The 72,089-nt window shown below is 43.6% G+C and overlaps 1 non-coding gene and 1 pseudogene across 1 annotated transcript; both read right to left on the bottom strand.

The window, feature by feature from the left end:
- Positions 1 to 55,136: 55,136 nt before the first annotated feature.
- LOC119944359 lies at positions 55,137 to 55,269 on the bottom strand. The gene has a single exon (XR_005455847.1). It is a non-coding gene; the product is annotated as a small nucleolar RNA SNORA7 (small nucleolar RNA).
- Positions 55,270 to 61,246: 5,977 nt separating this feature from the next.
- Positions 61,247 to 61,355, bottom strand: LOC119944415 (annotated as a pseudogene).
- Between the last annotated feature and the right edge of the window lie 10,734 nt (positions 61,356 to 72,089).

Below are 72,089 nucleotides of genomic sequence, written 5' to 3'. Positions count from 1 at the left end.
GGATTGAAAACAACAAACCTGATTTGAGGTAATTCCCAATTTGAGAGAAACTAGAAGCCATAAGAGTGAATTGTTTGCTTGCATTTTTTTTTGTAACAGCTTTTTCTTCCATAATAGTTTGTGGATCTGCCGCTCCCTCTCCTGTCCTATTGTCACAATTCTAGTGCAAACCTGTCCCACCTCACAACTAGGCTACTGAAGCAAGCTTCTACCTCCAGCCCCTTCACACGCACACAGTAATATAATTGAATTAAGTAATTAATAATAGTAACAATAATAATTGCGATATTTGTTAAGTGCTCACTCTGTGTGAGGCACTGTACTAAGCACTTGGGTGGATACAAGCAAATTGGGTTGGACACAGTCCCTGTCGCACGTGGGGCTCACAGTCTCAATCCCCATTTTATAGAGGAGGTAACTGAGGCCTGGAGAAGTGAAGTGACTGGCCCAAGGTCACAAAGCAGATAAGTGCCAGAACCAGGGTTAGAACCCATGACCTTCTGACTCCCAGGCCCATGCTCTACCCACTATGCCATGCTGCTTCTCGTGCTTACTATGTGCAAAGCACTGGGGTATATATATAAAATAATCAGATCAGACACAGCCCCTTCCACTTCATGAGTCTCCCAGTCTAAGGGGGAGAGACTCACACCACACACACCACAGCAGGGATCATTTTTCTCTAACATCAACCCTACAATGGTACTCTGATAAGACAAATTAAAATTCTTGAACATGGACATCTAGACTTTACCAGGTGACTTCTCCAAATGTAGACTTTCTCCTCTCCCATTCCACTCCACTGGTGTTCTTTTTCTTCTGTCTCTATTGTTCACTTCCAAGCACATAATACAGTGCTCTGCAAACAAACAGAACTCAATAAATACGTCTGATGGATTGGCTTGAATCAGGGAATTGAATCAAGGCTTGACTCACAGTCTCTTGCATGACTCTCTGATTTCCTCTGACCCATAGCACACACCATCACACGTCTCTAAGTAACATCCTGCATCATTCCAGAATTCTAATTAAAAGCACATTTCCAGACTAAAAACTTCCCTAACCTCTTCTCCAGTCCTCTCAATGCTAATTTATTCATCTTCCCCAGTACTTTGTAAGCTTCAGTTATTTAGCTGTATTTATCAAGTTTCTGCTGTATGCAGTGTAGTCAGCATCTAGGAGAGTACAAATTAAGAGGCAAAATGTATCGTCTCTGTCTTCAAGGAGTTTGCATTACAATCCAGTGTAATCTTATGTATAGCTTTCTGTTATTTATGAGTAGAACTGGTTCTTTGGGTTTGCCTGTCTTCTCCCCCTCCCTTCAACCCCTCTTCAGACTGACAGTTCCCTGAGGGCAGGGGCCATGACATTCTCTTCTTTCTTTCCAAATCTCCCTCACTGCCAACTGCACAAAGTAATAATAAGTATAATAATTATGGTATTTGTTAAGCACTTACTATGTGGCAAGCACTGTTCTAAGTGCTGGGATAGATTCAAGTTAATCAGGTTGGGCACAGTCCCTGTCCCACATGGGGCTCATACTCTTATCCCCATTTTACAGATGAGGTAGCTGAGGCATAGAGAAGCTAAGTGACTTGCCCCTGGTCACTCAGCAGACAAGTGGTGGAACTGGGATCAGAACTCAGGTCCTTCTGACAAGCAGGAACCTGCTCTATACCCTAAGCCATGCTGCTGTTCATTAAGTACCATTGATGATGATGTTAACAGTGTCTTCTAATGCACTCTCAGGATAGATGAGCCAGAGTCTTTTGTTGTAAAGGATCTGTTCTCCTCTTCCCTAGTAGTATGTAAGCATCATAGCATCATAGGTTAAATACTAGACAAACGTCAGTAAATTTGACTGTCAGAAAAATATAAACAGACAAATGGTCCCTCATTGACCATCCCCCTACCCTGCCAACTTCTGGAGCTAATCTAGTTCTCAAGTGATCTGGCCTCACCTTGGGAAAAAATGGAGAAGTTCTTGGACAAACACAGAGATTCCAGTTGTTTGTGGAACAAGGCCAGGACTGGTTCTAGGGGTCTTGCTCCCAACAAATGCTTTAAGCTCCTTCCAGAATGCCCAAAGGCTCTGAGACCCCTACAGAGCCCTTCCAGCCTCCAGGGTGGGGTGGTCTTCCAGCCTCTAAGGCAAAATGGTGTTCCTGTTTTCTTAGTGGGATGCTCTATCAACCTCCTAAGAGGGATGGTATTCCAAACCAGCAAAGGCCTTGAAGCCCAGCCAGAGTCCCAGTAGAAAATTGCAATTTCATGGCTGAGCCTGAAGCTGGTTAGCCTCTGGGGTGGCAACAATACATCGGGTGCCCGAGGAGTGGCCTCCATGGGTGTTCTACCCCTGGGCAAACTTCCCAGATGACTTGACACCTGTCTACATGTTTTGTTTTGTTGTCTGTCTCCCTCTTCTAGACTGTGAGCCCATTCTTGGGTAGCGACTGTCTCTATATGTTGCCAACTTGTACTTCCCAAGTGCTTAGTACAGTGCTCTGCACACAGTAAGTGCTCAATAAATACAATTGAATGAATGAATGAATTCAAGGAGAGTCCTTCAAGGGAACTCTCATTCAAAACCTAGCTGGAGAGGTCTAGACCTTCATCTTTTGTGATGTGGTTTTTTTTGTAAATTCCACCTCCAGTTGATTAAGCAACCTTTCCCTTCCACAACTAAATGGGGAAGAGGAGTGATGGGTAGGGAAGAGTCTAATGGCAGTTGATGGTGGAAAGTAGGATTTAGGTAGTGTGCGCATCACCTATATTTTACTCAAGTGGGATTTTAGGAGGGAGCTCCATGTGGGATAGGGACGTGTCCAACCCTATTTGCTTGTATCTACCCCAGTGCTTAGTACGGTGCTTGGCATGTAGTAAGTGCTTAACAAATACCACAATTATTATTATTGTAATGAGGGAAAACCTAGAAGATCCAGAGGGGAATAGGGGAGGAACAAATGAAGTCCTCAAGGAGGAGTTATACCAAAAGAAAAAAAAAACCTAGAAGCCAGGGGTTTAGATTCAGTCAGTTGGTCAATCATTCTATCATATTTATTGAGTGTTTACTGAGTAACTTCCTTGGGAATGTCACTGTTTCTGAGCCTCAGTTTGCCTAAATGGAAGCAATAACTTGGATCAGAAAAGGGCTTTTAGTGAAGACCCTCAAATTAAAAAACATTTTAAGAACTAATAGCTATATAAAATAGCAACTAGATCCTAGGTCCAGGGTTAAAGTAGGTTCAAAACGAAAGAAACCTCAGGAGTGGGGCCTGAAGGTTTTGCTGTTTCTGCTCTTATTTCTTCTCTTATTAGCTTTAAAGGGACAATAATCGGTGGAAATTAGTATGGGTGAGGCCATAATGAAAGAGCTGGCTTGGGCCAGGAGCCCCCTATAACTCCGGGTCACTTGTCTTGTACATCTTCACCAGTGTTCAGCGGTACCAGTTTTTTTGTTTTGTTTTTCTGTCCCACCATTGCAGGAGAGCATACCCTAAAAAGGCTTTAAGTTCCCTTCCCTTGCAGATGGGATTCATTTTTCAGATAGCTGAAAATAGAAAGGCGTGGTCTCGGAAAATGTGAGCTTCTTTGCTCAAAATCTGTCTAAGAATGCAGGCTCTGTACAACTCTTCAGCTGCCCAGGAGAATAATACAGAAAGAAAAGAAGAAAAACACCTCAGCCCCCCCCTCTATGCCACAGTGGTGCCAGATACTTTCCATAGAGATGGCCGGCTCTGAGGGCTGAAAGGCAGGATCAATGACATGTTTGGTGAAGGAGGCTGCCGGCAGGGCTTGCCAGATGCGAGTCAAAGACAGAAGGAACTACCTCATAGCAAGCCAAGCTGGGGGTGAAAGAACACAAGACTCTAGGCTCTGGATCACACTGCCACTTCTTGGCAAGTTGTCCTTGGGTCAAGAGAGGCTCCGTCCTGCCAACAAGTGTGAGAGGGTAAGGGAAGTAGAGGGAGACATCCTCCCTAAATGCCTCTGGGAATTATAGTCCCTTTGACTCCCAGCATCCTTTGCAAGAGTGTAAATATTCTGGGATTCATTCATCAGTCATATTTATTGAATGCTTACTGTGTGAAAAGCACTGTACTAAGCGCTTGAGAGAGTACTCACAACAATATTACGGACCCATTCCCTTCCTATAATGAGCTTACAGTATCCTCAGAAACACTCAATTGAGGCAAAAATCCAGGGTACTGGAAGGGGCTGGGCCCTGGGAAGACACAAGGCAAAATAATTTAACTTCTAAGACAGTGTTCATTTCTTGTTAGAGGAATCTTAGATTTACCCACTAATTGTCAGATATTAAGCCCTTGAGAGTCAGTGACACTGTAATTCCCACCTTTGAATTCTCTCCCAGAGCTTCATTCAATCATACTTATTGAGTGCTTACTGTGTGCAGAGCACTATACTAAGCACTGGAAAAGTACAATTCAGCAATAAAGAGGAACAATCCCTGTCCACATTAGACAGTGTAGTGCTCTGTACCCAGTGTTAGCCCATTGTTGGGTAGGGACTGTCTCTATCTGTTGCCGAATTGTACTTTCCAAGCACTTAGTACAGTGCTTTGCACACAGTAAGCACTCAAATTCGATTGAATGAATAAATACTTTTGCTATCAATTATATTTGTTATTGAGCACTTACTCTGTGCAGAGCACTGTACTATACACTTGGGAGAGTACAAAATAACAGCTTTGATAGACATGTTCCCTGCCTACAAGGAGTCTAGAGGGGTGGCCCCCAGGCCACGGTCCAGTAGGACTGGGGAGCAGGAGCTGGGGGGTTGGGAGTGAGGAAGGGGCCAGAGGCAGCACTGACAGCCTCAAATGAGGGGCAAGGCTCCCAGGTCTGACCCCTCTCTGTAATAGGAGTACTACTCTTACACTACTCTGACCCTGATGCCACAGTGACTGGCTCAGGCAGACTGATAACGAGAGGAGGAATAAAGTCTTGGGCTGTCAGCATCCCCAGGCAGCAGCTGACAAGAGGAGTACTCCAGCAGGAACATACCTCAGCTCACGGTCTCCTAGCAACAGTATACTGTCCCCAGAAATCCACCCTAACTTTTTCCAGACCTAGCACACTGCTTAAGTGAAATGTAAAAACACAAGGTCTTTGCAGCAAAATGAGCCTGCTAAAGTTTGCCCCGTTAACAAGTATGTAGAATCCATTAACTTGTCTTTTCTTTTTACTCCAAACTGCCCTTTGGTTCCCTCGTAGAGGTTCCTTCTGTGACTCAGTAGTGGACAGGGACTATATCTCAGCACTGCCAACTCTCAATCCAGAGCTCTTCTCACTGAAAACTACCAAGAACCTTTGCTGCCTTCCCATCATGACTGCCAGGACCTCGACTCACTACATGCTTTGCACATGCTATGCAGTGAGGAGCTGCCCCTCAGACTAACTGGCAAGATATAGTCAGGAGCAGCACACATTTTCTACAAATCTTAGGAAGCCCCTACCAGTCCCCTTTACCATTAGACTTGTTGGATTCTGTACTTTTATGTTGTTTTGGATTTATACGTTTTCATCTTTCCTACTGTGTCTTCTACCTTATTTTTAGACTGTGCGATTCTGTCTAATTTCCACTTGTGAATTTTCCCAACAGTACAGTGCTCTGAACACAGCACATGCTTAACAAATACCATTATGACTACAAATACTATCCCACCAGCACTCCAGGCAGCAGCAGGGCTATGGGGTCTATAATCTACCATGCATAAATCAATGGAATATATGGAGGTGACGAAGCTATTCCTTGCATTCCATGGTGATTTCACTTTCAGGAATCCTTCCAAGTCATGAGGTTTCCCACCCAGGCCAGCCCTTATTTCTCCACAGTAAAAATTCTGGCTCATAGGCCCTGTTGGAGGAGGCTGCAAGATCCAGCCCTAATCTCTTTCTTTGGGAGTTGTGAACATTACATTTCCATGGTGGTGGTGGGTGGGGGGGTGGGGAGGGAGGGTTAGGGTGAAGGGTGGCATTAAGTGCTTTATACTCTATTTGACTTGAATTCCAGTGTCTTCTAATGTCCTTAGGGCTCGCTTCCACTCAGCCCGCAGTATATCAAGATGACAAACATGAGTGCGGATTCCAGGATCACCACCCATTCAGCACTCTGTACTTACTGTCTCATTCACAGCTTCAGTTATTCTTGGAGATGAAACAGATAGTATCAATGGCTGAAGCATTCATGACTCTGCCTTTGATGCCAAGTGCAAATCTCTGGCAGTCTCTTATTCCGGTCCAAGAGACTGAATGGCAGGAAGCGCTCTTCCATAGTCATGTGATTGTAACAGGTCTGTTCATTCATCAAAATCTCACCATCACGTAGGCTTCAGCTATGACCCCCCCCCCCCCCAACTCAAAAGAAAGGAATCAGCTAGGTAATGGAGTGGATGCCAATTTTGGGTTCCTAACATTGAATCCCAAAATTCCTTAGGCAAGTCACTTCCCTCTCTCTGCTTTTTCATCATGCAGCCCCACCCTTCAGCGGTGTCAGGCAGTCTCTTGAGTGAAACTGTAATGCTATTTTTAGGGCAACTTCTTTAATTTACAGTTTCCCATTTTATGACTATTGGGTTATTTTGAATGATTAAATGGAAAATCTTATGTCATTCTGGGTGTTCATATTTGAAATGAATCCAGGTTTTTTTTTTTAAAAAAAAGTGGTTAACTCTCCACTGTGGATTAAATTGGTTCCAAATGATAACAGGATAGTGTTTTCAGGAAAATGCAATCCTGGGTTTCACAGAATGGGTATAATAATAATAACAATAACGCTTATGGTATTTTTAAGTGCTTACTATGTGCCAAGCATTTTTCTAAGCACTGGAGTAGATGCAAGGTAATCAGGTTGGACACAGTCCCTGTCCCACATGGGGCTCAGAGTCAATCCCCATTTAACAGATAAGGTAACTGAGGCCCAGAGAAGTTAAGTGATTTGCCCCAGGTCACACAGAAGACAAGTGGTGGAGCCAGGATTAACATCCACATCCTCTGATTCCCAAGCCTGTGCTCTTGCTACTAGGTCATGCTGCTTCTTGTGGATTAATTATCTGCAGTACACTCACCATGTGATTTCCATGAAATTTCTTGACTTTTCACTTATTCACCTAGAGGAACCAAGAGACCTCGGCTCCACCAATTTACCATCAAGAAATCACCATTATTAGCTTCATCCCCACAACTGAACCAAACTGGTCTGCTCAACCCAGTGGAGCCGGAGAGGGGCCAGAGGTGTAGCCAAGATGGCAGCTCTACTCCTTGACCTCTTTTGGTACGACACCTCCCCAAGATCTGACACTTGTGGCTGCCACTTGCCCCCACAAACCCCGGCTGCCAGTAACAACAGCACCGAAAGCAGGCCGGTTAAGCTGGAGCTCCCAAGAACGAGTGACACACCAGGAAAAGGAAATGGACAAGAAGAGCATCTGCCTGGCCTGGCCCAGTGGATGAGATAAGCAGGGGAGGAAGAAGAGGAGGAGGATGCTACTGCTGCTTTTCTGGATCTTGTTGGACTCTGGCCCAGGCAGTTTCCCATTCCCGAACCCCATTCCACAAAACAGGACCACCTATTTGCTGCATCTCCTATCTGGAAGGCTTGGGAGCCAGCATTATGGATCCAACATGCTGTGGGCATCCAGTGGCTAAAAAGAAACTTTTTTCCCTCTCCTGCTTCATGTTCCCATGGAAAGGGGCAGCTACCTGGCCGGGAACCCACCGTGTGCATACCCCATTGAGTATGAAGACTGGGCGGGCTTTGGGCCATGGGACCATTGTTTTCACAGCACTGCAGAACCCAGGTGACTCAAAGGTCCAACCATCCAGGTTGCCTCCCATAACCTTGGTACTGAGCCTCTTCCGCAGGGCCAGATCAACCCTTCCTGGGGTCTGGGGCTGGATGACTTACAGAGATGGCCCTCACTCCCCTTCTCTGGACTCCTAAACCTCTGAACCACAGTACTCATCCCAGAGCCAATATTTCAATAGGGAAAAGCGATGAATGCGGTTGCACACTAACAAGCATTGATATTTTACTGTGAAGTTCATGGGTGGGCTAACCCAAGATGGGAAGGAGGGGGGTGTCACTCATCCCTAATGATTCTATATTAGCACTGATTGATAGCTCATTGTCATTCCTTAGGGTGGACTAACCACTAACTTGGGTGGGGAAAGAAAAGGAGGCGAGATTTTAAGTCAGCAACCCAGGACTCCGTTGCCCAGGGATTCTGGCACCCACGACCCCAGGCCTGGCCAAATGGTTCAGTGGTGAGTCAAGCATATTGACACTTGGGGTGAGTGACCAGGAAGCACTGCCCGGAGATAGAGTACTTGGCAGCTCCTACTCTGACTCACCACCCAGTGCTCCTGGCCCCAGTCTCATAGCTGTTCAGCTCCTGCAGCAGCAACAAAATCATGAAATGTTGGAGAAGCAGGCAGGGTGGGTGGAGGTGGCTGGTCAGACCTCAGCCCCATTGCTGCCATGGTGCCTGCCTCATTTCCAAACCCATGCAGGGATTTTACCAGCACTTGCATAGAGGGTGTAGCAAGCGGGAGCCTAGAGAGCCCCAGTCCTACTATGTCTGCTAGATCTGGGACAGGCAGGCTTCTTTTTCAGGTTGGCCATCCCCTTCCCCACCCTGAACTGGGCTGCCTCATCCCAGGAGCTCTGCTCAGAGGCAGGAGAGCACCGAAGACCAGGAACTAAGCTTCAAGCAAGTGGTCCCGCTTGCCACTCTCTTTCCTCCCTGACCTCATTCTTCCATTAGCTGGCCTCTTCTCTAAGGAGGGGAGACATTTAAAATGGCCACTGCATATGCTCAGCTCAGTCCCCATCACCCTCTCCATTCAGTGTTGCACATGCGAGATGGCCATTTTAGGCAGGTCGATTTTGGACGCCATCTTCATAAAGTCCCTGATGATGGCCATATTGGAGGGTATGAAGTTGCAGTGACATGAGTTGTGCACCTCTAGGGGCCTTCCCTTATCTCGGAACTCGGAGCCCAAAACCTCCAAAGCCCTTGTATTAGTGTGGTTTCAGCTACATTTGCAAGTCTGCACAAGCCAAGAGGGGCTTGCGCAGCTCCTGTTGATCGTTGGTGGGATTAACGGGGCACCTCCAGAAATTAGGGCAAAGGCAAGATAAATAGCTGCTTCCTAGCTGCTTCTTCCCAAACAACCCTGGAGCCCGGCCTCCACCCCTCCTTCTCCTGTAAGCCACCCACACCCAACCCTGGTGCTTGGATAGGAGTCTGAAAATAAAAAAAAGTCAGCAGTGGAGGAGGGGAAACACTCACAAGTACTTTTTTCTTCCTAGTCCTCCCTCTTCCTTTCTCTCCCTCTCCTGGAACTTCTCCTCCTCCTCTTCTTTTCTTCCCCACTTTCTCTATTTCCCCCCAAAGCCCTGCAACCTCAATGCTTCACCCCCAACAAATTTGCACCCTGACATTCTAAATGCAAAGTGGACACCCATTGCCGGGGAACATCATCTATTATGAAGAAAGTCAAAACTCAGGGCAGCATCTCCCATTAGCTACAAGTAATGAACTCTTCTACTTTGAGATGGAAAGAGAGGTCCTTTGTGCATTTATCCAAAAGAGAGGACTGATTCTCCACCACCCTCATGTCCAGACAGAAGCTGCTATGACACAGTATTTCTCCCAAACCCAAAATTAGGCCCATAAGCCAAGGACAAGTCACAGCTTGGGGTGCAGGGAACCTGGGACAGAAGAACTTATTACTGGCTACTCTCTTCTTCGGACTTTTTAAGGGACTGTTGAAAATCTATGGGAAAATGCTCTTGACAGCAGTTCTGCAACCTGACAGCTCTAGAGATTCGATACCCCCTTTAACTGGGGCAAAAGTACTTTCTCTAGTGCAGGAGAGTTAGGGAAGCAACATGGCTTAGTGGAAAAAACCTGATCCTGGGAGTCAGAGGAACTGGCTTCTAATCCCGTCTCTGCCATTTGCCTGCTGGGTGACCTTGGGCAACTCACTTCACTTGTCTGTGCCTCAGTTTCCTCATCCATAAAATGGGGATGAAATACCTGTTATCCCTCTTAGTTGGACTATGAGTCCCATGTGGGACAGGGATTTGGATATACCACAGACCTTAGTACAGTGCTTGGTTTATAGTAAGCATTTAACAAAACCACAATTATGATAATTATTCTTTGCAACTTTCTTTCAGCATCTTTATTAAAATAATAATAATAATGATAATGGCATTTATTAAGCAGTTACTATGTGCAAAGCAGGGACAGGATGCTATGTACTGCACAGATTATAAAGTGAAACAAAGGGGTTGTCCAGTCATATATAATAGACAGGCAGGACCCAGCTAACCACACTTACAGAAGGCAGAACAAAGTCACATAAAGGAATATTTACACTCAACATCAGGAAATATTTCTTCAGAGTCAGGTTGGTTGCACTACGACAGTGCACTAACCCTAGTTCCATTGCTAGAAACAGTCAAAACAACATCTGGGCTGGGCATTCAAATTCTTATTTATTTTTATTCTCCATTTCTATGAGGTTGGTTCTTTGAAGAGCCAGGAAACTTATCGCGATACTGGTTGGGCTGTCCCAGTCTATTTTCTCAGTTCTTTTCCCTGTGGCCCTGGGTGTTGAAATAAACATCCAATGGACACCAAGAGCTTTCAACAGCAAAAGAGTTAGAAGCATTTTAACAAGAACCTTTCAGCATTGGAGAACCCTTCCCCACTCCCTGCTTAGCCCTTTCATTATCCACAATAATGCCTTTTTGCTGATGACTCTCCCTGCCATGTCTTTAGATGGTGACAGTGGCTTATTAACAACAACAAATGCCAGGAACAAGAAGTCCTTACCTGTGCTTTGAGAAAATGTATTCTTCTCTTAGGATAATAAGCAGCATGAGAACAATGTGAAAGGAGGTGAAGAGCCCAGTTGAAGGATCCCTGCCTAGCCAATTTGTTCAGAGACATTAGAAGTGGATAAGGTGGAAGACTCACGTAACTATCCCAAATTTTTGGTTTCAGTGTGACCAACATAGACAGGAACCAAAACTCAGAGCCACCTACAGACTGTTTAATTGCTCAAATAATTATAATGATGGTATTTGTTAAGCAGTTACTATATGCCAAGCACAGTTCTAAACGCTGGGGTAGATACAAGGTAATCAGATTGTCCGATGTGGGGCTCATAGTCTTGATCCCCATTTTACAGGTGAGGTAACTGAAGTACAGAGAAGTTAAATGGCTTGCCCAAGGTCGCACAGCAGACGAGTGGTGGAGCCGGGATTAGAACCCATGATCTCTGACTCCCAAGGCCAGGCTCATTCCACTGAGCCACGCTGCCTCAATTTCTAGAGCCTTGTCAATAGCCTCTCATCCTGACCAATAGTAATATATTCCAGGAGAAAAGAAATAGATCCCACTGATGCTGCAGGTTTGGCGGTAGACAACGTGATGAAATGGTGAATAGCATTTTACTAATACTCAGTGTGCATGATTTCCCAGCAGACTGGCAGTTAGTTGACCACCAGCCATTCTCACCAGCAGCTCTGAGTTTAGATCTAGTCTGCCTGGAATCTCCACAAAGATTTGGGGTAGCTGTGGGGCACTCGCTGCAGGTGGCAGACACCCCCTCAAAGGAACGAGGATAAATGAGCACTACTCCCAGTTGATCACGTTGAGCAGGCTGAGGTGGGCCCTGTGCCTCTTCAGAATTCTGATGGGCCTCAGCCTTCCTAGGGGGATCCAGCAGCTCAGCCTCATGGATAGAGCATGGGGCCTGGGAATCAGAAGGACCTGGGTTCTAATTTCCGCTCTGTCACTTATCTGCTATGTGACCCAGTGCAAGTCACTTCACTTCTCTGTGCCTTAGTTACCTCAGATGTAAAATGGGGATTAAGATTGTGAGCCCCGTGAAGGACAAGGACTGTATGCCACCTAATTAACTTGTATCTACCTCAGAGCTTAGCACAGTTCCTGGCACATAGTAAACACTTAACAAATGCCACTATTATCATTATTATTATTCATTCAATTGTATTCATTGAATGCTTAGTGTGTGCTATTATTAATTATTATTAGACTAAACTGGGAGTCAGAACAGGAGGAACAACAAGAAAAACCTTGAACCTTCTCCAGCCTACAGTTACATTGGAAGTGGAAACCATCCTGTTCTGGCCTGAGTCCCCTGGAATGCTGCAGCAAAGAACACAACCCACCCGGCCATCCCAAACTTTGGTAGAGAGTGGGAAGCTTCCCCAATCACAACAATCTAAGTCCTGAATCCACTGACCCCAAGAAGTTCAGGAAGTTGTCAAATACCCAAATGTATTGCTCAGTGGGATTAGCATACACTACCATGCACCTTGGTAGCATCTCTAATGGGCAATACCCAAGGGAGAATCTTTTTAGCTCAATAATCTTACTTCTTGTCCAAGCACATGCTACAGCTGGGAAGGAGAGGAAGCATTGGCAAACACCCACAGCTGTTCCAATATATTAGATTACCAGAGCCAGCCAAATGGAAGAAAGCCCTTCCACACCCCCCAAAATGCACACCCACACCAACACTCTCTCATTCTCTCCTGCCCCCCTCCCCCCCACAATTATCCCCTCTTTTCCAGCTGGGAGGGTGAAGCAACAGCAGTATCATAAGGCTGCTTTAACTTTCAGACTCTTGGACAAGCTATGGAAGCCATGAAGACTTAAAATGAAGATCCGGCTATGACTATTTGACTCGGAGCCTCAAGAAGCTTGAAATTCTTCTCCTGTAGCCACAGTGCCCTATCCCTCTTGTGCTATATTTTGCTGTCCTTATGTTTCATGTTGTTTTTGTGGTTACGTTTCACCTTTTCTTAAGTGTCTGTCACCAGTCCCCATCTCCCTTCTCATTTTTAGAATATGAGGTCTTTGAGGGCCAGGGACTAATTTTCATCTGAGTATTTTTTTTTCCTCAGAGTTTAGTATATTGTTCTGCACAAATTAAGCATTCAGTAAATTACTACTCTTACCTCAAAGAAAGCATTGGTCAGACAGAGAGAGCTCTTTCAGTTCTAGAGCTGTCAACCCCTTAGACTATAAGCTTGTTGGCCGGGAATGTGCCTGTTATTGTGTACTCTCTAAGCTCTGTACACAGTAAGCACTCAATAAATATGATTGACTGGCCAACTCCCATCTAGAAGAAAAGGAAAGCAGGAAGGAAGTACCCTTTATCAGTTACCGTGGCTTCTGGAGCTCAGGGGGAAGGAAGAATTAGTAGGGTGAACCTAGCCAGTAGCATTCCTATGGGAGACTGTGGCCCATGGCCATTTTTAGGTGTGTTGTAGAGCCAGCGCAAAAAAGTTATCAACCAGCATCAAAGAGGGAGGGGCCCAAGTCTGGGCCGGTCTACATCAACTGAATAGTCAGGCTTCTCCAAGCCCCTCAGGAGGCAGGAGACTGCCCACTGCTTCCCAGACGCCAAAGTGGATTGATGTCATTTCCTCGCTTGGCTTTGAGTATTTCATCTGGCATCTGGGCCTTCCAGACCGTAAACTCATCAGGGCAGGGAATGGGTTGGCTAATTCTGATGTTTTGTACTCTCCCAAATGCTTAGTACAGTGCTCTGCACATTGTAAGTGCTCAGTAAATACCATTGATTGATCTCATGTTTCTCTGATTATACCTACGGGTGGCTTCCTTTCATACTCCAACATGGTGCTATTTGGCCACATTTGGTCCACTCCATCTCAAATGCTTAAACAAATCTTGACACACATGAAAACGAACCACTGAGCTCATTTAAATTTTGCAGAAGTACAAGTCAGGGAAGGGGTGGAGATGGGGATTTCAATACTCCCAGAGAAACTCCTTTGGTCTAGCTTTCACCATTCCTCTCTCTTCAATCAAAATGGGCTCTCCCCACCAACAGGTTCCTCTGTGGGAATGATGTCAAACAAGTTCTATTAACCCAGAAAAATTAGCCATTTTCCCCCAGTCTGTAACAGCTGAAGGTTCAAACTCTAAGAGGATTTTTGGGGTCCCCTCAGGGTTGCTATTTAGAGCAAATTTAGTACAGTGACATTATGAAACACTTCACCCAGCGAGTCTGTAATAGTCTCCTGGTGTCAGCTGAGATGGAAAAAAATCTGCCAGCTGATGACAAATAGGTAGTTCCCTACCCCTTGGACTTTGACTACAAAAGCAACAAAAAGCCCCATCTGGCTCTGGCTTCAGACAGAGATTTTGGGGATAAGGCAGTCACAAGCTTTACTGCCCTGGGAGTTAGAGGTGATCTTCCTAAACAATCAGCCGTACTGACTATAGATTAACAAAGAGGGAGAAAGGTAGTTTACTATTATAGATAAAAGAACAGGTGCAGAGCATTGTTTGTCTGTCACTTTCTTGCCAAATCCTGGGCTCAAGGTTTTGTGTGGGTGATGATGTTGCTAATGATGGTTTTGATTAAGGGAATACATCTTACACACTGTACTAAGTGCTAGGGTAGAGTCAAGATAACCAGACGGAACATAATTTGCATCCTATAGGTGGCTCATGAAGGAGGGAGAAACAATTATTTACTCTCCATTTTATTCATTCATTCATTCAGTTATATTTATTGAGCACTTACTGTGGGCAGAGCACTGTACTGAGCACTTGGGAAGTACAAGTTGACAACATATAGAGATGGTCCCTACCCAGCAACAGGCTCACAGTCTAGAAGGGGGAGACAGACAACAAAACATGTAGACAGGTGTCAAAATCATCAGAACAAATAGAATTAGGCTATATGCATATCATTAACAAAATAAATAGAATAGTAAACATGTACAAGTACAATAAATAGAATCATAAATCTGTACAAATACATACAAATGCTGTGGGGAGGGGAAGGAGGTAGGGCGGGTGGAATAGGGAGGAGGAGAGGAAAAAGGGGGCTTAATCTGGGAAGGCCTCTTGGCAGAAGTGAGCTCTCAGTAGGGCTTTGAAGGGAGGAAGAGAGCTAGCTTGGCGGATGTGTGGAGGGAGGGCATTCCAGGCCAGGAGGAGGACGTGGGCCGGGGGTCGATGGTGGGATGGGTGAGAACGATGTACAGTGAGGAGGTTAGCAGCAGAGGAGCAGAGGGTGCAGGCTGGGCTGTAGAATGGAAGAAGGGAGCTGAGATAGGAAGGGGTGAGGTGATGGAGAGCGTTGAAGCTGAGAGTGAGGAGTTTTTGCTTGATGCACAGGTTGACAGGAAGCCACTGGAGATTTTTGAGGAGGGGAGTAACTTGCCCAGAGTGTTTCTGCACAGAGATGATCTGGGCAGCAGCGTGAAGTATAGATTGAAGTGTGGAGAGACAGGAGGATGGGAGATCAGAGAGGAGGCTGATGCAGTAATCCAGTCGGGATAAGATGAGAGATTGAACCAGCAAGGTAGCAGTTTGGATGGAGAAGAAAGGGCAGATCTTGGCGATGTTGCAGAGGTGAGACTGGCAGGTTTTGGTGACGGATTGGATACGAGGGGTGAACGAGAGAGCAGAGTCGAGGATGACACCAAGAATGAAGGCTTGTGAGACGGGAAGGATGGTAGTGCCATCTACAGTGACAGAAAAGTCAGGGAGAGGGCAGGGTTTGGGAGGGAAGATAAAGAGTTCAGTCTTGGACATATTGAGTTTTAGATGGTGGGCAGACATCCAGATGGAGATGTCTTGAAGGCAGGAGGAGACACGAGCCTGAAGGGAGGGAGAGAGAGAAGGGGCAGAGATGTAGATTTGGGTGTCATCAGCATAGAGATGATAGTTGAAGCCATGGGAGTGAATGAGTTCACCAAGGGAGTGAGTGTAGATAGAGAACAGAAGGGAACCAAGAACTGACCCTTGAGGAACCCCTACAGTAAGGGGATGGGAGAGGGAGGAGGAGCCCGCGAAGGAGACTGAGAATGAACGACTGGAGAGATGAGGAGAACCAGGAGAGGACGGAGTCTGTGAAGCCACGGTTGCATAGCACGTTGAGGAGAAGAGGGTGATCCACAGTGTCGAAGGCAGCTGAGAGTTCGAGGAGGATTAGGATAGAGTAAGAGCCATTGGATCTGGCAAGAAGGAGGTCCTCATTTTACAGATGAGGAAACAGACACAGAGAGGTTAAGTGACTTGCCCAAAGTTACATAGCAGACAAGTGGCAGAGCCAGGACTAGAACCCAGTTAACCTAACTCTCAGAGCTACATGCTCTCCATTAAGCCCATGATTCCTCTTCTGAAACATTAGCAACACCTATTGTGGATGCAGTATAGGCGAAAGACCCCACATCCTGCTCACTGTCATCATCATTATCAGTTAGAACTTGAAACCCTATTGGGTGCACGGTATTGGGCACTGAAGCTGGTGAGGTCCTGGGATCTGGGCAATGCTGTTAAATACAGTTATTTCCCATAGTGAGTCATATTTATTAGATTAACTGTGGTATCTGTTAAGCAGTTAAGTGCTGGGGTAGATTCAAGGTAATCAAGTTGGACACTGTCCCTGTCCTTCCTGCAGCCTACAGTATAAAGAGGAGGGTGAACAGGTATTTAATCCCCTTTTTACAGATGAGGAAATTGAGGCATTGGGAAGTTAGATGACTTGCCTAAGGTCACCCAGCAGATGAGTGGTGGAGCTGAGGTTAGCACTCAGGACTAACTCCCCAGTCCACAAGACTACAGTGCTGTTATCTCACTTAACTTTGTAGGATCACAAGGGGGCCTGTGGAGACAGGTATTAATTTTCCCCTCCAGTTCACAGTTGGAAAAACTGAGGTCCAGTAATGTGTATCTTGTCCTAGGGGCCACAGTTAGAGAACACATCTATAATTGCACTCAGGGCTCCTGACTTCCACTCAGCTATATTGCTTTTAGTACACATTACTTTTAGGTGGCACTTTTGCTGTAGTATACATCTGTTCTGACAACACACACAGGCACACGTGACCTCCAGTTCCTTATCCGCACACTGGCTAAAATGTGTTATGGCAGAATTGAATGTTATTTGCTGATTATGTACTTATCTTTATACTCTGCTTCTTGTAATTTATTTTAATATTTGTCTCCCGTGATAGATTGCACACCACTTGAAAGCAGGAACTATGTCTTCCAGCTTTATTGTACTCTCCCAAGTACTTACTGCAGTATTATACACACAGTAGCACTTCATAAATACCACTGATTGTTTGGTTCATTGACTTTTTTTTATTTGAGAGCATGGGTGGTGAAACGAGGAAGTAGGCTCTGAAGGATTGTTTTCAGGGGAAACGCTCATGCCTTGTTGAGTTTTAATCAAACAAACAGTCAAAGGTATTATTGAGTGCTTACTATTTGCAGAGCACTGTTCTAAGCACTTGGGAGAGTACAATACAATAGAATTCCCTGTCCATAATGAGCTTACAGTTTTACAGAACGAACAAATTCTACCTTTTAAAGAGATTACGATATAGGCTATAGGGGTAGCTGTTTCTTTTCAGTTGGCTATTAAGCATTTTCAGATGAAATATGAATTTCATGTTTCACTTGCAGTGTGGTTCTAATTATGACCTGGCATGTAAGTAAGCACCACATGTTTGACAAAGGATTATCAGGATCCTTGGAGAGCTCTGAAAGAAAGGACTATTTTACCTATACAATCAGGGAAGATTTGAGATTTTAAAATCTATCTAATAAGGTCTTCTTCTGTTCAGGATTCAAAACAAAGATTACACAACCCAGTTCTGTTTATGTCTTTGAGCTGTTTCCAGTAAAGCCCCAAACCTGATTTAGGACTGGTGTCTTAGAATCGGTCAGATGAAGGAACTCAAGGTGGACATAAGCTGTGACAGGTTATGTGGTTAAGTGCAGTCCTAACCATATATGCTTTTGAAAACAGAGATATAGTGACATCAAATCTACATATCTTACTCCTTCACTCTCAAGGGACATAAGATGCGACAGGTTAGGTGCAGTCCTAACCATATATTCTTTTGAAAACAAAGATACCATGACATCAAATCTACATATCTTCCTCTTCACTCTCAAGGGTCAGGAAAGCTAGAGAAAGCTCCAAATGTCTGGGGAGGGGAAACATCCCTCAATTCCCAATGTGGTGTGGGAATTAAACAGACTGGACAGTTTGTGTCATCTCAGAAATTAAAATCCAAATGTTCAAAGTGAGCATCAGCAGCTGGTTGTTTGTAAGAGGATCACTAACCCATACACTCTCCTTTCCAGGACATCTAGATATTTTTCTCAGACTTTTCCTGGACAAAATCCAGAATTCTCTGTGGCTAACATCTGGAGGTATCTTTTCCATCCAACGACTATGACTCTAGGTTTTCATTAAGTGCCCATATGAACTGTACCAGCAAGTAAAAGAGACCTGGTATTTGACCTTGAGAAACTTGCAAGATGTACAATATTGACAAGCATCTCTAACTAGGCATATTCTCAGCCCCGAGGGACTAAGAATATAAGTGGGTTATTGTAGACATGGTTTGAGAGAAGTCAATTTTCTCTCCCTTCACCATGGGAGAGAATGGGTTCCCATTACTAGTGTATGAAAAAAAACATACTGATGGGAACACGAAGGCATTTGCTAAAGGGGTTTGCTTTGCTCTCCCTTCTGTGTTGTCTATGCACTTGGACCTGTGACCTTTGGACATTTGATATTTGCCCCAACCCCACAGCACCTATGTACATATCTTTAAATTATATATTATAAATTACTTATTTATATTAATGCTTGTCTTCCCATCATTGTGGGTAGTAAACACACCCTCCAACTGTGAACACAGTAAGCACTCAATAAATACCATTGATGAAAATGGTTCAGGGAGGTAAAAATAAATATACTAGATTACAGCAATTTTAAGCCCTTGTTAGAGCTGGCAGCAACCAAGTCCTTGAAAATATAATGGCTAATTATCCACCTAGTGTCCTCTCAGAGAGAAACTCTCATGTGGACTGACAAGATGCCATTGTAATCACTGAGGTTCTTGCCTCACTGGCCACTATCCAGAGAATAAAAATGTTTCAGGGCTGGGGAAAAAGTCTCTCCATATCTTAATCTAGTCCTTTGGACCAGGCAGATTGGAGGTTCATGGTTCCAGGGAAGCCAGATAGGTGAAGCCCCAAGGATTGAGGGGAGTGAAATGCCTATTGCCTGGGATCCTGGTGGCTAGGAGCTAGGTTTAGGGTTTTTTTTTTTTTGTCTTTTTATGGTATTTGTTAAGCACTTATGTGCCAGGCACTGTACTAAGCGCTAGGATAGAGACAAGATTATCAGGCTGGAAACAGACCCTGTCCCACATGGGGATCATGGTCTTATTTCCCATTTTTACAGATGAAGTAACTGGCACAGAGAAGTTAAGTGACTTTCTCAAGTCACAGAAAAGTGGCAGAGCTGGGATTAGAACCCAGATTCTTCTGACTCCCGGGCCTGTGCTCTATCCGTTAGGCCAGGGTGCTTCTCTGTGTCAGTGTGAATGTCATACAGTATAGGAGAACGTGATACTGATAATAATCATAATAATTATTATTATTATGGTATTCATTAAGTGCATACTATGTGCTAAGCACTGTTCTAAGTGCTGGGGTAGATAAAGGGTAATCAAGTTGTCCCACGTGGGGTTCACAGTCTCAATCCCCATTTTGCAAATGAGGTAACTGAGGTACAGAGAAGTTAAGTGGGTTGCCCAAGGTCACACAGCAGACAAGGTGGTAGAGCCGGGATTAGAACCCATGACCACAGGAGAACTAACCTTCCTTTAGTCAACAGTCCACGGAGCCTTGCTGGGTCCATTAATGGAGGGACGTGGCTATGTCATGGAGAGCGAGAAACTTCTAAGACCCCTGGGAATGTCACAGAGAGTGTGGTAGATGCATACATTTAGGGACCGTCTCTATATGTTGCCAACTTGTACTTCCCAAGCACTTAGTACAGTTCTCTGCACACAGTAAGCGCTCAATAAAAATGATTGAATGAATGAATACATTTTTTGGACTCTGCTTTTAAGTTTTGTAAAAATGCTTGCCCTTTAGGCCTCCGTTGCCCACAAAAGAGAAATTCCCTGGTGACTCAGTCAAAACCAAGTTCCTCTTCAGCACATGCACTGAGCTGCTCTAGATGAAATGAGGCTAGATCTTGCCAAAGTTTTAATGGTTGTAGGGGAAAGTTAGGGAGTGGAAGGAAAATCACTTCCAGTGGACTCAATGCAAAGTTCCGAGCAGGCGGCCTTTGGGTCTCTATACTGCCAAAGAAAAGAGTGCTTTATCAGTAGCAACTTAGCACTGTATAGAGAATGTTTGGCTGGGGAACAGAGTTTACCCAGGCATCACTCTGGTAATCACAAGCTCCAGCCGACTCAAGGCAGCCAATTCATCTTCCAGGCATTCTGGGCCAGCCAGCTACACTTCACCAAAGTTGTCACTTAAGTTGTCTCAAATCTATTGCACTCAACACCAGTAAACAACCTTAGACAGCATTTGGGGGGCTCTCTAGGGCTATCCCTCCACTCTCTTCTCTCGCTCTAAAAGCTAGGAATAATAATCACCCTTGCCTTGCCTCTCTCCAGACTTGCATCTCCTCCTGCCTTCAGGACATCTCCATCTGGATGTCTGCCCGCCACCTAAAACTCAACATGTCCAAGACTGAACTCCTTGTCTTCCCTCCCAAACCCTGCCCTCTCCCTGACTTTCCCATCTCTGTTGACGGCACTACCATCCTTCCCGTCTCACAAGCCTGCAACTTTGGTGTCATCCTCGACTCCACTCTCTCGTTCACCCGTCACATCCAAGCCGACCAAAACCTGCCGGTCTCAGCTCCGCAACATTGCCAAGATCCACCCTTTCCCCTCCATCTACACTGGTACCCTGCTCATTCAAGCTCTCATCCTATCCTGTCTGGACTACTGCATCAGCCTTCTCTCTGATCTCCCATCCTCGTGTCTCTCCCCACTTCAATCCATACTTCATGCTGCTGCCCGGATTGTCTTTGTCCAGAAACGCTCTGGGCATGTTACTCCCCTCCTCAAAAATCTCCAGAGGCTACCAATCAATCTGCGCATCAGACAGAAACTCCTCACCCTCGGCTTCAAGGCTCTCCATCACCTCGCCCCCTCCTACCTCACCTCCCTTCTCTCCTTCTCCAGCCCACCCCACACCCTCCATTCCTCTGCCGCTAATCTCCTCACCGTACCTTGTTCTCGCTTGTCCCACCATCGACCCCCAGCCCACGTCATCCCCCGGGCCTGAAATGCCCTCCCTCTGCCCATCCGCCAGGCTAGCTCTCTTCCTCCCTTCAAGGCCCTACTGAGAGCTCACCTACTCCAGGAGGCCTTCCCAGACTGAGCCTCTTCCTTCCTCTCCCCCTCGTCCCCCTCTCCATCCCCCTCATCTTACCTCCTTCCCTTCCCCACAGCACCTGTATATATGTATATGTTTGTACATATTTGTTACTCTATTTATTTTACTTGTACATATCTATTCTATTTATTTTGTTAGTATGTTTGGTTTTGTTCTCTGTCTCCCCCTTTTAGACTGTGAGCCCACTGTTGGGTAGGGACTGTCTCTATATGTTGCCAACTTGTACTTCCCAAGTGCTTAGTACAGTGCTCTGCACACAGTAAGTGCTCAATAAATACGATTGATGATGATGATGATGATGGATGGGGAGGTGGAGAGTGGCATAGGCCTGGAACTCTAGGAACCCATGGATAGGAGAGAAGTGACCTATCGAGCACCTACTGCGTGCACTGTTGGATTGGACTGATGTAATGATATTTAAGTGCTTACTATGTACAAAACACTGTACTAGATGCAAGATAATCAGGTCCCACATTCTAAGTAAGAGGGAGAACAGGTATTGAATCCCCATTTTGTAGATGAGGAAATTGAGGCACAGAGAAGTGACTTGTTTAAGGTCACACACCAGGAAAGGGGCAGAGCTGGGATTAGAACCCAGGCCTGTGCTCTTTCCACAAGGCTTAGGGGCTGTGCCCTCAGGCTCTAAGCTAAGGGAGGCTTCTGGCCTCCACCTAGAGCTGTGAGTCACAGGATCTTAATCCAATCCTGGGGCAATGTACTGTATTGAGTACTTGGGAAATTGATTTATTGTAAGAAGACACACTTTCTCTGCCCACAAGGAGCTCACACTTTAACTTTAAAATTGGGAGAAATTGCGTGGAATGAATCCGGAGAGAAGGCTATCCACGTGGGCAAGAAACGAATCTGTATGCTTTCACCAACCCAGAGGCCTGGGAGCCAGAGGATCTGGGTTCTAATCCTGGCTCCACCTTGCCTGCCATGTGACCTTGGCAAGTCACTTAACTTTTCTGTGCCTCAGCTTCCGCAACTGAAAAATGGGGATTCAATACCTGCTTTCCCGCCTAGTTGAGGGTGAGCCTCATAAGGGACAGGAACTGTGTCCCTACTGATTTACTTGTATCTACCCCAGCACTTAGAACAGTGCTTGACACATAGTACCATTTAAAAAAATTAGAATGAACAATAGTGGATTTAAAAGGCTTGTCATCCAAATGGAGACTATATCTTCTAGCAGTGAATCCATCTTCTCCTGGCCTCCTTTGGTGAGTCCAAGCAGGGAAGGGCCAAGGCAAGAGAGAAAATATGAGCTGAGGCTGTTGGAAGATAGATGCATTTTTCCCCACAGTGGTTGTGGTGAAGTTTGGGCTGGGACTGCCCAGAAACGCTCTTTTGCAACCTCACCCCTAAAATGTGACCTCTAAGAAATACTGCCACTGATAATCACGGCAGTGGGCAATGAGCAACCCCTCCTCCAAGAAAACACTGGCCTCTGCTGGCATTGTGTCTCTGCTTAGTTTATCAAGGCAGAAAGGGGCAAAGTAGTCAGCAAGGTCTTTTAGCTGGGATACATTAGCTATCAAGTATCAATCAGTGCAAGATAGATGGGTTTGGGGGAAGTATATAAAAAAAAAAGAGTGGTAAATTCAAGAACAAGCCAATTCATTTTTCATCAGTTGTGTCATAACCGTAAAATCAAGAACAGTGAACATCAATTGCCTGAAGAATCGCTGGGCTACTGTTAAAGAGCATAATTTTGGATTTACTGGCCCTCAGTTTGATTTCTCCCTTTCTTGGAGCATGGTTAAGTGGAAAGAACACAGAACTGGGAGTCAAAGGACGGTGCTAATCCCAACCCCACTATTTGCTTGCTGTGTGACTTTAGACAAGTCACTTGACTTGACTATGCCACAGTTTCCTCATCTGGGGATTTAAAATCTGTTCTTCCGGCTACTTAGGCAATGAGTCCCACTGTTGGGTAGGGACCATCTCTATAAGTTGCCAACTTGTACTTCCCAAGCACATAGTACAGTGCTCTGCACACAGTAAGTGCTCAATAAATACGATTGAATGAATGAATGAATGAGTACCATGTGAGACAGGGACTGAATATCTTGTATCTAACTCAAAACTTAGTACAGTGCTTGGCACATAGGAAGTTCTTAAATACCACAATTATTCTTTAAATCACACTAATTCACATAATGAGTATCCTCAGCAGCCACGTTCTTTTTTGTCCCTGGCAGGGAAAGCAAAGAGAGACTGCCCTGCCCAGGAAATGTATCAATCAATGGTATTTACTGAGTGCTTACTATGTACATAGCACTGTACTGAATGCTTGAGGGAGTACAGTATAACAGAATTAGCAGATGCATTCTCTGCCCATAATGAGTTTACAGTCTAGAGAAGGAGACTTTAATGTGAATAAGTAATTTATAACATATAGTTTAAAGATATGTATACCAGTGCTATGGGGGTGGGACAAATATAAAAAGTTCAAAAGGTTACAGATCCAAGTGCATAGATGACAGAAGGGAGAGCAAGGTGAGGAAAAAAGAGAGCCTATTTGGAGAAGACCTCAACAATGCTTTGAAGGTGGAGAAAGTGGGGGCCTGGTATATATGGAGCGGGAAGGAGTTCCTGGCTAGGGGGAGGATGATAATAATAATAATAATACTGATAATAATAAGAATAATAATAAGAATAATAATGATGGCATTTATTAAACACTTACTATGTGCACAGCACAGTTCTAAGCACTGGGGAGGTTACAAGGTGATCAGGTTGTCCCATGGGGGGCTCACAGTCTTCATCCCCATTTTACAGATGAGGGAACTGAGGCACAGAGAAGTTAAGTGACTTGCCCAAAGACACACAGCTGACAATTGGTGGAGCCGGGATTTGAACCCATGACCTCTGACTCCAAAGCCCATGCTCTTTTCTACTGAGACAGGCTGCTTCTCTGCCTCACTACCAAATACCAAATAATTACGGTATTTGTTAAGCACTTACTATGTGCCAAGCACTGTTCTAAGCACTGTGGGAAAGGGGTTGGCAGTGAGATAGACAAGGTTGGGGCATAGTGAGTAAGCTGGCTTTAGAGGAGTGAATGTACAGGTTGGGGCTGTAGTAGGAGATTCATAAGGTGAGGTAGGATGGGGCAAGTTGATTGAGTGCATTAAAGTCAATGGTAAGAAGTTTCTGTTTGATGCAGAGGTGGATGGGCAACCATTGGAGGTTTTTGATGATAAATTGTTCATGCACAGAATGAAGTATGGCTTGGAGTGGGGAAAGGCAGCAGGCTGAGAGGTCAACTAGGAGGCAGATGCAGTAGTCAAGATGGGATAGGATAAGTGCTTGGATCAGCATGGTAGCTGATTGGATGGAGAGGAAAGGGTGGTTTTTAGCAATGCTGTGAAGGTACAGCCAACAGGATTTGATGACAGATTGAATATGTGGGTGAAGTGAGAGATACGAATCAAGGTCAACGCCAAGTTTATGGGCTTGTGAGGTAGAGAGGATAGTGGTGTTGTCTACAGTGATGGTAAAGACAAGGGGAGGACTGGGTTGGGGTGGGATTATTAGGAGTTCGGTTTTGCATATCTTGAATTTGAGGTGTTGGCAGGACATCCAAGTAGACATATTTTGAAGGCAGGAGGAAATGTAAGAGTGTCGGAAAGGAGAGGGGTCAGGGCTGGAGATGTAGATTTGGAAATTATCTGTATAGAGATAGTAATGGAAGTCAAGGGAGTGAATTAATTCCCCAAGGGAGTGGGTGTAGACAGAGAATAGGAGGACCTAGACCTGAGCCCTGAAGGACCCCTAATGCCAGAAGGTGAGAGGCAAAGGAGGAGCCAGGAAAAGAGAATGAGAAGGAGTGATCAGAGAGACAGGAGAACCAAAAGAGGACAGTGTCAGTGAACCCAAGGTTGGTTAAAGCTTCTAGGAGAAGGAGGTGGTTTACAGTGTCAAAGCTGGCAGAGCAGTCTAGGAGGATTAGGATGGAGTAGATGCCATCAGATTTGAAGGAAGGGAGGTGGTCATTGGTAACCTTAGAGATGTATCACTCTAGAGCTTATTGGAGGTAATAGGGAAGGAGGGTTTTGAGCCATTTTAAAGAAAAAATATAGGCAAATACAGAATTTTTCATTTCATTCATTTCACTTTCTTGGACTTACAACATTAAATACAGTTTCAAGAACCAATTAGGCGAAAACGTTTCAAGTCAAACAATTTTTTTCATAAGAAAATAAGTTATAAATGGGGGTTGGTTCAGGAATCAACCAAAGCCAGATGCCCAGTTTTTAACAGAAACACCCAGTTGTGGACTCAATTACAGATTAGTAAATGTAGCCACGTTAGTGTAATTTTATTGTCAGAGAGATGCCATCATAAGGTGTAGTACTGTACTTTCCCAAGAACTTAATACGGTGCTCTGCACACAATAAACCCTCAATAAATACCACTGATAGATTGATGTCATAAAAGTTGACTTCCCAAAGTGAAATGGTTGTGTTGACTCTCCACAGGGTCTCCAAAATCCTATCTCCCTTCCCATGCCCCCCACCCCCAACCACTCCTACATCCCACCCTCTTTAAACTGTACCCTATTAAACCTTTTGACATTTTTTCCTTACAGCTCCTTAGCTTGTTTCCCCATCCTACTGCCCAGGCCCCAGAGACAGTGCTATAAAGGAGGCTAATCCTGTAAAACTAAAAACGGTCTGTTGTATAGCTGAGACAGGGTGTACATTCAGAAACCCTCTGTAGCTGTTCTTCACACGTCAAAACATCTTATGAGGAGGTCTGACTATACTAGGCCAAAGTCCAAGAAGAATTGAAAAGGAATTTTCATTATTCTCTTCACTCAATTTAAAACACACACACAAAACATTTCCATCAGATTATGAAGAGTACAAATCCCTTTAGCAAAAGCACCATGATCCCCAGGGAAAGAAGTTCCCTAGAAATTATAATGTTCTTCCCTCTTGGATTATTATAGTTATTTGCCATATAATAATAATAATAATAATGACATTTATTAAGCACTTACTATGTGCAAAGCACTATTCTAAGCACTGAGGAGGTTACAAGGTGATCAGGTTGCCCCACAGTGGGCTCACAGTCTTTAATCCCCATTTTACAGATGAGGGAACTGAGGGCCAGAGAAGTGAAATGACTTGCCCAAAGTCACACAGCTGACAGTTGGTGGAGCCTGGATTTGAACCCATGACCCCTGACTCCAAGGCCCGTGCTCTTTCCACTGAGCCATGCTGCACACTGACACATGCATTTAATTGTTAGTACCAAGTATCCAAGTTCAATCAGCAAAATGCCTCTGTAAGAGAGTGAGGCTACATAAGTGTTAATTGATAATGCTTATAATCATATTTATTAAGCACTTAATATGTGACAAGCACTGTACTAAGCACTGGGGTAGATATAAGATAGGCCAGATACAGGCCCTGTCCCATGCACAGGGTTCATAATATTAATAATAATAATAATAATAGCATTTGTTAAGCACTTACTATGTGCCAAGCACTGTTCTAAGTGATCGAGGGGATACAAGGTAATCAGGTTGTCCCACATAGAGCTCACAGTCTTAATCCCCATTTTACAGATGACGTAACTGGGGCACAGAGAAGCTAAGTGACTTGCCCAAAGTCACACAGCTGACAGGTGGCAGAGGCGGGATTAGAACCTATGCCCTCTGACTCCCAAGCCCATGCTCTTTCCACTGAGCCACACTGCTTCCTCCAGAATCTAAGGGGTAGTGATAACAGGTATTGAACCCCCAATTTACAGGTGAGGAAACTGAAGCACAGAGAAGTTAAGTTTCCCAAGGTCCCACAGCAGGCCAGTATCAGAGGTAGAATTAGAACTCAGGTCCTCTCACTCCCTGGCCCATGCTTTTTTCACTAGAACTATATGATAGGGGCCTTGACAGATGTGTGTGACTGGGTATGTGAGGACTGATCTGTTAGTTTCTTAGCCATTTGCTGTTGATCCACATCCATTTATATTATCTTTATGGGTCTGCCTTTTGACCCACTGTTTCCCCACAAAGATAAACAGTATCATCATTAAATATACTTGATCTCCCAGATGTCAGCCACTGAGAACCATGGTTTGTAATGGACGGCTTTAATTACGTTGTTCCTCAGCCTGCCTAGGTGTGGGGTAGTATTACCGCATCAATTGTTCAAATTTACTAGCACAGGATTGTTTAGTTTATTCAGGGAGGAATAGCTTTAATGGGTACTTAGAAAATCTTGGGAAGATTAGAACACGCCTTTTACAATGGTTGAAAGCTGAAGCTACCCTAGAAATCAGTGTGGTAAGCAACCACCGTCTCTCATGAGTTATTAATGTGAAAACTTAATCCTACCAGAACAATTGTTGGTGACAGGGGAGGAGGAGAGGGGGAGACTGGGAGATCTGGCTCTCACCCTATGTAGCATTGCTGGAACAAAACTGCTTGAGAATAAGCACATTTGCTGAAGCAGCATGGGCTAATAGAGAGAGCACAGCTCAGGGAGTCAAAGGATCTGGGTTCTAATCCCAGCTCCATCACTTACCTATTGTATGACCTTGGGGTAATCACTTAACTTCTCTAAGCCTCAGTTCTCTCATCTGCAAAATAGGTATTCAATATCTGTTTCCCTCTTGCTAGAATGTGAGCCCCATATGGGACCTGATTATCTTGTACCAACCCCAGTGCTTTGCACACTGTAAGTGCTTAACAAATGCCCCAGTCATTATTATTATTGTTATTATTATTATAAGCAAATTCCTGTACCTTTAAAGTATTCCAGCATTCAGCAAGTGATCCAGCTGATCGAGTCCTGCATGCTTTTAGGGATGAGTCTCTGTGGACTTTCATCTTAGCTTATTTTAAATAATAATGACATTTTTTCATCCCCATAAGTGTCATAGGCACAGAGTAGAGCATATGATGTAAAGACTACAAGAACATTAGAGCCTTGGAGGAGAAACTGTTCCATTTCCCTTCTCTCTTTCTGCATTTTTCCTGCATAGTTCACAGCAGCAATCCTTGCACATACAGTTGTAGGCTGTGGTTTCTCAGGACCAGGATTTTAGATGAAGAAATGCTGCTGGAATACCTTATAGTTTTAGACAGGGCTTTAGAATTATTCTGACTGTAGTTTACAGGGTTGAAATACTGCCTAAGCGGTCATCGGGAGGTAGCAGTTTAATTTAACTAAGTTTTCCAAATGCGTCGACTGTCTAATTTCAGTCATTGCTTTATCTCTGCAGGAGGTGAGTCAGTATTATCAAGACGGAGAAACAGAGAGCTACATTGCCTTGCTCCATGGCAAATGAGTGATGCTCCTGGGTCCAAGCCTTTAACCAACAGACCACCCAGCTTCTGCCTGATCACCCACCCAAGGCTATGGTTGCAGGCCCATTTTGGTATCTTGTGGTATTATGGCATCCAGACTGAGCTGCAACCCATAATAACTCCAGTGTTTTCCTGCAAAGTAGACATCCCCAAGAGGCCAAAAGAAGCCAACCAACACCCTACCAAGCACTTCCTCCTTCAAGAGGAGGAAGAAGACTAGAGAGGAAAGTGAAGCAGCCCAGAAAAGCTCCGTTTTGGATTTTTTAAAAATCTAGAACACTTCACACTCACCCTGTGGTTTCCTTGGTGGGAAACAAAAGAGGATTAGGGCGTTGGCTTTAATGACTGATTGTCTCCTGCCACCCACACTTTGGAGATAGGCTCAACCTCCTTTATGTCTCCCTGGCAACATAACATGCTGAAGGAGTGATGCAGTGACATGACACTGCATTGTAAATGCCTCTGAGTAAGTGAGCAATGTTTGGGTTGGGCAGATTTGAGCATAGCAGGTCTGGGTGGACTTGTATTTCCCTTCTTCATTGTCTGCTAAGTTCTATATTTGGGTTTTGCTTTCCACTCCCCACATTACAAATACAAGCCTTCTAGAAAACAAATCTAGCTGTCACTGTACTTTTGCTTCAGTGTTGGACTGTGTTTGAGAATACAAAGAAAAGGAGCATGGCCTAATGGATAGAAGATGGGCCTGGGAGTCAGAGGGAGCTGGGTTCTAATCCTGACTCCACTGCTCATCTGCTGTATAACCTTGGGCAAGTCACTTAACTTCCCTGTGCCTCAGCTCCCTCATCTGTAGAGAAACAGAGTGGTTTAGTGGAAAGAGCCCAGGCTTGGGAGTCAGAGGTCATGGGTTCTAATCCTGGCTCTGCCACTTGTCATCTGTGCAACTTGGGGCAAGTCACTTCACTTCTCTGTGCCTCAGTTACCTCATCTGTAAAATAGGGATTAAGACAGCGAGCCTCACATGGGACAATCTGATAACCTTGTATCTATCCCAGTGCTTAGAACAGTGCTCGGCACACAGTAAGCACTTAATACCATTATTATTATTATTATTAAAATGGGAATTAATACTGTGAGCCCCACAAGGGACATAGACTGTGTCCAACCTGATTAGCTTGAATCTACCCCAACTCACAATAATCACTTAACAAATACCGTAAAGAAAAGAAAAAAAGAAAAGCTGCCTAACTTTAATGAACTCAGCTAACTGTTTCTATCTAGAGGAGTTTGGCCTAGGATAGTTCTCCTCTTCCTCTGCTTGGACAGAAAAATGGTAGGGAAAAAAAAGCAAAGAGGAAACAGCCCATGACCTAGGAGTGAGAAGCTTCTTAAAGAGTTACTGTCAGCCAATCAGTGGTATTTATTGAGCACTTATGTGCCATACTATTGTGGGCAGAGAATGTGTCTACCAACTCTGGTGTATTGTACTCTCCCGAGTGCTTAGTACAGTGTTCTCCACAAAAGTAAACATTCAAAATCCACTGAGGGTGACACCCAGCATTTGGGACACTACAATAGAATTAGACTATCTGATCCCTGTCCTCAAGGAGTTTGTAATCTAGGGGAGGCACAAAAACTTAAAGTATATTTCACATAAAGTAATAGAGGTTATAAGTTATGTATGTAAGTGTTACAGAGGGTTGTGAATATTTGAGTATTTAGCTGGCACAGAAAGGCAGAAGTGGCAGGTGGGGAGATTTAAAATTAAGTTTGTAAAAGGCCTCCAGGAAGAGATGTGATTTCAGAAGGACTTTAAAGATTGGAGAACTGTGGTCTCTTGGATACAAGGGAATCCAGGCCAGGGGTGTATGGTAGCAAGAGACAAGAACAAGACAAAATGAGTAGGTTGGCTTGAGAAGAACCAAGAGGACAAACGAGGATGTAGTGGGAGTAGAGAGTGGTTAATGAGGAGGAAGAGAGCTGACGGGATCCCAGGAGTTTCTGCTTGATGCAGGAATGATTGGGCAACTATTCTATGCTTTTGAAGAATGGTAAGAAAGTTTCACAGCACTGAGGCTTGAGATGGATTTGTCACTTCACTTCTCTGTGTCTCAGTTACCTCATCTGTAAAATGGGGATTATGACAGTGAGCCCCACAAGGGACATTCTGATACCTTGTAACTATCCCAGTGCTTAGAACAGTGCTCGGCAAATAGTAAGCACTTAACAAATACCATTATTATTATTATTATTAAAATGGGAATTAATATTGTGAGCCCCACGTGAGACATAGACTGTGTCCAACCCGATTAGCTTGACTCTACCCCAGCTCACAGTAATCGCTTAACAAATACCATAAAGAAAAGAAAAAAAGAGAAGCTGCCTAACTTTAGGATACTTTGGGGATCAGCTCTATTAGACTTTGCTTAATCTGCCAAACCATCCTAGTTGTTTACATTGTTCAGCACTTAGAACAGTATCCTTACTACTCTGCACATAGTAAGCATTTAATAAATGCCATTACATAGTAACTGGGTATAGAAAGCAATCCCATTGGATAAGTGAAAAGTACTTTTTTCTCCTGTAAAATAGCCAGATTTGTGGGACTGTTCGAAGGGAGATGGTAGTAGTCCTGCCCTTTCTTGTCTTGCAGTAAAATGGGGCTGCTCTGGGTTGGATTTAGAGGTGAGAAACCCTGGCAACCTCTGGGAACCAGGTTTGAGTGGGAAAAACCAAGCCTAGCCTAGGTAGGGGTGTCTGGTTGGAGAAGGGGGGCACTTGCCTCTTACCTAAACTGCTTTCTGAACAATGAACTCCTGCTCTGTGTTAATACCTTTCCTCTGTCTACCTCCACCATTAGACTGGAGACAGATTTATGTTAGTGAGGGAAGATGTGTAGTACAGTACTTTGCAAACAGTAAGTGCTCAATTAATATGATTGAATGAATTAATAAAATACATTTTTCTTCTGTTGTATTTTCTCAAATGTGTAGTACAGTACCTTGCACCCAGAAAGAGCTCAATAAATGCCATTAATTAGGTGAGTGTAGTCTTGGCCCTATCCTCCCTACCACCCTATTTTCCACACACCCTATACTCTCCACTCTTCTCCACTACACTTCTGACCTTCTCCATCTCTGGATTGGCTCGGAGACTAAGCCTACCCGAAGGAGAAGTAGAATCTGCATATGAATTCTAGGTTCTCATAGCAAGATATGCTTGTTGGGTTACCTATGAGTAAATTCTGAATAAAGCCAGGTTTTTGGATAAATGAAATGTAAGCTTAGAGCAGCAAGAGGCAATGAAGTTCAAATCCATCCTTTAGAATTGTTCTGAACAACAGTCAGCAATAAAATCAAACAGTTACACTAGTAGAACATAATTGCATAGGACTTGTCATTTATCAATCACAATTTCTCACAATCCCTTCATTTTCTATCAGAGGAACATATGGTTTTAAATGACCTGCCCTAGGTCATTTGCCAAATTACTGGTAAATCGAGGACTGAAATCCACTGCCCTTGAAGTTGTCAGGGTGTTGCTTAGCAACTGCACAGGCGATGGGATTTATCAGCAAAACTGGTGAGTCGTCAGGTGGCTGTCACCCAGGTAATGGGCACGGTAGTATGAAATTTGACTCTCTGGGGAGCTTTTTCTCATCCTGACTGCAAGCCAAAGGTTGGCCCAGCTTATGCTGGCCAAGTAGTTTAGTTAGTCTGGCTAATCTCATCCAGGTTAGGCAACCACTTAGGAGGATCTGCAGTTAACTTCCGTATCAATTTGGCGTTTGAACTCCCTGAGTGGGAAATCGTGTGGTAAAGTAAGATCTTACAGGCCAGGAGGAAAGAACAAAGTTTCATCCTTTTCCCACTCTGGGCTGACTATTTGCTATGACACTGAATTAGGTCTTTAGGCACACATTTAGGCAGGACCATTTGCAAAATATCTTGAAACAAGTGGTCATGGAAAGTACTTTGAAAATATAAACAAGAACAGTACTGCCAAGCTTCTTATTCCATGGAAGCCTTTCATGAATAAAGGTCTCCTTTGCAAATGCCTCAATGCCTCCATGGACATCTAAAACAAAAAAATCAGTCCTGCTTGCTAGCTACTGTATTTGAAGTTAGTTAACGGTAATCAAGATAACTGTGGTTTTTTTTCTTCAGATTTGGAGCAACAGAGTCAGGCTGCTGTGACTCACAGTCCAGTCACTCAGCTTCAACCGGGGATTTCTCTTAACAGGAGATTTCCTGTGACTCACTTCTATAAGGTTTCCTTTTTCCTATGTACTCCCAAGTCTTTCTCTTCTTCCTTTCTTTCTACATTTAAGCCACATTGAACTAGTAAAGAATGATAGCAAATATCCTATGGATTTGATACTAGATAGTCCTAAAGATGGGATTTGGGAAAAGGCAGGGATTGAGGAGCAGGATGGGGAGATTGAGAGGAAAGAATGTAAACACGAGGGAATGCAGTTCCAGACTTTTTGGCCTCACTGGTCTGCAAATCATTTAACCATGCACAAATGACTTAACGTTAATCCAGGGAACATTCCCAGAGTAGAGAATTTCCATTACCACCACTCCTGAGAGTTCCGATGGCTCATTTACTGCAGCCTAATGAGGGTCCAATTTTGCAAAGGTCAGTCTCATGTTTTGGCTACAGACACTTGCCTTCCTAATAGAAATGTCAATATTTCACATTTATATCATTTTCTCGTCCAAAGTATTTCCACTCTGTAGGCACTGACTAGACAGAAGCAATGAAATCTGCTGTCCACATAGCCCTTGGGTTGTGGAGGGGTGAAAATTGTATTTTTTAAGCACTTACTGTGTACAGAGCACTGTACCAAGCACTTGGGAGAGTATAGTATAGTTTATCTAGTTTATCCCTTCCCTCAGAAGTGCCCTTGCATCATCCTTAAGGCCAGGAAAACTGTCTGCTAATTCTGTTGTGTTGTGCTCTCCCAAACACTTAGTACAGTTCTCTCTTCACATAGTAAGTGCTCAATAGTTACCACTGATTGATTGATCAATCCAGCCACTCAGCTGGAGAGTCACTGATCCATCCCCAACTCCCACTGTCTGTCTCTTCCACAGATGTTTTTGGGCTTCATTGCCCAATCCCCACAGATCAGGGCTCTGTGTCTCAGTTACCTCATCTATAAAATGGGGATTAAGACTAAGACTATAAACACTATGTGAGACAGGGGCTGTGTTCAACCTGATTATCTTGTATCTACCCCAGCTCTTAGTTCAGTGTCTGACACAAGATAGGCACTTAGAGAGAGAGAGAGAGAGAGAGAGAGACAGAGACAGAGACAGAGACAGAGAGAGATTCTGGGTTCTAATGAACTCATGCTACCTGGACCTGCTAGAGTACTGGGGGAAAGAGGTGAGGGTGATGAAAATGGAAGCTGCGGCAAACAAGGCAACTAAAGTAGGGGCCTGGGCCCGATGAAGAGGGCCTGAAACTGAGCCAAGTCCCACTGTCTGGCAGGGATATTATCTGGCTAGCAGGAATTAGACCTAGAGACCATGCTACCTATGCTCCTGGTCACCTGGCCTGATAGAAAGAAGTGAATTTCCCTTTCCCAGGGCAGCCTGGGTCCTGGCTGTAACTGTCACATGTTCTAGCTCAGCCTCTGCTGCAATAACAGTCTAGGCCCTGTCAAGAGCAAAGCAAGGACAGTGGGAGTTAGGGCCATGAGCTGGGAAATCTCTAACTTCTGCCATCAAGAAAAAACAAAACAAACAACAAAAACCCCAGAAAAAACAGTAGATGGGAGTTAGCAGCTCTTCCCATTTGACACCTGTCCTTGCCCTCCCCACAACATACACACACACCCATTCCAAGTTCACTCCCATGATCAAAATTAGAAGAAAGAAAAAAGAAAACAGTGGTATTTTAGTGCTTATATGCAGACCACTGTACTAACTACTTGGGAGAGTACAGTACAACAGAGTCGGTAGACATGTGCCCTGCCCACAAAAAGCTAGGTGTCACTTTGGAGATGAGAGGGACTGATAGAGAGGAGACAAAACAAAGAAATTTTGATTCACTGCTGACTACTATTATTGCGGCTATTATTGAGGAGATGCTATGGATCGAACACCATGCTAGATGCTTGGGAAGTATATTCCTTGACCTCAAATTGCTTGCCATCTAGTGGAAAAGACAAAGAAACAAGTAGATATATATATATATATATATATTGATGGGTATAGAAAGGTTAAGAATGTGAGACTAGTAAACTCTTTGTAAATAGGGTGCATGTCACATGCTTGTTTTTTCACTAGTGTTTTGCACCCAGTGGGTAGTAGTATTAAATCAATCATATTTGAGTGCTTACCATGTGCAGATCACAGTAATAAGTACTTGGGAGAGTACAATATAGTTGTTAGACACATTCCCTACCCACCAGGAGCTTACAATCTACTGGGAAGACAGACATTAAAATAAATTATGGATTTATATATTTAGTGCTGTGTGGCTGAGAGTGGGGATAAATCAAAGGTGCAATTCTAACTTCAAGGGCAAGAAAGAAGGGAGAGGAAGTAGGGGAAATGAGGGCTTAGTTGAAATGTTTCTTGGAGATCAATCAATCATATTTATTGAGTGCTTACTGTGTGCAGAGCACTGTACTAAGCACTTGGGAAGTATAAGTTGGCAACATATAGAGACGGTCCCTACCCAACAGTGGGCTCACAGTCTAGAAGGGGGAGACAGAGAACAAAACAAACAAAATAAATAGAATAAATATGTACAAATAAAATAGAGTAATAAGTACATTCAAACATATATACATATATACAGGTGCTGTGGTGAGGGGAAGGAGGTAAGGCGGGGGATGGGGAGGAGGGGGAGAGGAAGGAGGGGGCTCAGTCTGGGAAGGCCTCCTGGAGAAGGTGAGCTCTCAGTAGGGCTTTGAAGGGAGGAAGAGAGCTAGCTTGGCGGATGTGCAGAGGGAGGGCATTCCAGGCCAGGGGGATGACATGGGCCGGGGGTCGATGGCGGGACAGACGAGAACGAGGCACGGTGAGGAGATTAGCGGCAGAGGAGTGGAGGGTGTGGGCTGGGCTGTAGAAGGAGAGAAGGGAGGTGAGGTAGGAGGGGGAGAGGTGATGGAGAGCCTTGAAGCCGAGGGTGAGGAGTTTTTGCCTGATGTGATGTTAATAAGACTCTGAAGGCAGGGTAAGGGATGGTCTGTCAGATAGGAAGTCAGAGGGAGTTAAAGGCCAAAGGCAGGACAGGGCAAGAGATCAGCAGTGAGATAGAAGTACAATGAGTAGGTTGGTGTTTGGGGAGTGAACTTGCTGGGATTTTAATTGTATATTATAAATTCTTTGTTTATATATAGAAATAGTTTATATTAATGTCTGTCTGCTCCTCTAGACTTTATGCTCCAGGTGACCAGGTTGCCTGAGGGGCTCAGATAAATTCAAATGCCTACTTATATATTATAAGCTTTATTTATATTAATGTCTGCTTCTCCCTCTATGCTCACTGTGTGCAGGGAATGTATCTGCCAACTCTGTTGTATCATACACTCCCAAGCGCTTAAGACAATGCTCTGCACATAGTAAATGCTCGATAAATACCATTGTTGGTGATGGTCATTTTAGAAACAATAGTATTTAACACTTACTGTGCTCAAAGCATAGGGAAAAAGCAGTATAGATTGGAATTATACACAGACCCTGGCCCTCAAGGGGCCAACAATCTATGAGTGCTCAAAAAAATACTTCAGGAGATTAAAAAAAAAAATAGTGCTTAGGTGGTTGATGGAGTAGCACTGTTGCCCATGCAAAGTGCAGTGAAAACACAAAAACCCACAGACCAGGAGACATTATAATAATCTATCTGTGATACTTTTAGTAACCTAAATGTGGTATGATACAACAGTGGTAGACAATTGAAAAATGTCACAGGTGTTTAGTAAATGGAAAATATCAAAACCTTCAACGATAAGACAGTAGACCATTCAGAGTTTTTGGCTAGAATATCACAGATGTTATGCCCCACAGGAAAGCAATAGATCATGTAAATACTATGTAGTTAAAAATCTCACTACAGTAGGAACATCCTGGAAGACTGGCCTGGGGAATATACCTTTGTTCTTTCCTTGAAGAGCTGTAAGTATGGAACTGTAGTACTTACTGCCAAGTACTGTCCTAAGCGCTGGAGTAGGTTCATGATAGGTTCAAGTAGAATCTGCTTCTCAGGATACTGTGGAATTCTGCTCCAAAAACAGGGCAGCTACTTTCATTCTTAGCCCCTAAAATGTGTTTGGAGTCTTAATACAATAATCATCAAGAGACATGACTCTTCTGAGCTGCCACTCTGGTAGTTCCTGAGTTATTACAGGCACTCCACCTGGTTAGGATGACCCAATTAGGCCATTCTGAGGATTGGATGTCCTAATGCCCTGTTTATATATTTGCAATAATATTTTTAGGGCTCATAGCAGTGAAGTCTGAATTTGTCCTTAGTTCATTGTCACCATCCCCTGACTCTCAGAACTACACATTTCCCCCTCCCTGCCAAAACAACATTGGAAGCATCCAGGTGACCAGGCTGCCAAAAAAGGGCTCAGAGAAATTCAAACTCCTACTTCCTATTACTATTACTTCCTATTACAGCAATATTTTCAAATTCTTGTGAGTTCTCACCCACATTTCATAAATACCACTGCTTATGAATGGAGAACTGGTATTTATTTGCAGAATGATTACTGACATTAGTTGCACACACACACACACACACACACACACACACACACACACACTCTCTTGCACCAAAACCAGGACTGGTTATCTTTCCAGAGTCTAGATACTTTAATTTCTAGACTGTGAGCCCGCTGTTGGGTAGTGACCATCTCTATATGTTGCCAACTTGTACTTCCCAAGCGCTTAGTACAGTGCTCTGCACACAGTAAGCACTCAATAAATATGATTGAATGAATGAATTTCCCATAAGTAGGTCTTCTATGGTGTCCCCCCCACTTCCACGAGTCTTCCTAGGCACTTCACCTGACCAGCTTTAACCTTCCCAGTGAAACCCAGCTTCTCAAACCCACTCCTATGGACTCTAAGAAAGCCCTTTTTCCTGCTCTTCCCTCCAAATTCTCTGATGGAGACTGACATTGTGCAGACTGACAGAGGCCCACGTGGACCAGGGACTGGATCTGATTATTTATTATTTACCTGCTCCAGCACTGAGTACAGTGCTTGGCACATAGTAAGTACTCTTGATTATTACTAACTTCCTGACCTCCTTCCCTGCAGCCTGACTTCGATCTTATTGCTTCCAAGCAATGAGGTCTGTTCTCGGTCTACACTTTTCCTGGTTCTCAAGCTCTTTGGCAATTTCTTACAACCTGTACAATCAAAAAGATTTAATTATTGTCTCACTTCAACCCTTCCCTCTGTTAGACTAAGTTTCTCCTCACTTTTATATGGTATTTGTTAAGCACTTATGTTCAACACCATGTACTATATCCTGGGGAAAAAAACAAGTTAATCAGACTAAACACAGTTTATGTCCCACGTGGGACTCACGAATCTTACCCCTATTGTGTAGATGAGGTAACTGAAGCATGGAGGTAAAGTAACTCGTCCAAGGTCACAGAATAACCAAGTGGAGGAGCCAGGATTAGAGCCTACAGTGAGCAGCAATTCTCTTCTTTATTGTACTTTCCCAAGTGCTTAGTACAGTGCTCTACATATAGTAAGCACTCAATAAATATGATTAATGAATGAATAAATGAACCCAGGCCTTTCTGACACCCAGGCTCAAGCTCTATCCACTGGGCCATACTCCTTATTCTCCTCTCATTAGTAGGGGTCAATAGCTGTCCACCATTATCCATCAAATCTTTTCCAGGATTAGCATAATGCATTAAGACTTTTGTATTCTTTAAATTATCTTTTTAATATTTCCAGACCTACTTGCCTTTTTCCATCGATAGAGACTTTCATTTGTTTGGTAGTAGCTAATGCTACAACTCAATTCCATTTTGCAAAGTTTTAGAACTGAGCCACATCTTATCTAACTTAAATTTTATCAAGGAAGGTACAGTAGCTTTAAATACTAGAATATACTTTTGAACATTCAGCCTGTATCTTCTCGAACAAAAGTCACACAGAATAATCACTTTGGAAGGTGGTATATATTGGATCATTTAGTCACAAATTATTTTCCCTACTGGATTTAATCATGGGAATTTACAGATCAATTGAAAAACACCCCAAATTCACAATTCCAATTGAAGTACCCCAAAATGTTTAACCTCTTTATTGGAGACACAGTAACTGTGGATGGAATTGGACTTTCAAACAAATGGCTTATTTCTAACTTGCTAGTTTCAACACTCTACAGCAAGTCAAACAACAGGAACCCAAAGACTACTGTTTTAAATATGGTATTTGTTAAGTATTTACTATGAGCCAGACATTTTACTATTGGGGTAGATACAAATTAATCAGTTCTTATTCCATGCAGGGCTCACAGTCTAATTCACATTTTACAGAAGAAAAAACTGAGGCACAGAGAAGTTAAGTGATTTGTCCAAGGTCACACAGCAAACAAATGGCAGAGCTGGGATTAGAACCTAGGGTCTCTTGACTCCCAAGCCTGTGCTCTATCCACTAAGCCATGCTACTTTTACCTCTCGTTTTGTAATTGTTTAGTCCCCCCTAAAACTGTGAACTTCAAATAAGAAAATAAATGTGATCAAACCAATCAGTTGCCCAATACAATTTATTTGGTCCCACATGGCAGCTGACTCATTTCTTCACCATTGTAGATGATTATAAAATGAATTAATCCTGAAAGTGCCATTTAACAACTAACCAGTCATAAAGACTTGCAGTCAAAGCCAATCCAGAGGTTTTACAGCCAGGAAATTAGAAGTGAAAAATCTCTTGCTCTGCTTATTGATCCCCTGAGTTTCACTCTCCTAACTAGCCACATTGCTAGTTAAAGTGACAGCCATGTCTCCCTGCCCCTGCCAGTAGCACTCAGAAGAGCAGTCACCGATCCCCTGCCAGCCCAAGCCTGCCTTTCCAAATGAGCGGGCATGAGTCATGGACAGAGACTTCATCCATTTAACCAAAGTGCTAGGGGACATGGACCACAGAAAAGCAGTATCACAGATAAATATTTAAACACCACTAGTCAAAATAGAAACCCAACTCTATGATTGTCTTCTGTTCATTCATATGACTCAGACCATAATGTTCGTGAGATCTGGGTAAGGCTATTCCGTGACCTGTGAGAGTACAGAGGACTAGGAGTCAGGAGACCTGAGCTCTACAGCCAGATCTAGTACTCACCTGCTGTGTGACCTTGGGTAAGTCACTTGACTTATCTGTGCTTCACTATCCTCACTTGTGAGCCCCCTGGGGGACAGGGACTGCATCTGATCTTACTGTATTTTGTCTACCCCAACCCTCCACAAAGGGCTTAGCACATAGTAAGCACTTAACACAAGTATTATTTGGTCAACTTACAGCAGTATCATAGACATGAAAAAATAACATACTTCAATGTGACTATGCTAGCTCCCCCATGTACCCCCACAAATCCATTCACATCAGAGATAAGTGTAGTCTCCAAAGAGCTTACTTACCCTGGCTTCCTTTAGCATCAGCTCAACTAGTTGGTGCTGGCCAGCTGTGTGTATTTTATACAAAAGCTTCTGTCCCAGGTGATATAAATCCGTATCCTAAAACTATGTCAGTGGCACAAATGCTTCTGAAAAGTCACAGTTCATATGATATCACCCAGATGTTGATAAATATTGTTTTCTGACTTACTCAAGGAAACGAGCAGAAGACAATTGCCATAGGGTTGAATGCTTATTTTGACCAGTGGAGTTTAAATATTTTTCAGTGATTGTAAACTCCTGGTGTGCAGGGATTATGTCTATGAACAATATGGCATTATACTTTTCCTTAGCACTTAATACTGTAGTCTGCACATCATCATCATCAATCGTATTTATTGAGCGCTGCACATGGTAAGTACTCAATAACTACCATTGATTGATTGATTGATTTGGACATTGGTCAATGTCCAAAAGCCCATTGGTTAAATGGCTGAAGTGTCTGTATTACTCTTGCCTGTTCAGGCACTGTTCCCCTTCCATGGGGGGCTAACAATCTAAGTGCTTGTGAATAATGACAATGGATCAGAAACAATAATAAGCAACAGAGTCAACAAACCAAGAATGGTTTGTTTGCTAATACAGTGCCCAAGTGCTTAGTACAGTGCCCTGCACACATCAGCACCCATTCAATACCACTGATTTATTGCTAATTAACTCCTTGAGGTCTGTGATTGTACTCTCCCAAGTCCTTAGTGCGGTGCTCTTCACACTCAAATCCTCTTTATAGATTGATAAGATAATGCTGTTAAGATAAGAAATGGTTAATGGGAGCAGAGGTTCTCAGACTCTTTACCACTCTAGGCAGGCAGTCATGGCGTCCCATGCCGGGGGCTCGGTGGTCCAGACAAGGAAGGGTGGGAGCAGATTCCAGAACTCCTGGGGTGCTGAGTCACGTGTTTCTCATGTTTCCCCTGTGGCGAATGGAGCTTTCATTTTTGTTAATGGTATCTGTTAAGCACTTACTAGTGCCAGGCACAGTACTAAACGGTGAGGTAGATACAAGATAATCAGGTTGAACACAGTCCATGTCCTACATAGGGCTCACAGTCCATGTCCTACATAGGGCTCACATCCCCATTTTACAGATGAGGTGACTGAGGCACAGAGAAGTGAAGCGACCTGCCCAAGGTCACAAAGCAGACAAGTGGCAAAGCAGGAATTAGACAAGTGGCAAAGCAGGAATTAGAACCCAGGTCCTTCCGACTCCCAAGCTCCAGCTCTAACCAGGAGGCAATGCTGCTTCTCAGGAAGCTTCTCACAGAGCTTCTTGCATGTGGTGTGCTGCAGCACTAAGGGTGCCTCGAAGTTGTGGGAGGCATTGTTTTCCCCCATGTCTGATAGTTGAGGGACTGTGGTCTCCACCCTCCTCCTCATCAACATCATCTTCAACAATAGCATTGAGTGAGTGCCTAGTACCAACAATAGTATTGAGTGAGTGCCTAGTACAGAGACTGCATGAACTAGCTACATGGAGAACATAGAGAAGCAGCACGGCCTAGTGAAGAAGCAGCATGGCCTAGTGGCAAGAGAACGGGCTTGGGAGTCAGAGGATGTGGGTTCTAATCCCCACTCTGCCACGTGTCTGCTGTGTGACTTTGGGCAAGTCATTTAACTTCCCTGTGCCTCAGCTCCCTCTTCTGTAAAATGGGGATTAAGACTGTGAGCCCCATGTCAGACAATTTGATTACCCCTGTGCTTAGAACAGTGGAGAAGCAGTATGGTTCAGTGGAAAGAGCATGGACTTTGGAGTCAGAGGTCATGGGTTCAAATACCGGCTCTACCAACTGTCAGCTGTGTGTCTTTGAGCAAGTCACTTAACTTCTCTGTGCCTCAGTTACCTTATCTGTAAAATGGGGATTAAGACTGTGAACCCCCTGTGGGACAACCTGATCACCTTGTAACTTCCCCAGTGCTTAGAACAGTCCTTTGCACATAGTAAGCACTTAATAAATGCCATCATTATCATCAACAGTGCTTGACACATAGTAAGAGCTTAATGAATACCATAATTATTACCATAAGTATTATACAGAATAAGTACCTGATTCCTGCCCTTGAGCAATTTACAATCTAATGGGGATAATAATAAGGCATTAATTGATGAAAACAAATTAGATAAAAGAGCCTGAGAAACCGGAAGATGGTCTTCTACCAGTATAGCCAACCTATTTTGTTTCCACCAGCATAGAGTTTACTCCTGCACTGCTGAATTAGCTGTTGGGAAACTAGACTCATAGACCATAGGCCTCCTAGGGACCCCTCCAAAGATACCCAACAACATATCCTGTAACCTCTTCCTGTTACCAAAGCTGTTGTTTCAGGAGTAAGAATAGCCCCCAGAGCATTTTTGGTGGGAGAGAACACATGAAGAGGTCAGGGTGGGTACCGGCTCTGTGGAGATAAAAGGAATAATAATAATAATAGTGCTAACAATAAAGCCGGTATTTGTTCTTACTATGTGCTAAATGCAATGTGAAGTGCTGGGGTAGGTCATCAAATCAGACACTGTCCCTGTCCCACATGAGAAGGGAGAACAAGGACTGAATCTCTATTTTTCAGATGCGGTAACTGAAGCCGGGGAAAGTAAGCAGGTTGCCCAAGGTCACACAGCAGGCAAGTGGCAGAGTATAGGATTAGAACCCAAGTCCTTTGGCTTTTGGGCCCTTACTCTTTCCACTAGGCCAGGCTACTTCTCTGCATCTCTGACCAGATTTAGACCTGCAGGACCTGCAGGCTTATCTCCGATAACTTCAGCAGAAAGCATTCAATAAAGGGACTGTTATGCATAGAATCAAGTGTTAAACAATTCAGTGACTTTGGGTCACATAAATTTATATCACTCCAAAGCTTTGCTAAAAGAAGCATCTCCTTATCCATATGTCTCCTCCCTTCAAGTCTATCCTCCTGTGTAAACACTCCATTTTTAAAGTAAAAATTTCCTCCCCATTTTGTTCTGCCTTTGCAGCTCAGGGAAGCCAAAGGTTAAATAAAAAAGAAAGTCAAATTTTCCAGTGCTTTCTGCTTTGAGCTGCCCTAGCTCTCAGGGGTGGTTGGTCTTCCAGGTATATTTGCCCCACTCATCCCACTGCCTTTTATTTTACATGACATGGTCTAACAGGTCAAAGTCCAAGCTGCTGTCAGTGTGACAGCAGCTTTTAAGAGAAAGCACTTTGGCTCCTTCTCCTCCTCTTCCTCCTCCTCCTCTTCCTCCTTCTCCTTCTCTTCCACATCTTCGTCATTCTCCTAAGAATAATAATAGTAAGCAGAAGCAGTGTTGCCTAGTGGGTAAAGCACAGTCCTGGGAGTCAGAAGAACCTAGGTTCTAATCCTGGCTCCTCCACTTGTCTGAAGTGTGACCTTGGGCTAGTCACTTCATTTACCTGTGCCTCACGTACCTCATAGGTAAAATGCGGGTTAAGACTATGAACCCCATGGGGGACATGGACTATGTCCAACCAAATTAGTTTGTATCTACCCTAGCGATTAGTACAGTGCCTGGCACATAGTAAATGCTTTACAAATACCATTAAAAATATAATAATCACTATGATATTTGTAAAGCATTTACTATGTTTCAAGCACTATACAAAGTGCTGGAGTAGATACAGGGCAATCTGGCTAGACACAGTCCCTGACCCTTGTGAAGCTTACAATCTAAGAGACAAACGACTGTTAACATCCTGGACTAATAGATTCTTCCCTTAGATTTATTTCCTTTATTGCTCCAAGGAGCCACAATCTGAAAGTAGACTGCAATTTGCCCTACCAGTGAGTTCTCAACTACACTCTGGGATTGTCTCAAGTGTGCCAGATTTTTGATAAATAATTTGATGTAAACTATATTTCAAACATTCTTTCATTCACTCAATTCATTAAATTATATTTATTGAGCACTTACTGTGTGCAGAGCACTGTACTAAGTGCATGGATAGTACAATTCGGTAACAGTTAGAGACAATCCCGACCCAACAATGGTCTCACATTCTAGAAGGGGGAGACAGACAACAAAACAAAACAAGTAGATAGGCATCAGTAGCATCAAATAGATAAATAGAATTATTTATAATATATATATATATATATATATATATACAAACATCCAAAGAAACCATCATTATGGTCCCACAAACATCGTGTTCAGGAAAGTGGACTTTGAAAAATGATAGCAGCTCTTAGGAAATTGAACAATTAACCCAATTAGACCTTCCAGCCTGAAAGTTGCAACTGAAACCAGTTGTAAAAAGGCAATACTAATCTGACCAGTTGGAATAAGTTCTTTTCAAAAGGTTGCAGCTCACAGTCCTGAATTCTTGGTACCAAAGAAGCATCTCAAAATGAAGAATTCTTCCAAAACTGGATGAGGAAAAATGTTGGGTGAAAGAAAAATGATTTTTAGACTGAGTTCCCTTAAGAACTGCTGTGGTACTGAGTTACAAAGACGACATTCACCACTTCACAACTGTAAGAAATAGATGACAGATAGAAGTGTATTGGCGTGCTCATGGCTTCTGGCAGAAAGCAGATAAAAGGACTCTTTTGTCCTTCCATCTATCATGTGGCAATTGGCTTCTGAATTTCATCACATGTTTTTTGCTCAGTTCCCAGGTCGCATATACCGAGCCTAGTCCTGCTGCGGGTGGTCCTCCCAGATCCAAACACAGATCCAGCATTGTCTGACCTACTCCTTCTCCCCTCTCCCCCAGTCCTCCTTTTCCATTTGGGTGGAAAAGCCCAGCAAGGGTCTGGGCCCGTGTCTGAATGTGATGATGGAGAACATAAACCCCTCAAGAACACACGCAAGCTCCTTGTGGCTGAGATGGGGGAAGGTGAGGGAGCAGAGGAGGAGGGCAATTATAAAGCCAGGTGGCATGCATTAGTGGATACCTGCCTTTGCCTCATTTAGCATTGGGTATTGACAAGAGGGAGGAAAAGGAATAAGAGAGAATGCAGTGAGTAAAAAAAAAAACAAGAAAAAAAACCAGGGCTTAGGCAAGCCAAGAGGATGCAGCGGATGGGCAGGGAGAAAGGAAATAGGAAAGATGACTTTCAGGCAAGGAAATTTGTAGGTACGGGCGCCATGAACACCAACTTGCCTGAGTTACTGATCCTTTGCTTTTCTTCTTTAAAGACTGTGGACTTCTCCCTTGAAATGACCTCAGACAATTCAAAATGAGTATTGGCAATGTGCACAAAGCCTAAGCAACCGGGAAAGGTTTCAAGGAGATTTTTTTTGTCTTTTCTCTAGGTCTGTTTTTAAAAATAAACAGAGGAGAGAAAGACTAACTGAACGCCCTCTGTGTACTCCAGACTCCCAGATGAGGTTCTTTATTCTCTCTTGTTAAACCATAAAATCCTTCCTGGTTTGTATTAAGCATTTCTAGAAGAGGCCCCATCTCCGCTGACGTTTAAAAGGAATGGAAAATTTTACGAGCAGTTCTCGGCTAACGGGAAATGTACGTTTGACACTAGTTGTCCAAGTGAGTGTCGCCAACTCCAATCTTCCCCACCTCCTGGGAGCCAAACTGGTCTCTGACTCAGGCCCGTTTTGAGCATAGTCACTTGTTGCAAGAATAGACAGTGCCCTGTGAAGAGAGGGGAAGCTCTTTGTTCCTCAAAAAGGGGGCATACAGGGAAAAAGTATGGAGACAAGAGACAGCAAGAGGGAGAGACTGTGGATGTAATAGGGAACCAGAATCAGGAATTCAGAAGATTGCATCTTTAAATATAATCCTTAGGTCACCGACTGAAATTCTACCTGAACCAGGAGGAATGGAAAACTTCTTCATGGGATGTTTACTCAAATTTTCCCCTGTGATGGGGCATCCACTTTCCTAACTCTGTGACCACACCTGCACCTAATTAGCCACCTGGGTCACTGGCCCTTTGGAGAGGTGAACAACCTCTCGTGACTCGAGACCCAGACCAGCTTGTTGTGGGCTAAAAGCTCTTCTCTTTTAAAGGCTGAAGCCCCCTGGCTTAGAGGAGTTTGGATTGAGAAAGTTCAACCTCAGTTGGTGACCTCTTTTCCCTCTCTGCAATCAATCATATTTATTGAGCACTTACTGTGTGCAGGATGCTGTACTAAGCGCTTAGGAGAGTACAACATAACAATATAACAGACATTCCTGGCCCACACCTTCAGTTCCAACACTATCGGTATTTTTATAAGAATCTTAATATGATTTTTTAAATAATAAAAGTCAGGATGCAGAGGGAGACCAGGAGGTTTTTGTTATTTCAATTTTAAAAATCACTCTGGGGAACTGGTTTTTGGCTGCCAGTTTTTCCTTTCTGAGAAAAAAACACCTCAAGTCACAGAACATAATACATCCCTACCTTTGAGTGAAGCCATAGAGAGAGCTGCCAGGAATCTCACGTTCCTCATTTCTCCAGTTGAGTTGTCTGGCGCTGGAAAGTAGGTGGTAGAAGAAAGTCTATCCCTCTGAATGGAGAACTGAAATGAGGGATTAGCAGAAGGATGAGAAAAGAAAAAGGAGAAAGAAAAAGGAAGATTACGGTGTATGAAATGACTTTATTTTTGAATCCCCTTGTTTGCAAAAGTAACTGAGAAATTTAAACCACCCCACTTCTAAGAGGGAGTACAATAATAGGATTTTTGAGGGGGTTTTTTGTTTTTAATTTATAAAGCATATCTATTAATTGGTGGCTGAAATCAGCAGGAACCTCAGCCTCTAGCCATTCTCCGACTTGACATTACAGATGCACCTAAGATAAGGTCACTACGGGATTCCTTCTGAGAGAACTCTAGCCTTTTGTTTCACTAGAAGTTTCTAGGCTTCATGACCCATCCACTCTTTGCTCTCAGAAACAAGGGGTTGGTCCTTTTCTTGTCCCTGATCATTTCTCTAACACATTCGTTTAAGGATCTTGACCGACATCATAACTGGTGGGTTGCCATGTCCATAATAATAATAACAATTACAGCATTTAAGCACTTATTATGTGCCAAGCACTATACTAAGTGCAGGGGTAGATACAAGCTAATAAGGCTGGACACAGTCTCTGTCCTGCATTGGGCTCACAATCTAAGAGCGAGGAAGAACCTGGTACTAAAAGATGTGAAAACTGAGGCACAGGAAAATGAAAGAAGTTGTAAGAGACTGTGACTTGGGCCAGAAACCACCAGTCTTCCCTCTTCCTGAATGCTTGTTATGCCTGGGTCAGATAAAACTTTTACACTCTTTCACTTTGGAAAATTCACTGTGCTCCCATGAGATGTGTCACTTTATAAAGACATCGGGTACCGTGTACATAATGTTTAAGGTTTGAAATGAGAGAAATTTGGAGGCTTCCAGGGGTGGGGCCAAGGTCCCAAGATGACTTGGTGAGGAAGAGAAGGTTTAGGGAAAACAGTAAAGTAGAGGAGAAGGAGAGAGGATAGAGAACTGGATTAGAGGGGAAGAGGAGGAGAGATACCAACCTGAGGGAAAGGGAAGGCTCCCACACATTGTTCTTAGAAATGAGATCAAATTTCCCTAATCTGGTGGGCACATCCACATTTTGGAACATTCAATAAGGCCTAGGGGACAACAGGACAGGCTGATCGTACTAATGAGTTCAGGGTGCTTACACATGTCAATCAATCAATCAATCAATCAATGGTTTGATGGATATGCATTGTACTCTCCCAAGCACCATACTAAGTGCTTGGGAGAATACAGTATGATAGAACTAGAGAACATGTTCCCTGACCATACAAGCTCACAGTCTAGAGCAAGCTCATTTGGGTCATACCAATTGGATCCTTAAAGAGCTCTAAGTGAATAGTTTAAGATTCATTTTCTCTCTCCTTTTTTCTCCATCCCCATAGTAGAACAGGTAATTTTCCCCATAGTAATACTGAATTAAGAGACCATGTCAGGAATGTCAAGAAAAGGAGTGCCTAGAGGAGAAACACACACACATAAACACACACACTCGAAACACACTAGACACACAGTACTGCAGTAACACTCCAATAGGTTTAGTCAACAACTGACAGGTCCAGATTCACCCAGAAATCAAGCATGACAAAGTCTATGAATTGATCCTTACAAAATTGCATACAATCTGATTCTAAAGCAGGAGAAGATGAATGTGGGTTAATGTCCAAATAAATGATTTCATGTGTAACACGACTTAAGGAATTACTCCAGGTGCCCCAAGCACTGGCATAAATTTACCAGTACTGAGCTCTGTTAGAAACAGAATTGAGGTATGTCTTGTCCCCGATCCTTCTAAAGGTTCAACTTATTCCTCATCACGGTGGGGGACAAAAACAGACAGAAGGACATGGGTTCTAATCCTGCCTCTGCCACTTGTCTGCTGTGTGACCTTGGGCACGCCACTTCACTTCTATGCACCTCAGTTTACCTCATCTGTAAAATGGGAATTGTGACTGTGAGCCCCACATGGGACAGGGACTGGGTCCAACCCAATTTGCTTGTATCCACCCCAGTGCTTAGTACAGTGCCTGGTACATAGTAAGTGTTTAACAAATACCACAACTATTATTCTTAATATTATTAGATGCAAGGGAACAATACCTATTGGAGCAATGCCATCAGTGCTAAGGGTTTCTGCCTGAAGAACCACCGAAGGCATCTCAGATTCAGCAGGAAGCCTGAAAATGTCTGGCCAATGCAGGCATCGGTGGTCGGAGCAGCTGTCAGAGTGCTACCCTGGTGAGAGCCTTCTGGTCTAGGGTGATATGGCACAGCACTGGCACCTGGTCTAGGGTGCTATAGCACAGTGTTGGCACCATGCTGCGGTTATTTGGGCCAGGAATGGGCTTTTAACAAAAATCTGTGTGTACACTTTGCAATATGCTGCTCTCCTGCCTGCCTACTCGCTTGTTGCCCTCCATATCCTTATGGAAAAATAACTAGAAGGGATCAGAGAATGTCAGTGGTCCTGTGCAAATGACTACCAATCCAACTAGTTTCTCTGTGCAGGAAGGTAGAGTACTGCTGGAACTGCTAGCAGCATCATCTAATTGAAAGATCCTGGGCCTGTGAGTCAGAGGACCTGGATTCTAATTCCGGCTCGGCCACTCGTCTGCTGTGTGACCTTGAGCAAGTGGCTTCACTTCTCTGGACCTGAGTTACCTCCTCTGCAAAATAGGGATAAAGGCTATGAGCCCCATGTGGGACATGGAGTAGGTACAGCCTTGTTGTCTTGTATCTACCCCAGTCCCAATTACAGTGCCTGGAACATAGCAAGCACAACTCCTCACTCTCGGCTTCAAGGCTCTCCATCATCTCCCCCCAAACTCACCTCCCTTCCTTCCTTCTACAGCCCAGCCCGCACCCTCCAATCTTCTGCCACTAACCTCCCAACTGTGCCTTGTTCTCACCTGTCCTGCTGTCGACCCCTGGCCCACGTCCTCCTCCTGGCCTGGAATGCCCTCCCTCCGCACATCCACCAAGCTACCTCTCTTCCTCCCTTCAAAGCCCTACTGAGAGCTCACCTCCTCCAGGAGGCCTTCCCATACTGAGCCCCCTCCTTCTTCTCCCCCCTCCCCCTCCCCATGCCCCCCGCCTTACCTCTTTCCCCTCCCCACAGCACCTGTATATATGTTTGTACATATTTATTACTCTATTTTACTTGTACATATTTACTATTCTATTTATTTTATTTTGTTAATATGTTTTGTTTTGTTGTCTGTCTCCCCCTTCTAGACTGTCAGCCCGCTATTGGGTAGGGACCGTCTCTGTATGTTGCAAATTTGTACTTCCCAAGCGCTTAGTACAGTGCTCTGCACACAGTAAGCGCTCAATAAATACGATTGAATGAATGAATGGATGAAATACCATTAAATGAAGAGGGACATCAGAGGAGTAGGGCATGGGAAGGAGCAAACGTGGGCTTTGAAAAATTCTCAAACCATGATCTTTGGCCTCTCCAATGGCTTTAACACAGCCTTGTATTCCTCAGTCCCACCTCTGAGGCTGCCTGACAGTTTCTGGAGTCAGGGCATCCACATTTCAGGTAGAGGGTACCTTTAGCTTTTTCATCCCTCCCTCCTGAAGCCAGAGTCCAAGAAGACTGGCAGGGAAGTGACCTGGAGTCTCGGAGAGGTTACCACCTCCAGCAGGGCCTGTTGATAAGATGGTCTTGTGGACCAGTAAGTAGCTATGCACAAGGTTGCAGTCCTGTTCCAAATCCACCATGCCTGCATGACCCCAAACTGTTGTGGTTAGCCCTTTTGAAAGAAATCACTCCCCAAAAATCAGGTACTAAATCAATCTTTCATCATTTGGCTATTGAACCAGTTCCCATTATTGTTGTTAAATTCTAGTGGATTTTGTAATATTCCTGTCTGGCCGCAGGTTTGGGTCATGCGGAGACGTGCATTCTATTGTTAACTTCCTATGCCTGGCTCCATGGTAGTAGCCTCAACTGTACGTTACAATTGAGTGGGAACATTTCCTGCCTGCCCAAATCACTCTGCAGTGATAGGTGATTCAAAATGCTTTCAAAAATTTTTTTCTGGATTTTTGTGGGTTTTTTAGGTACATGGTTTGATTGTGGAGGGGCTGTTTCACACAATCCCAAGAAAAGAGAGATATTCCCCATTTCTTAGCTGTGGAAGTCAAAGATGCAGAGAACACATGAAGTAAGCATCAGAATATCTGATTGTCCTTGAGAAGTTAACTGTTTTTCAAGTAGCATGTGTTTCACTGCTTTGGTTATTTTTGGACATTTTTCTAATGCATGCCACAGTGTCCCATCCCCCAGTTCTCTGGTTGGGCTTGGCTGGCAGGGATCAATCAAACAATCATCAATGGTATTTATTAAGCTTCTACTGTTTTCAGAGCACTGAACTAAACACTTGGGCGGGTGCAATACAATGAAGTTGGCAGAAGGAGCTTACAGGTTAGAAGGATGGGAGGGTGCAAGTGACATTGCACAAGCCACTAACACTATAAGTAATTCCCCTGGGAACTGTTTGGGAAATTTCAGGGCCAAGACTCATCTATTACCCCCTCCACATAGGTGCTTCCCATAGGTACTGAGATATCAAGGGAATTGATTTTCCTTTAGCAGTCAATAAGGGAGAGAAGTTGTACAGGTAATACAGTAAAGCAGACAATACAAAAAAAATTGACCTGAGTATAGCAGTTAACATTAGGTGACTGTGACGTGGGAACAAAGATGATGTGCATGTGTGCATGTGTTTGTGATGGCCTTAATATCCAGTTTGGGAGAAAAATGACACTGGGATTACAATGTGTGGCAGAAGAAATAGATCAGGACCTAGCTGAATGCCAGAGGGAGGCAGTTCCAAGATCAATGGTATTTAATGCTAACTGTGTGCAGAGCACTGTACTAAGCACTTGGGAATGTACAATACAACGAAATTGGTAGTAATAATGATGGTATATGTTATGTGCCAAGCACTGTTCTAAGCACTAGAGTAGATATCAATCAATCAATCAATCAATCAATCATATTTATTGAGCACTTACTGTGTGCAGAGCACTGTACTAAGTGCTTGGGAAGTACAAGTTGGCAACATATAGCGACAGTCCCTACCCAACAGTGGGGGTAATCAGGTTGTTCCACATGGGGCTCACAGTCTTAATCCCCATTTTACAGATGAGGTATCTGAGGCACAGAGAAGTGACTTGCCCAAGGTCACACAGCAGACAAGTGGCAGGGCTAGGATTAGAACCCACATCCTCTGACTCCCAAGTCTGTGCTCTTGCCACTAGGCCACACTGCTTTCCCTGACTGCAAAGATCTAGTTCTAGCTAAGTGGTAAAGGTGGGTTTTAAAATTGCCTCTATATAATTGACCATATTATATCATGTATTCCTCATACTGTAAACATTAAAAAGTTGTGCCTTCCGGCATCCATTCCCTTTAAAATCCAAATTACGTCATACATAACTTTCAGCCTTGATCTCAGCCTCTGCATTATCAAGAGTTGACCACAGCCAATAAGATGGACTATTTTCTTCCAACATTTGATCCTGCTTTAGCTCCATAGTCATAGCTAAAATAACGTTGTTTTTGCCAAACCCTCAATGGGTTATAATGCGACAGTTTAAGAAGATCTCTGAATATGGTGCCTTAATCACTGGGTAAATTGGGCTCTTTCCCAACTTTACCACCTTCAGTCTCCCTCCTTCCTCCCTCTGCCCTCCCTCCCCTGAGTCCCCGCCTTCCCCTGACATGATCACCACTCCTTTACCTGACCCTGCATCTGAAGTGGTGTTTTCAGTGTTCAAATGGTCCCATGAGAAATACGTTTCCGAAAATACAAGATTTCCAATTGCAGGTTCAGTCCTTCTCATTTTTCCAGTGGGTGTGTAAGAAAAGAGCTTGGTGCCTCCATTAGACAAGAGAGTTCTCCCCACAAAACCCACACTGTAGGCAACAGGGTCACCTGGATAGGACAGAGAGTTGTTTTGGAATGTTCTTCTAAGTCCCCTTCTCTTCCTTCCCCTGTCCCATCCTGATTTAGGCTGAAAAACTAGCATTTTAGTAGTTCCCTTCTTCAAAACTCCAAATGACAGGAGTCTTCATGTGGTGATAGAAAAGCTGTTGCTGCCAAAATAGACAGGTTCCTGGGGACATTTATTTTTAGCTGCCTAGACAAATGCCGGGTTAGGTTACTAAGAGACACAGAAACCCAGGACGATGGAATTAAGACTCAAAAGGGGGAGTACAATTGTGTTTCTGTGGGAAAATAAGGGAAGGCAGCCAAATCTTTTGTGAGGATCCCAGAAAGCCCAGCTCACAGAAGGCCAGAAGAACAGTCCAGCCATATTGGTCCAATTTTTCTTTTCCAGACCTATGTTTCCAAGGCTCCTTCCCTTCCTTCTGCCCTCTTACCTGCTGCTTATGTGACCTTGGGCAAATCACTTAATTTTTCTGTGCCTCAGCTTCCTAATCTGTTAAATGGGGATAAAATCTCTCTTCTCCCTCCCTTTTTCTTCAACTGTAGGCCCCATGTGGGACAGGAGCCAGATCTAATCTGCTTATCTTGTATCTACCGCAGCACTTGACATACTCCTTGACACCTAGTAAGCTCTATTTGATTACCGTCTTCATTATTGGTCTCTGAAGATGGAAGCAGTGCCGTCTCAGAATCATCCAACCTACCTGGAAAAATCTTCCTGAGCCACTTCAACATTTAAGAAGCCAGAAAAGGCAATAGAGCACAGGATAAATGGGTGGCACACAGCAGAGCCTAACAGCTTGTCATCCCAGAGCCAGGTGGCCTCATTTTAAAAATATTCCTCTCTGCGATAGCAAGGTTCTCCCTTTTGATTGAAACCTCTGCATTATGGAAATGAAAATGATTTAGTTAAAACTATTTCCAAATATACCAGGACATTGTTGATTCTCAACCTGAAGGGAATGTTGCTTTAGGGGATTTACCTTAGTTTTTCACCCTGTTTCAATAATCGGTGGGAATTATGGCCATTCACATGGGATTTCCAATCCAAACAGAAGCAGAAGAAGTAATATATGAAACCCTGGCAGGGAGGTGAGTAGGAGGTGAATAAAAAGCTTATCTTGGGAGGTTTCCAGACCAGCCTCCGTGGTTTGGAAAGCTTGAGTAAACATCCCTTTATTAAATGCTGATCCAACTCAAACCTTCAGGCCTTTCGAGAGTTTCCTCCAAAGGGTTCTTCCAAGACTTTTCTTATTGGAAGTCTGAAAATGGCAAGAGTCAATCAAATCATTGAAAACAAAAGCAAACCTTCTCTTCCTTCTAATATCACCAGGTGGTCCTGCAAGGAAATCCCCAAGATGTAACTTTCATTTTCACTGAAAGCTGTGGCCCTCTTCCTCTACCATTCCTTTGCCTTATACACTTCCAGTTCACCACTACCTGGAGGCAATGGAACACGGGTTACTGTTCTCTGAGCGAATGAACGTCAGGAATCCCCTATTGTGAACATATCAGAATCTGGTCATCTTAGGAGGAATAGGGCAGGGGCTAAAAGAAGCCTAGATCAGGAGGGAGGGGACAGAGAGAGGGAAGGGAAGTGGAGAGAAGGGAAAAGAAACCAGAAGGGAGAAAAGAAAGAAGATTTGGTGGGGTGGGGAGAGGAAAAATTGGGAAGAAGGAGGACAAGGGGAGAGGCAGCCACAGAAGCCCAGGCCCAGATCGACTAGTCAAGCTGAATAAGCCATCCCTGCAGCTGCCACTTAAGCAGAAGTAGCAATGGTCACAGAAGTCACCCTAGCTCCCAGTACAGCTGTTGTGGCCCACCCTAGGGACAGTTATGAAAGGGGGAATTTCCAACATGGCCCAAAACATGAGATTCTGGCTGAGCCGGAAACTCCCATCAGGGTGGGGGATGAGGAGGGGCTCTCCTTCCTCCTTGTTGTCATGTTGCCACCATTGATGCCCAAGTTGAAAATGTGTGTGATCTTCTCCTTCCTCAGGTTTCTCAGTGGCAGGTGGAGCCCCAGGTTTAATGACTTCCTGTCCATATAGGGACATTTGGTCACATTCCCTGCATCATCTGTTTGTCCACAGTTACCCAAGACATACTGAGAACCCCACAAACAAAAATGTGAAAGGTTCATCCAATGTTTTTTAAAGTGATTATATTGTTAGGGATGAAGGATACGAGATTGATCCTGGGACAAAGCAACCATATGTAAATGCTAACCATAATATTTGTTAAGCACTTACTATGTGTCAAGCACTGTTCTAAGCATCAATGTTATCCATCTGCAATCGTTCTGGTAGTGTATCCACAGAGTTTTCTTGGTAAAATACGGAAAGGGTTTACCATTGCCTCCTTCTGCGCAGTAAATTTTAGTCTCCACCCTCAACTGTCTCCCGGGTCACTGCTGCCCAGCACACGTGAGCTTTGACTTGTAGCAGATTGTCTTCCACTCTCTAGCCACTGCCCAAGCTAGGAATGGAAGTGCCTCTGCTTGACTCTCCCGCCCATAGTCGAGACTGGTAGAGAGCTAGAAACTCCCCAGGTGTGACCCTGAGAGGGGAGGTATCAATGGAAGATACAAGTTAATCAGGTGGAACACAGTCTCTGACAGACATGGGGTTTACAATCTAAGGAAGAGGGAAATTAGTATTTAAATCCCCAATATATCTCTTAAATGACTTGCCTGAGGTCATACAGCAGACAAGTGGTGGAGCTGGGATTACAAATTAATTTGAAGTTAATTTGTAACATCTGCCTACTGTGATTTTACAATCTAATACAGAAGCAATTTAGGCACAAAAATATAAAATACAAAAACTGAGGGTGTGTATAGGACAAAGAAGAAATCCCACAAAAGAACAAGGGGACCCCCAATTGAAGCTTAAGAGTCTTAGGTTTGAAGCGTTTCTTTGCCAAGCAGGAGGTAGCCTCTGGAATGGGTCACCACAGGAACATATGTGCAGGCTTCAAATATTGGCAGATTCAAGTAAATTCACAGTCCACATCCATAGTATACTGTGAGCTCATTGTGGTCAGGGAAAGTCTACCAATTATGTGGTATTGTATTCTCCCAAGAGTTTAGTGCAGTGTTCTGCACAAAGTAAGCACTCAAAAAATACCAATGATATTGTTGATGATGACGATGACAGATAATGATGAGAAGCTAGGGATATTTGAAGTACTAAATACTACATCTTTAACCACCGAATTGGAGGTTAAGAAGGACAACCATAACATTATTCTTCTGAGAATCTTGTTGCTACTGTTGGAAGCAGAATAGTCAGCTTTGAAAATATATCTTTGGAAAAGATATTAGTCTTTTCCAGTGATGACATTTCCTAATGTTCTTATTTGCTTAATAAAAGGGAGAGGTCTTCTACCAGATGCCTATAATCTCAGTCCAAGGAGATTCCTTTGAGAAACTTAATCCATCATCACAGGTGAGTCAATGAGCCTGATTCTAAAAGGAAAGTATTCCTGGTCCACATCTTGTCTGCCACTTGTCTGCTGTGTGACCTTGGGCAAGTCACTTCACTTCTCTGGGCCTCAGTTCCCTCTTCTGTAAAATGGGGATTGAGACTGTGAGCCCCATGTGGGACAGGGACACTGTGTCCAACCCAATTTACCTGTATCCATTTCAGTGCTTAGAACAGTGCTTGGCACATAGTAAGTGCTTAACAAATACCATTATTATTATTATTATTATCTTGATAGGGTTAGATGCTAAGGTGCTAAAGGGCTGCCAGAGTTACACAGATAAGCTTTAAAGTGATAAGCTTTTTCTTCATAAAGTGTTAACTTCTGAAGACAGGAAGGCAATGTTTTTCAATTATGGCTTAAGTCACATGATTCACCCTATAATCAGGAGAGCTCCCTTCTCCCATAAGCGGTTGCACTTAATTTTCTGCTCACTGAATGTGTAAGAAAATCAGATCAGATCTTAAAATGACAGTATAATTGCATATGAGCCTAATGGAATTGGCTAATGTGTGAGCTGCTGGGAGCATGCAGGGGGTATATCCTGGCTTGAAGCCAGGATCTCCTTCTACCAAGGAGCTAATTAGAAATGCAAAATAGAAAAAGTGGCATTGTTACTGAAAAAGTTTGGGTTAGACCCAGCTGTGTACGCAAACAAGTGTGTTGACAATCAGCCTAGAAATCAAATGTTAGGAAAATGGAATTTGAACTGGGAAGGTAACAGGCTGATTAAAACAGGACTGGAGCAATAATGTATCTCAAACTAAAGAACAGGCCTCCAAGCAGTTTTAGTAGAAAAGCTGATGACTTCCCTACCTATGCCCATTGCTCAAGTAGCAAAGAATGGCTATCCAGAGTCTTTGGTGGGTTTGAATCTACACACACATTGCAAATTCCCAACAGATTCTCTTGGCCCACGGATTTCCTCTCACTGAAGCTCCACCGGCTTACTATGCCTCTCCAGATCAAACTAATACTTTTCACAATTGGATTCAAGGCTCTTCACCATCTGACCCCCAACCCACCTCCATGTCCTGCCTGCTCTCTTCACCTGCTATTCCCCAACTCTCTGTCTTTGATCCTCTGAAGCCAACCTTCTAGCTGAACCTCACTCTCGAATCTCCTGCTGTTCCCCCACCTTGGGACTCCTCCTCACACATCAGGCAGACCACAACCCTCCCAGATTCAAAGCTCTCCTAAATTCTCATCTCTTCCAAGAAGCTTTCCTTGATTAATTTCTCAGGACACTGAGCCATATCATCTCTTCAGCCAACTCTAGTATTTAATGAACTTATTTATATCCTCCCTAGAACTCATGTACTTACTTGTATGCGTATTCAATCATTTATTTTGACCATTCAAGTGTCCTTATTTTCCCTATATGCCCTCCCCTTTGTATCACCTATGCACTTGGATACTCCCCCCAGCCCCACAGCACTTATGGACATAACCTTACATTATACTATTTCTCCTCTCTGTAATGTATTCCCTGTGGACTATAAGCTCCTTGTGGGCAGGGATCATTGTCTACCAACTTTATTGTACTGTACATTCCCAAGAGCTTAGTACAGTGCTCTGCACACAGTAAGTGCTCAATAAATACCATTGACTGATTGATCATATGTTTGCCTCCCATGTTAGAATGTAAGCTCCTTAAGGGCAAAAAACATGTCCTTTCTTTATTCTGGGCTTCCCCAATGTCTAGTATAGTGGGTGCTCTACTACTACTATTTCCACTATTGCTACTACTATTACTACTACTATTACTACTACTACCGCTAGAGTGACATCTTCCTAGAAGGCATAGGCTCCTAAATGTGCTGAACTATGATATGGAAGACTAAAGAAGTTTTCATTTTTGTCTGAAACCAGACAAATATATGATATCCAGTGTAGGTAAACATGAGTGCAACCTATTCAAGGACAGATGTTTTCTATAACCAGTGATATATTCCCTTCTACTTAGATTGCGAGTCCCATGTGGGAAAGGGGCTATGTCCAACCTGATTAACCGGAATCTACCCCAGAGCTTAGAACATTGTTTGGCACAAAGTAAGCACTTAACAAGTACCATAATTATTGTTACATATGGACCAGAGTTATTGCAATGGTTTCAGCCCTGCCCAGCCCTGGAAGACATGCTGACTCAGACCTACCTAAAGAGAGCAACACAGTGGAGAGCAAATATGGAATGTGTTTCTACAGGTCTAGGAACTATACTGGCAGGAAATATAGCAATAGGTTTAAGTAATATTTGGATACATTTATGGAGTAAAGATCCCCTAAAGGTCTGTTAGACGGAAGAGTTCAGTATTTTAGAAGGTACATTTCCAGTTGTAGGGTTCGGTGTCAAAGAAGACAACCATAGCAATATTCTTCCAGGTGACTTTTGGTGGTGCTGTCAGAGACAGAATAATGGGCTGACTGGGCCATTGTTCTGACTCAGAAATAGCATTGTTCATGGCCTCAGGTTCTAAAGAAGGACCAGGTAAGTGGGCCACAGACCTGGGATGAGTGAGCACCGAGTCAAAAGAGGTGTTAAGTGTAGACTGGAGGGAAAGCTGAATCACAATGAGCAAAGAAAACAGGGGATCAGGAAGTCTAAGGATAACAGTGGGTTTGTTTCCTGGCCACCATGTGGCCTCTAATTTGGCTCCAGATAAATACAGTACCATTTCCAGGTAAACTTTGTTTGGCTGAATGCTAAACTTAGACATTAAGTATAGCCCTAAAAAATACCCTATCCGTATTGCTCATGCTTTTATTACAGAACCGCAATTACTGCACAGACTTGTTGAAATGAAACACCAAAATTAGGAACATAACATGAAATAAACTACTGTGGGTTTCCCACCCGATCTGTAAATTTCCCTTGATTATCTGCAGAACTCCACAGACCATTGATTACTATAGTGGTGGACTCCACTTGAACCATGCTTTCATTACTATTTCTCCAATGTGTTTCCCCATCTCTCAGTCTCTCTCTTTTGCTCTCTCTCTCTTTAGCTCTTTCTTGTACTCTCTCTTTCCCCCTCCCTCCAAATTTCCAGGTAAGCAGGTTTGAAGGGAGAATTTACTCATCTTATCCTATTCCTTCTTCCAAAGGTATGATGGGTTGCCTAACTCTCCGAATGTGGATTCTGGAGGTGGCAGCAGGTACTAGACCCAGTTCGGCCACTGGCCTGCTCTGTGACTCAGGGAAAGTCCCTAAGCCTCCCTGAGTTACTGATTCCTCATCTGTAAAATGGTGAGAGTAGCACTGTCTGCCTCTTCCTAGCCCACAGGAATATTGTGAGGTCAAAATAAGCTAAGAATTGTGAAAGTACTCCTTATCATTTGGCACCTGTTGCACTTTGGTGTTATTTCCCCTGTGGCTCTTCTAAGGAGAAGGAAGGAGTCTGGTAGAGATTACCCAGGACTCCGTGGACAAACAATGAGAGAGCCAGGGTCCCTGGGTTCTATTTCCAATTCTGCTTCCAGGGCCCTTTCCTGAACCATCTGGGCCTCGATATTTTCATCTGATGAATGGGAACAAGAACACCAGCTTTTACCTCGTGCTATGATAAACTTGAATAAATGCAAAGAACTATACTATAAAAGCAGTTGGCTAAATTGGCTGAGGAATACTATAAAATTCAGTTGGCTAAATTGGCTGAGGAAAGCCTTGATAAAGGAAATCCTCAGACAAAACAAACTCCTCAGTTGTACCAATTGGGGAAACTTTTTCCCCTACCAAGTTTTCACCCAAGCAGCTAACGAGGAGCAGATTCACCTTGGGTTAGACTTTCCTCCCTGCTCCTCCATGCTATGGGGCAGTGGAAAGTTGTCGAGAAGAGAATAGAAGGGAAGTCAATGGCAAAGAACCTCTGATAATCAGACCCTAAACAACCAAGGCTTGCAATATGTGTTCTTGAATTAAAAGTTATTACTGTAGTAGAGATACTGTGCTGACCTTTTTCATTGGAATTGCTACAGGGAATTTCCCTTCCTTCCAAATAAGCCCATTCCCCTTGATAGAACAACAGCCTCTTCACATTTCTGTTTATCATCTTTTAAACAAATATGGAATTCATTACTTAGTAAATCACTTAACCACAGCAATGATAAAATCAATGAAAATTTTGAAAAACGCTGCCACATTAGAGTCTGAACTGAATAAAGCTCAGTTTCATCCAGTGTGTAGCCTATAGAATGCAGCTGCTATTCCAGCTCTAGATGGGATGATGCATATAGTTGGCAAACATTATATGAACCACATGATCAAGAGACCTCGAGAGAAGGGTTTTACACTATGTGTTTTCCAGATGGGGCATTACAAATCATGCCACATCTTTGCATCCCTGTTTACCATCGAGTTTGGGCAATCCCAACTTTATAGCATTTTTACAATGTTACAAAGATTCACAGATCCATGTACATGCCATGTGTATTATACAGCCATTGAGGACTGTTTTCAGAATGTCCTGGGGAATTGTCGTTATACAGGCCTGTGTTATGAAGTTCTCTAAGGTGACCATTCAATTTTATTTTGTTTTTCTGTTGTGTTTGGTGATTTCCAATTCCCTTCAACCTCTTGAGAGTGATAGCATTTCACATAGTCATTTCTTGGGACTTTTTTACTTTCGTTTAGATATATTTCCATGGGGCCCAAGGAGACTTGGAAACAAGATCCAATTTTTCAATCCTGTTTCAATCAATAGTATTTATTGAGTGCTTATGGTATGCAGAGCACTGTACTAAGAGCTTGAAAAGTACAATAGAATTAATATATATGATTCTGCCCTCAAGGAGCCAATGATGAGGAGCATATGTATGTGCATGTGTGTGTGTGTTTAGATATAATTGTCCCCTTCATGTGCAAAGCAGATGCTATTGGTGGTGAAATTCACCTACGTGGTGTGTGTGTGTGTGTGTGTGTGTGTGTGTGTGTGTGTGTGTGTGTGTGTAAGTAGACAGAACCCCAAAGTCCTGACCACGTTGCTCATAATTCATTCAATCTTATTTACTGAGCGCTTACTTTGTGCAGAGCACTATACTAAGCACTTGGAAGGTACAATTCAGAAAAAAGTAGGTGGCAATGCACTAACCATATATGTGTTGTAAAGGCCACTAGGACCTCTCCCATCCTTCTCAAGGGGAGTGCTAATCTTCTCTCCTTTCATACAACATTAACATTAAGCTTTCCAGCAAACTGATCATTACTTACTGGTTATTCAAAATACAGTGGAGTTCTTGTTCCTTTGTGACTCCAATGACAAACTGCTTATTTCAAAGAAACTCTTTGTAGAAGGGGAACAACTTAAACTTGAGGGTGTTCAGACAACAGTATTGAATAGCAATTTACTATCTTCTGAACCAGAGCGATCATCGTTTATATCCATGAAGTATCTTCATGGTGTGCCAAACAGACCCATTTTCTTTGACTGATACTTCATAAATCAAGGTTTCCAGAGACACCGGGTTATAGGCCAGAAAAATATCACTAATGACCGCTTTCAACACCTCAGATATGTTCTCAAGTGTCTTCCTGCCCCAGTAAATCTAAGGCAATATTTGCTGCTGGAGTCAGTGAGCCCCTTCCTGGTCCCTGAATTTCTGGTTTTACCTCAAGTTGAGATGAATATGCAGCTCATATCTATGTTATATATTATAAATTATTTATTTATATGAATATCTGTCTCACCCTTTAGACTGGAAGCTTTTTGTGGACAGGGAACATGTCTACCAATTCTGTTGTATTGTACTCACCCAAGTGTTTAATACAGTGCTCTGTGCATAGTAAGTGCTCAATAAATACCATTGATGATGAGCAATGGGGGCACCTTGAGTAAAGGAAAGGGATACCCATTTCTATGTGCCTCTCTACCTCTCTGCTCTCAAAGTGCTTGGGGTTGACCGCCACCAAATATTTCAGCCCGAGGGTTCAACATTCCAGTCCTAATAATAATAACTGTGGTATTTGTAAAGTACTTACTATGTGCCAAGTGCTGAACTAAGCGCTAGAATAGATAGAAGATAATCATTAGTCACAGTCCTTGTTCCACATGGCACTCACACTCTAAGAAAGAGGGAGAACAGGTTTCATATCCCCATTTTACAGATGAGGAAACTGAGGGACAGAGAGGTATGACTTGCCCAAGTTTACACAGGAGGCAAGTGATGAAGCAGGGATTAGAATCCAGATCCTCTGACTCCTGGGCTTGTGGTCTTTCCTCTGGGCCACACTGCCTGCCCCAAAATGACTGAAAAAGCAAGAGACAATGCCCTTCTTTGCCCTGCCTTCCAAGTGACAGGCAAGCTCTGTCCTATCCTTCCAAGATTCCTGGGTGAACTGGCAAGGCCAAGTTTTTGAACGTAAGGATAATTAAGTGTCAATACTGTTCTACCTTGGACTTTCAGATTTCAAAGTTGGGACCCGCTAAAGCATTTTCCAGCCTTAAACATCCAAGGGTCCCCACCAATCTGTTGCAGCAATCAGAAGTATTTGCTGGCTGTGATAGATTTGGTCTCGTGTAAGCCCGGAGAGGTCTGCGACAGGCCACACCTGGAAAAACCCAGCTCTGAGGAGAACTGGGATCACTAATTTCAAGGGGCTGGTGTGCACAGCTCGTGAAGAAGCTAACCCTTAGCCTGAAGCATTTCCTAGGAACAGTTGTTATTGCAAGTACACAGAGGCAGTTAGTCTTATTTCCCAACGTCCTGCACGTCAGAGGGTGGGATGTAGAAGGCCTGATAAATGGACACTTCCTCTAAGGATCTAACCACAAACTGTAAAAGAAAAATGGGCATTGATGTAAAGAAAACTCATGCGGTCAACAATTATTCTTAGGAATGAGCAATGTAGTAGCCATATGACAGGTCAGTTCATTATTCAAGTATACAAAATGGCTGCCTGACAAGAATTTCCCTTTTTCCAAAGTTATCAGTGTACACTATGATTAAACTCTCCCTTTTCATTTACTTAATCAATTCCATCTATGAAATGTGGCCTTAGGACAGTTGGAAAGGGGCTAGCTCACAGGGCCTGACGATTGTCAAACAGCCCAAGTAACACTCTCACTACCTGACCTCAATGTACTCTAAGAGTAAACAGCTGGTCATGAAGTGATGGCTGATCCATTCTTGCTTGGAATGAGGATTCTTACTAGAGGCATGGCCCCACACATCTCCCTGAAGGAAGTCTTGTGGCTTACAAGGTTACAAATATCACAATTACCAAATTGCTGAATGACAGAGAAGGAAAGTACAGGTAGAACTTACTGACTGTGGAATATCTGCTCACTTGCCTGCCACAAACTGCAAAACCTGAGGGATTTGAGCCCTATTTAACAAATGCCTTGTATTTGTATAGCACTTTTTTTCACATCAACTATGTCTAGTGAAAAGAGCATGGGACTAAGAGTCCATAGGTCCAGCTTCTAGCCCCGGCTCTGCCCCAAGCCTGCTGTGACACCTCAGCCAGTCACTTTAACCTCTCTGGGCCTCAGTATCTCTTAAAGATGAGGATAAAATATCTGTTCTCCCTCCGTCTTAGACACTGAGTCTCACGTGAGGCAGGGACTGTGCCCAACCTGATTATCTTGTACCTACCTCAAGGCTTAGCACGGTGCTTCACACATAGTAAGTGTTTAATAAATACTATCATTATAATTATTTTTGTTTCATTTTAATAACATCTCTAAGGAGGTACGGAAAGACAGGTATTATCCCCATTTTACAGATAAAGAAACTGAGGCTCAGAGTGGTTAAGTGAGGTGCCCAAGTCACACAGCAGGACAGTGGCAGAGTTGGGACTAGGACAGTGGCAGAGTTGGGACTAGTGCCTAGTTCTCCTGACTCTCAGTCCCAAGCTCTTTCTGTGCCATCCCAAATTTCAGTTAGGCTCCTGAGACAAACTCAAATCTCTCCACCAGTTTTAGGGCTAATAATCCATATTCTCACCAGGTATGGTTGTCTGTTGTCTACCGCTCATCTGCTACATGCTTTACCAAAACTCTGCTGCCCTTTGGAGTTATGGCCCAGTAGCTTCATGGCTCAACAGCAAATTACTTTGGGTAAGCCATGTGGCCTCAGGATGGAGATGGATCTGGAGCAGTCCCTATCTGAAACTCTTGCTCTGTCAATCAGTCAGTGGTATTTATTGAGTGCTTACTGTGTACAGAGCACTGTACTAAGCACTGAGCACTTGGGAGAGTACAATATAACAGAGTTGGTAGGCATGTTCCTTACCCACAACGAGCTTACCATCTAGAGGGAGCATGTTTCCTGCCCTAGACGTGAACCAGATCTGTCCCGGGTACATTTGCCATTACAGAATTGGATTAGGCCCATGTTATTTGGGCACAGTTAATTTGGAACTGAACTAGACCCATAATCGCGTGTAACAGAGCCGGAAATGCATCATTTGGCTGCATCGGAAACTCCCATCACCGACGAGAAGGGGAGAGTCTCAGCATGACTGAATAGCTGTGGCTGCCTATCCCTGGCCTTCATGCCAGTGCTCGTCATCCTCACCCACCCTCTCCAGCCTGCGGCCGCCCTACTCAAGTGGTGGAGGCACTGGCCCAGACACAAAGCCGGAGCCAGGTTGTGGATTGAGCCACACCGGCAGAGGAGGAAGAGGTAAATTCTTCCTTCTTCCTCTTCATTCTTCCTCTATCCTTCTTCCTCCAATCCACCCCCCCCCACACACAAATCCCCTGACCTGATTCCCCCTACGACCTGGCCTGTCCAATTCTCACATGCTTCTTGCCTCCTTATTTAGGATGGTTTAGGCTGCATGGGTCACAAGGAAACCCCCAGGCCTCTGGGGTGGGGGAAAGTCCTGGGAGCCTTGCTGGTACCATGTCAACCGTGTCAATCAATAGATTAATCATATTTATCGACCACTTACTGTGGGCAAGCACTTTACTAAGTGCTTGGGAGAGTACAGTGTAACAGAGTTGGTAGACAGGTTTCCTGCTCACAACGAGCTTTTGGTCTAGATGGAGAGACAGTATTATAAATAAATAAATTCCAGATATAAGTGCTGTGGGGCTGAGAGAGGGGTGAATAAATACAACATCCTTTAATTCTGGTTTGGTAGAACCATACATAATCTGATAATGGCTGTGCCCTTGGCCTTCATGTCAGAACGAATGTGAGGACACTGAGTCCAGTAGCCCCAGCCTTTTAGGGCCACTGAGGAACAGATAAAGTGACTTCTGATCATGGAGTGGGTTTGAGGAGGATGATGGAGGGTAGACAGAATGAGTTGGGACTGCCCAGCTCCATGGGGCACAGAGCCATAATCAAATAAATAGCTTCTGAGTAATACCCCCTGGTGCTCGTTTGACGGGAAGTCAATCAACATCAACACTAGTGGGAAAAAAGAGAAAGGCTCATTTTAGTCCATTTTATAACTAGAAGCAATAAGTATCAGAGTAGGCATAGTATTCAAGGAATGAAACAGAAAGATAGGAAAGGGGAAAATGAGACTAGAATAGAGCATGATTAGCTGTCTATTTACAATGGCTTCCTATGCTGCCAAAAATGACAAAGAATCTGAGTGATGAGATTTGGGATGGCTAAATGTAAGTCAGTACAAATGATGAAACTACAATTTGCAGCAACAGTTGAATTCACTGTTCCTAAAATCTAAATTATTGATGATTTAGTGTAAAGGACACTTGCAGATCCACAGGATATCTGTACTTGCAGATCCACAGGATATCTGTACTCGAGAGTGATTAACCATTCTGAAATTAAAAGTAAAATAAAAACAATAAAAATTTACCTCAATGCAGGTAGAAATAAGAGATGATAAATGCATTTGCAGTGTCAATTCTAACATGTTCATTTCGTCCAGATGGTCTGAATAAATTCTTGAGATCAGCACATCAATCAACCATATTTATTGAGCACTTACTGCATGCAGAGCACTGTACTAAGAGCTTGGGAGAGTATAATATAGCAAGATTGGTAGACACGTTCCCTGACCACAACGAGCTTAGTCTGGAAAGGGAGATAGACATTAATATAAATGAATGAATTATGGATGTGTACAAAAGTGCTGTGGGGCTGAGGGAGGGGTGAATAAAAGGAGTAAATCTGTCTGATATGTCTGATCAATTGTCAGATATAATAATGATGGCATTTGTTAAGCGCTTACTATGTGCAAAGCACTGTTCTAAGCACTGGGGGGGGATACAAGGTGATCAGGTTGTCCCACATGGGGCTCACAGTCTTAATCCCCATTTTTCAGATGAGGCAACTGAGGCTCAGAGAAGTTAAGTGACTTGCCCAAGGTCACACAGCAGACATGTGGCAGAGCCGGGATTAGAACCTACGACCTCTGACTCCCAAGCCCGTGCTCTTTCCACTGAGCCATGTTGCTTCTCTGATACGAAGAGGGAGGGCACTCCAGGCCAGACACAGGATGTGAGTGAGGAGTTGGTGGAGAGACATGATCAAGTTACAGTGAGTAGGTTGGCTTAGAGGAATGAAGTGTGCGGGCTGGGTTGTGGTGGACGACCAGTGAGTTAAGCACTTAGTACAGTACTCTGCACACAGTAAGCTCTCAAAAAATACGATTGAATGAATGAATGAAAGGTAAGGTAGGAGGGGGCAAGGTGACTGAGTGCTTTAAATCCATGGTAAAGGAGTTTCTATTTGATGTGGAAGTGGATGGGCAACCACATAGACATCAATATGTTCAGTACCATGGATTGATAAGGACAAAGCTTCATACTGAAAAGCTACAACAGAGTGAAGCTCTCTGGCATGTGAAGAGGCCAAAAAAGAGTAAATAAATCTACAATCTGTATTACTCTCAAGTTGCAAAAAAGGGAGACCATTGTAATAAGAAATCAGATTGTGACCTATATAAATCAATCATATAAACAAAATTAGTTTCAAAACACTAAAACTTCAAAAAATAGTTTGATCCAGCAGCAAATCTACCAAAAATTCAGCAGTAAATTCAAGCCTAGAACACCAAAAATAATGTCAACAGAGCTGCATTTAACTTGTATCTGACAACCAAGTTTACTGTTTGTTAAAACTGAAGGGATTTTTTTTTTTTTTTTGGTGGTGATACAGGTAGAATGATTTGGATCAAAACTGATGATGATTTTATACTATGGGACAACAATGAAAAATATTAACAGTGAATGGTGAACATTTAATACTAAGTAATAATAGTTACGGTATTCATTAAGTGCTTATTATGTGTGAAGCACTGGAGTTGATACAAGTTAATCAAGTTGAACACAGTCCCTGCCCCACATGGGGCTCTAGGTGTAAGAACAGATTTTGAAGAATTAATATTTGAAGCATCTGAAGGATAGCAGATCCTAAGGATTAGAATATTGATAATACTCTGAATTTGCAAACAGCCTTTTTTATGACAAAGCATTTATCTCATTTTATACTCGCAATAACCCTATGAAGTAAGGACAGACAGGTGCATCGTCACAGCAACCCTATGATGAAACTGAGGCAAAGAGCAGCTAAGTGACTTGCCTGAGGTCACACAGCAGGCCACTGGCAGATATGGAGTTAGAACTCAGGCTTTCACTTTCAGACCTTTGCTCTTTTCCATTATGGATTCCATCACAATAATGGTCCAAAATAATAATAATAATGGTATTTGTTAAGTGCTTACTATGTGTCAAGCACTGCTCTAAGCACAGGGGGAGATACAACTTTATCAGGTTGTCCCAAGTAGGGTTTACAGTCTTAATCCCCATTTTACAGATGAGGAACTAAGGCATTGAGAAGTCAAGTGACTTGCACAAAGTCACGCAGCTGACAAGTGGCAGAGTCAGCATTAGAACCCATGACCTCTGACTCCCAAGCCTGGGCTCTTTCCACTAAGCCATGCTGCTTCAAATATACACCTGTCTTCTACTGTAAATTTAAGATGGATTAACAACATATCTACCAACCCAACAACGGGTTCTGAAGGTGGTATTTTCGGGTATGTATGTGCTAAGTACTATTCTAGGCACTGAGGTAGATGCAAGATGATCAGGTCAGACAAATGGGGCTCATAGTCCAAGTAGGAGGGAGTATGGTTTAATCCCCATTTTGCAGATAGGGAAACTGATGCACAGAGAAGTTAAGTGACTTGCCCAAGGTCACACAGCAGACAAGGAGCAGGGCCAGGATTAGAACCCAGGTCCTCTGACTCTCAGCCCCACGCTCTTTCTACCTGGCCACACTGCTTCTCTAATTACTATATTATAGTGCCCTTGGTTACATCTGCATTGTTAAGAAGTGTATAAAGATCGGATGAATCTGAGAAGTTAAAAAAATAATTTGAATGTCTGACAAACTTTTATATTCTTCACTTGTCTCTCAATATCCAGGAGAAGAGAGAGGAAATGCCCTTGCTTACGTCTGCATTGTTAAAAAGTGTGTAAAGATCAGATGAATCTGAGAAGTTAAAAAAATAATAATTTGAATGTCTGACAAGCTTTTATTTTCTTTACTTGTCTCTCAATATCCAGGAGAAGAAGAGAGAGGAAGGGATTGAACCTTCCCATTTAAAAAATAAGGAAACTGAGGTATAAAAAGATTGTGACATGTCCAAGATCATCTGCCTGGGCCTTTAACCCAGATCTCCTACATCTCAGCTGAGCAAAGACAAGGGTGGGTACATTTAGTGGAAGAAGCATGAAACCAGAGTAAGAACATTCAGGCCCTGGCTCGCTTACTATATGATCTTGACTGAATCACTTACCCACACTCCACATCTCAGTTTTCAGTCCGTAAAACGGGCATGACAATCCTGTAACACACACCACTCAGGAACATTGGGAAGATGATAGGTAGACTATGGAGAGGCTCTGAATACAAAGAGAAGAAGCATTAATATTGTTAACCTATCATCCTTGAATGTATTTCTGCTCCTCTGGTCCCATTTATGCATGGTACTACTCACAGAGCCCCTGCCTATTTCAGGTCCGAAAAATAGCAGTGAACGGTGATTTTTCTGATGAAGTGGTGATTTCCCATGCTTTATGATACCTATTCTTTCCTCTTTTGTTTACCCAAGCACCTACACCCTTCACTACTATTTCCAACACCCTTCCCACCCTTTCCTCAAAAACCCACTCTCCCTATCATTTTCCTGACAACATATTTCCTTTTTCCGTCCTACCCACTCCTCCTCTTCCTTCCCCTCTTCTTCCATTTTACAACTGGGAAGGAAGTTTAAGAAGAGGATGTTAGCTCCTCGCTTCTCCTTTCCAAAAACACTGGTCTTGAGCAGCCAGTGCTCTGCATGTGCCAGCATGATAGCAGCTTGTGTCCATCCCAGAGAAAGTTCCAGAACCCTGCTAAAGATGTGGGAATAGATCACTGAATTCCTCTGAAATGGCAACAGAAGCTCTTCTTCAAATACAGTCACTCTAACTCCCAGCCAGCCCCTGGGTTGAACTTCCCTAGAGGATATCTGCCAGAGGTAGGAGTTGGGGAGAGAGGGAAGAGAACAGTAGTAACTCCGGCTGTCCACCCCAACCCTCTTGATATCACACTGGACATTAGTCTCAGGAGCCGAGTTCCTTGAATCCCAAAGAAGCAGAGAATCAGAGGCAGAGAGGCAGCAGTTGTGTAGAGCATGGGCCTGAGAGTGAGAAGGTCATGGGTTCTAGTCCCAGCTCTGCCACTTGTCTGTTCTGTGACCTTGGGAAAGTCACTTCACTTCTCTGTGCCTCAGTTCACCTCATCTGTAAAACAGGGATTGAGACTGTGAGCCCCATGTGGGACAGGGACTGTGTCCAACCCGATTTGCTTGCATCCATCCCAGTGCTTAGTACAGTGCATGGCACATAGTAAACACTTCACAAATACCATAATTATTATTATTATTACCCAACTAGTATCCAGCATCATGGAAAATTGTGTGGCCTGACAGGAGGAAGGCCCAGATTTGATAGGAAAATCCTGTAAATTTATAAGTCAAAGGGAAATTAAAATTTGAGGACCTAGATTCAAATCATCAAGGAAGTGATCCAAACTGGGTATTGTTTTTTTTGTTTGTTTGTAGTTTTTTTAACCCTAAACTTCACCCAGTGGCATCAAACTCTGCCCAAATCCTTTGGCTGTTGCAATCTTACATGGCTTTTTCTGACTTGAAGGGGTGAAGCGAAATGCCATGATGGTAGAGTTTATCTTAAAGATGGAGAATTGTTAGAGTTGCTGCTCAGAACTCAGCCGGCAAGACCCCTTCCCCCATCCCAGCTCTTTAAGAGGATAAGACTGGGAAAATGTGTTTTACTACTGATGGTGGAATGAAAGTGCTAAACCAGATTTCCTTCCTCTCATCCAAACCCAACAAACTCAGGTCTGTATTTTAAAATGGAAAACAATTCCAATGGAAAACATTGGGTTGGGGAAAAGTCACTCTCGCTGGTGAAGAGTATCCCATATCAGTTAGAATAATCATCCAGGAATGAATTTCCAGAATTTTTCACCTATAAAATTACCCACTCATTGTGCTCTGGCCTGTGTCCCAAAAATGAGAAAATCCATAGAAGAGGAACTAGAGACACCAGATAGAGAGAAATTAGTGAAGTAAGAAAGCTGAGCAAGCGAGACGAAGAGCGGAAATACATTTGAGGGATGATAGGAAGTAAAGATGAAGCAATAAAATTTTCACAAGAAAACCCCTCCACCACAAATAAGAAAATCTCTTTAATTTGCCTCTTTAAGCTTCTAGACACCTCCAACTCAGGAAAGCCGTAAACAGGCCCAGAAATATATTTTCCCCGACCCAAATAAGTTTTTCAGTGGGTTATTCATTTCCCGAAACTTCCCTTTACACAGCACTCACAAAGAAGTGAGTCATCCAGAGTCATCTCCAAAAGAGGCTTGGTTGGGAGCCACACCTAAGAAATTTGCACCTTCACTTTGCCCAAGAGATTGCCAAGGCCCCTCGCCCCCGCCCCCAGGGTGGGTCATTCAGCAACCCAGTTAGTTCCCCGGTTATGAGAGCCTTGGGGAGGAGAGCTGACTGCAATCTGCTGGTGGAATTTGCTAATCAAAAACAGCCAACTCCATTCCTGGCTGGCAACTCTAGGCTCAAAGGCAGTTGCATGGAATTACCCAACCCGCTGTTTTTCTAGAATGAATATCGACCATCTGCATTCACTTTCACCCCATCTACAGTCAGTAAGATTTATTGTGCACCAGGTGGGTGTAGAGCACTGGACTGATTCACTGGTTTTCAGAACCCACACCCTCCTCTGTTCCAGCAACCACTTCCCTTTCCCCATCACCCTTAAATGAGGCAGCTTCAACAGCAGCATCCTTAGGGCAGCTGCCTCTACCCACCACATCTCTAGGTCCTGGCATCAATGGTTGACCAAAGGAACCAAATTAAAGCCATCTGACTAAACTGGTAGTGGCCCCTTGTGTTTGAGAGAGTATGAACACAAATCTACAGCTTAGAATAGGTGTTCCAGCACTGGAAACACTGCTTGACACATAATAACAATAATAATAATAAAGGCATTTTTTAAGCGCTTACTCTGTGCAAAGCACTGTTCTAAGCGCTGGGGTAGATACAAGGTAATCAGGTTGTCCCACGTGGGGCTCAGACTTCATCCTCATTTTACAGATAAGGTAACTGAGGCACAGAGAAGTTAAGTGACTTGCCCAAGGTCACACAGCTGACACTTGGTGGAGCTGGGATTTGAACCCATGACCTCTGACTCCCAAGCCCATGCTCTTTCCATTGAGCCACGCTGCTTCTCATAGTACTGCTTACTGCTTACTGCATAGTACTGCTGCTTACTCACATAGTAAGTGCTTAAGAAACACACACACACACACACACACATATATATACATATATATACATCGAGTATATATATATATAGTCTACTCCTCTCACTGGGCGGGAGCAGGCTGTCATAC

This window comes from Tachyglossus aculeatus, chromosome 22 (assembly GCF_015852505.1).
Source record: "Tachyglossus aculeatus isolate mTacAcu1 chromosome 22, mTacAcu1.pri, whole genome shotgun sequence".
NCBI lineage: Eukaryota > Metazoa > Chordata > Mammalia > Monotremata > Tachyglossidae > Tachyglossus > Tachyglossus aculeatus.
Note: the sequence above shows the minus strand (reverse complement) of the source record. Positions and strands in the feature narration are given on the sequence as shown.